Genomic DNA, 53,415 nt, shown 5'->3' on the forward strand with positions numbered 1-53,415 from the left:
GCCCAGATCTGGCAAACAGGAGTGGGCCACCCAAGGGCCGTCATTCTCTGCTGCATGTGGGCCAGATCCGCATTCCACAAGTGCCAGATGTGGGCCGGATCTGGCCCGAAACAATAGCCGCGTTTCCACTGTCAGGCCAGGGCCGGGCCAGGGCTTTAAACGGGCCGTGCCGGGCTAATAGCCTCGGGCCAATAGCACCGGGCATGCGTTTCCACTGTCGGGCCAGAAGCTCCACAGCGCTTCACTAAAACACGCCCGTAACACGCCTCTCTGGGACAACGTCACACTAACCCATCATTTCACCAACAAATGGAAGTTTTATCAGAAAACTAATCAGAAATCACTGGAAACAGCGTTGAAAACAAACACGATAAAAGCGGCCGTTTGCGAGCTTTTTTGTTTGTTTGTTTAGCAGCTACTTGAATATTTAAAACCCAAGCATCGATGTTTTACCACAGGTTTACAATAAAAAGTGATACATTGATCATAATGAATTAATTTATGTAAAAATTGCACATTAGTCACTCAGAAATAAATTACCGTTAGGTCTATTTCACAAAAGAAAGAGGACACACTTACTTTTTCAGTCGCGTCTGTTTCTTTATCTGGTAACTTAGTTACAGGACATATTTACATCACATTTAGAAAAAATGATAATTTCTACAAATATATGCCATACGACCTGAGGAGCTTTAGCACTCTCTCGACTCCCATACAGATATTTTCAGTCAGAGAAACAGAGGAAGCTCCCGAAAAAAAAAGTTACTTTATTTTTTGATAGTCCGGTTTAAAGAGACGAGACATAGGCTATGACAGATAAAATAAAAACATGACTGTGATAGCCTTTAAGATTGGTCTGATTTCTTCAAGCGTTCGCTATGTTGTTGTTTTTTTACTATGCGTATCTTCAAGCGTTTACTATGTTTACTATGGTAACGGCTAGCGCGCATAGTTTTTTGCATCACAAACAGAAGGCATTCAAACATGAACGCGATTTAAATTATTTTATTTTTAAGTCTTTAATGCTGACAGAATCATCCGGCGCTGCCGTCTCCCAACGGTAAACTCCTCCTCTGTTGGTAACCACTCCTCTAGCCCGAGCTGGCCCGCTTTGGCCCAAGGTATTCGACGGGCCAGAAATCCTGGCCGTTGGCCCCGAGTAAGCCCCGATCAAGCCCCGGAAGTGACAGTGGAAACGCGACTGGCCCTGGCACGCACTAGCACGGCCCGGCCCTGGCCCGACAGTGGAAACGCGGCTAATGTTGCTATGTGGGTATGTATGAACGCACAGATGCGCGCTGTTATGTAGCTACAGCTGGCAAAAAGACTGTTTAAATATGAATCGCGTTTCTGTGTGTGAATGAATGAACAGCTTTTACCAAACTCTATTGCTATACTGAGATGAGTAAAAATCGGATAGATTATAAAGTTTTTACTGTTAAATACTGCCACATCAAATAAGCTTATAATGTTGCCAATTTCTGCTCATATAAATTGAATTACGTATGATAAAATGTATACTTTAGTTTTTACAAAGAAAGATTACACTGGAAATAAACAATGGTGACACACACAGACATCAACAATCAGCGTATGAATCACAACAATGGTGACAATCAGAAGTACCATGCTGCAATGCATGCTGGGTACCAGCATAGTACAAAACTCCCAGCATGCATCACTGCGTGAATAAATAGTCATGTTATTGCCTTGTTATTTAGTTTAATTGAATGAATAACTCGAATGAATGAAGGTTTATTCGGTTACTAAAAACATAGGACAGAATATATTTACAGAAAATTCATTACAAACAAAGATAGTAACCGAAAAGGTGTAGGCTGAAGCCATGGCTTATAACGCCTACCCTATTTACAAAACAACATCTACCCATCAAAATTTAAGCATAAACAATATACATGCATAAACATATACATACATACACACATACATATATATATATACATATATACATATTCATTGCTTGTGTTGTTTCAATTTATGCACAACAATTATACATAAACTTATCTTAGACAATTTTTCTTAAGCATCCATATATTTGTCAAAAATTAAGATTTTAAGCTGTTTTTTTAAATAATGAATGGAATTGCTCCTCTTAAGATCATCGGTGAGACCATTCCACAAGTCGACCCCTTTTACCGAAATGGTGTTCATTTTAAGGTTTGTTCTGACCATTTGTTTTTTAAACATGTTCTCTCCTCTTAGGTTATATTTCTGTTCCCTATTTTCAAACAAACATAGTATATTTTCAGGCAATATTTTCCTAAATATTTCCTATTTCCTGAACTAAGACCTTAGTTTCAGTAGTTATGTCAAAGCAATAACTAAATCAGCATACTATCATCTAAAAAATATTGCAAGAATTAGATGCTTTGTTTCCAGACAAGACTTAGAGAAACTTGTGCATGCTTTCATCACCAGCAGGGTGGATTATTGTAATGGACTCCTCACTGGCCTTCCCAAAAAGACCATAAAACAGTTGCAGCTCATACAGAACGCTGCCGCCAGGATTCTGAGCAGAACCAGAAAATATGAACATATCACACCAGTCCTCAGGTCTTTACACTGGCTCCCAGTTAAATTTAGGATTGATTTTAAAGTATTATTACTGGTATATAAATCATTTAATGGCCTAGGACCTCAATACATTGCAGACATGCTCACAGAATATAAACCCAACAGATCACTCAGATCATTAGGATCATATCAGCTAGAATTACCAAGGGTTCACTCTAAGCATGGCGAGTCCGCTTTTAGCTATTATGCCAGCCGCAGCTGGAACCAGCTTCCAGAGGAGATCAGACGTGCTCCTACAGTCGTCACATTCAAATCCAGACTCAAAACACTTCTGTTTAGCTATGCATTTAATGAATGAGCACTGTGCCGCTGTTCGTCCGAATGTTTGTACTGTACTGTATCTTATTTTTTTAACTGTTTTAATTATTCTTATTTCTTTTTATTATTTTAATTATTCTTCTTTCTTTTTATTATTTTAATTTCTTCTATGTAAAGCACTTTGAATTGCCACTGTGTATGAAATGTGCTATATAAATAAACTTGCCTTGCCTTGCCTTGCCTTGCCTATTGACTTTAAACATAAAGACAACAGTATTCAGACTGACTAGATCGGGAAATTTTAGTGCTTTGAATTTGCAGAATATTGAGTTTGTCGGTTCATTATACGGTGAATGATTGACTATCCTTATGGCTTTTTTTTGTAAAATAAAAATAGGTTTTGTGTTTGTGGTGTAAGCATGCCCCCATATTTCAACACAGTAAGAAAAGTATGGAACAATAAGAGAACAATACAGAATATACAGAGAGGGCGTATTTAGAAAATACTTGGTTTTATGTAATATAGCTATTGTTTTGGACAGTTTTGATTGAACATGAGCGATGTGTGGTTTCCAGGATAATTTATGGTCTAATATTATTCCAAGAAATTTATTTTCATACACCCTTTTTAGTACCACATCATCAATCTTTAAGCTCATGCTGGTTTTAATTTGTCGATTACTGAATATAATATATTTGGTTTTACTTAGATTAAAAGATAGTTTATATCGGTCAAACCATTGCTTGATTCTGGATAGTTCTCTAGTCACATCAGTAATTAGTTGGTGAAGATTATCCCCAGATACATACAGTGTTGTGTCATCTGCGAATAGAACACATTTTGTATATTCTGTATTGCAAATTTCGCATATAGGGTATTCTTCTTTTTGCATGCATTTTCAATGCCTTTAGTTATCCATGGCTTTTTTACTGATTTATTTTCTTGGTTATGAATCATCTTCATGGGGCAATTGATATTATACAGCTCAATAAATCTATACAGGAAAGTATCATATGCCACATTTGCATCACTTTCTGCGTAAACATCACACCAGTTTTGATTACTAAGTTCCTTTTGGAATTCTTCAATATTTTTTGCCGTACAGCTTCTTATAAATTTATTAATGGTCTGGGATTTCTTTTTTCGTGTAAAAAAATTTGGAAATATTGCAAACACTGGCAAATGATCAAATCAAATCAAGTATATTTGTATAGCGCTTTTCACAATACAGATTGTATCAAAGCAGCTTCACAGTATTAAATTAAAATAAAATAATACAACAAAGTTTGTTTCTAGTGGAATTTATTGATTGATAGAAAAAAATTAAATATCCCCAAAATATCCCCAACTGAGCAAGCCAAAGGCAACAGTGGCAAGGAACCGAAAAAACTCCATCAATGATCACTAACATCCCTAATAAATAAGCCCCCAACAACTTTTTCCTCAAATCTGTTAGTAAAAATATGATCTATTAGTGTTGCTGTTTCTGTTGTAATTCTGCTTGGCTTATCAATGAGTGGACATAAATGATTGCTGTACATTATATTTATAAACTCAGAAGTACCTTTGAAGACACGTTGATTAAGTATATCAATGTTGAAGTCTCCACACAAAATTTGTACTTTGTCAGTGGTCATGCTGTTAAGCAAATCTGCAATTTTTTCATTAAATGTTGACAGACTTGTTCCTGGTGGTCTGTACACACAGCTAATAATTATGTTTCTGAAATGTTCTACTTCAGTTTCCACTGTTACACAGTCCAGAACATTGTCTATGCTGAATGAAACATTTTTTACAATTTTACTTCTTAATGATTGATCTATATACAAAGCAACTCCTCCGCCCTTTTTGTTGTTCCTATTGGTGGTATACAGCTCATATCCCTCAAGATCCACGTCACCCACTTTGCCATCATCAAGCCAAGTCTCTGATATAGCTATTATAGTAAATTTTTTGAAAGACTTAAGAAATTCTTTGATAGCGGAGTAATTTTTGCATAGACTTCTGCTGTTGAAATGTATGACGGACAGAGCACCATACATTTCCACACTCTTGTTGAATTCTTGTACTGTGTAATAATTACAATTTATGTCAAGATTGTTATAATAATACATATCCGGATCAATTTCATTATCAAAATCATACCTCTTAAGTTCATCCCGGTCAGACATATCATCCAGAGGTGGGACAAAGTCATTGTTATGCAAGTCACAAGTAAGTCTCAAGTCTTTGCCCTCGAGTCCCAAGTCAAGTCGAGTCAAAGATGAGGCAAGTCCCGAGTCGAGTCAAAAGTCAAAGCCAACAAGTCTCAAGTCGAGTCCAAAGTCCTACCATTTTAGTTTCGAGTTATTTCAAGTCCTCTTACCACAGAAATAAAATTTATACAAATCATGTATGTCTGTAAGATTTGTATTTATTTAAACCTCTTTTTATACAATAACATTAATCAAATACAGTAAAAAACAGAAAATGTAATTTTCACAAAAAATTTCACATGAATTTATTTCTTCTGCTGAACAGAAAGGAAGATATTTAGAAGAATGTCAGTAACCAGGCAGTTTCTGGGTCCCATTGACTTCAATGGGGGATGCAATTGTGATGCAATTATTAATAATTGTGATGTAATTTTTGCATCACAATAAGTGTATTGTGATTGTCAAAACATTTTAGTAACTAAACTGAATTTTATTAGGTTTAGTGACAACATGTTACAATGTTTACATGGTTCAATTTCTGGTAAGCTACGCTTTTTTATTATTTCAGTTCAATTCAATTATTGTGATTTGATTTAATATTGACTCATTTGGATAAATATTAGGTAGGCTACACAATATAGGCATTACTTTTTCTCAAGAAAAAAACAACTCACCTAATGCTGTAAACATACAGAGAGCCCTATCAGCTGGCAGTATTATTTAAGGTTAAAAATAACACAAATTAAATATAATGCGTTTTTTTTTTATTATAATAACAACTTTATTTAATGATATAAGTAAAAATATAATAAACATGCAATATAGTACACATATTTAGCAAAATACTCTCTATAGCTCTTTTTTTTTTTCTAGCCAACTAACGTGCTAGCCTATTATGGTCATTAAATGGCTTTCCTGAGGTAAATGTTATATGACAATTGTTCTCCAACTGTTTTATTGACCCCTTTGATTGATGGGTCGATATTATGTATGAGGAATATACATTTCGGTAAGTTGTACTATATCTTTCAACAGTGTTCATTCGTATTTAACGTTATTTACTATCAGCTAGAGATGATCGGTTCACGTGCCGCTAGGGATCTGTCGTGTCACATTTACAAGCGGCAAAACGGTATTTATTGTCTGAATTTCGTAATAAAAGTGACAGAATCTGAGAGCTGAGATTTTTTTATATCATAACTAACCTGCTCTGTCTAGTCTGTCGGTGTCAGTGTCCTCTTTGCTTCGCGATTTTTCTGTGCGTGAGAAAATGGATGTGTGGCGTGAGAGCATGTGAAAAGTGTCAATTCCGTGTGTCTCACGGTGAATGCGTGAGAGTTGGCAGCTATGTAGCAGCTAGTAAGTTACGGTACATCCGATAAGGTGCTTAGCATTTGTTCAAATTCGTAGCATGCGTTGTTGCTTGTTGCGCTTCATTGGTTGTCTTGCAATGTGCCTGCTTAGATGCTGTCGAATCAAAACAACGTGGGACTACAGTGATTGGATGTTGTGCAGGCAGCGCGCGTGCTCCCTGCATGCATACAGGTGGTGCACATTTTTTCACAGATGCAGATAAACTGAGAGCGGCGCGGCCATGTTAACATTTTTTCCCCAGTTTTCATGGGAAGTAGCAAGTCTTCTCGAGTCAAAAGGCGCAAGTCCAAGTGAAGTCACGAGTCATTGATGTTAAAGTCCAAGTCGAGTTGCAAGTCTTTGTACATTTTGTCGAGTCGAGTCTGAAGTCATCAAATTCATGACTCGAGTCTGACTCGAGTCCAAGTCACATGACTCGAGTCCACACCTCTGATATCATCTATGGTTATATTCCCCAATTTCTTCACATGTTCATCCATAACAATACAAGGTCCTTTATCCTTTGTGTAAGGAGTAACAGTGTTCACATCAGATCCTTGTACCGCCATGTACACATCTTTTGTTGCAATTTCCAATGACATTGCACACATTTATCTGTCTCTCTCCAATTTAGCCCAAGCATTTCAGCTTTGGTTTCCACATACCTGCTGAAGTGGACCATCACTTGTAGCTTTCCAATTCTTGCAGTTTTCTTATTATAGTTGGCCTGTTTTGATCTTCTCCATTTGGTCGGATGTACACCTTCCCATTCCTTGTCCATGTTGCTTGTATTTTGTCTTGCTTCCTGAGTATACGGCTCCATTTTGCTATTTCAGCATTTTTCTTTGTTAAATGCTCGTTTATGTAGACTCCGGTGCCTTTTAATTTTCTGGTCTGTCGCAGTAGCGCAATCTTGTGCTTTTGTGTAACGAACTCTACAACTATGGATGGCTTCTCTTTACGATTCTTGTTTGGGATTGCATAGCAGCTAGATATATTACTATCATTCAGATCGATATGTTTGGTGCTTAGATACAGCAAAACCTGTTGTTCCAGTGTCTGCAATTCTTCTGGAGGAGCATCCTCACCTTCATTTGCTCCAGCTGCCGCTCTAGCATAGCTGCAATACTTTGTCTCTAGTCCAGTATTGATGACATCTTTACTCCAAGTTTGTTGTTCCAATACGTCAATCCTTTGTTCAAGTTCGTCAATCTTTTTGTCTCTCAGATTTAATTTCTCTAGGTTACGTATCTCCTCCATGAGGGCCAGGATGCTTTGTTGTTGAGTAGCAACTTTGCTGATCTCATCTGCCATAAACTTTAAGCATGCCTTTATTTCTTCCATCTCGGCTGCTTTTCTTGTTGCCATTGACTTTTGTGCACAGATATATTCTCAAAGATCCAAAATATCTGGGTAGATTTGTTATACTGCTGAGATCACAATCACAATGTGCTTAATAGGCCTGTAGGCCTATGGTCCTTTGCTTCACTTACAATATAGGTCCCAATATCCAACTGTTTTTCAAAAATAATCCACAATACAGATCACATAATTATAAACACAAAAAGATATAAAAGAGTTGAGAGCCCAACTAATGGCTGTTGGATGTTTTTTTGTCAAACACATTTGCAGCAGCAAAGAAACGCTATAGTGAAATGAGATCATGTGATGCCTGCTTGTGGTCCACCCAAGGGCCACCACTGCAGTCCACGCTGCATGTGGACCAGATAATTATTCCACATGTGCCAGATGTGAGCCGTATCTGGGCCATCACAATGTTGTTATGTGGGTCGATGAATGAGTCAATTTCTGTGAACTTAGTCTAACAACACAATGAGTTAGAACAACTTTAACTTGAACAGAAATGAAAAGGCTGAAATAACATTTAACCATGCACAAAACATATCAACTTTTTGTTTTATGCACATGCGCTAAAAAAATACTACGTCATGAGTTTGAAAAATGCACTGTCCTTCATGTTTCTGATAAATACAGGCTTCATAGAAAGTGTCACCAAATTTACTTTCTTCTCCAGTGAAATATTTACAGATCCAAATAAAGATGTTGTCCTGGCTAACCTCCTGCCTGAAGACACAGGTGACTAACCTGAATCAACCCAGTCCCAATGGTTCAGGACAACCAACTGAAAATCATCAACCCAGTCCAAATGGTTCAGGACAACCAACTGAAAATCATGCAGATGATGAACCCAAGGTAAATATGTGTTGTCTACAGCATTACACTGCAAATAAAAATCAGAGAGAATTGATAACATAATAATATTATAATAATTATCCATACTGTAGTGCATGCTGGGATTTCTGATACCCAGCATGCATTGCACATTTAAACATTTTGTTTATTGACACCATTGTTGAGATGAATATTTTATTCACTCCATAGTTTTAAAATTGCACACTATGAATGATTGGTGCAAAACTTAATACTCATGATATAGTTTCACAGGGTTGGTAACACAAAACCCTCAAATGGCATTGACATTGATCAGTGACTTTACATGCATTCAGGCCAGGTTATGATGATTATTTATATATATATATATATATATATATATATATATATATACACAGTACCAGTCAAAAGTTTGGAAACACTACTATTTTTAATGCTTTTGCAAGAAGTCTCTTATGCTCATCAAGCCTGCAGTTAAAAAAACAAAAAACAAAAAAAAACAGTAATATTATGAAATATTATTACAATTTAAAATAATGGTTCTCTTTTTTAATATACTTTAAAATGTAATTTATTTTTGTGATGCAAAGCTGAATTTTCATCAGCAAGTACTCCAGTCTTTGGTGTCTTATGATCCTTCAGAAATCATTCTAATATGATGATTTGATACTCAGTTATTATCAATGATGGAAACAGTTGTGCTGTTTAATATATTTTTTTGGAATACTTTTTTCAGGATTCATTGATGAGTAAAACGTTAACAGCATTTATTCATAAAAACAGCATTTATTCAAAATAAAAACATTTCTAACAATATAAATCATTACCATCACCTTTTATCAATTTAACGCATTCTTGTTGAATTAAAGTACTAATTTCTTTAAAAAAAAATAGTTATTTTTCCCAAACTTTTGAACGGTAGTGTATATTGTTACAAAAGATTTATATTCTAAATAAATACAGTTCTTTTTAACGTTTTATTCATCAAATAATCCTGAAAAAAGTATCTCAGGTTATAAAAAAATATTAAGCAGCACAACTGTTTCCAACATTGATCATAAATCAGCATATTAGAATGATTTCTGAAGGATCATAAGACACCAAAGACTGGAGTACTTGCTGATGAAAATTCAGCTTTGCATCACAAAAATAAATTACATTTTAAAGTATATTAAAAAAGAGAACCATTATTTTAAATTGTAATAATATTTCATAATATTACTGTTTTTTCTGTTTTTGTTTTGTTTTTAACTGCAGGCTTGATGAGCATAAGAGACTTCTTTCAAAAGCATTAAAAATAGTAGTGTTTCCAAACTTTTGACTGGTACTATATATATATATATATATATATATATATATATATATATATAAAGTTAACATCTCTTGATTTTACTGCTTTACAACATTATATATATTGTTCCAGAGAAAATCTACCATAGAAAGTGACTGGTCAACAGCCCAACTAAAGCAAACACTGATCTCCATAATGGTGGCATTGCATTTTTACCAATAAAACATCAACATCTAAACCTCTGTTAATTCTCAACAATAATTTATGTAGAAGCATGGCAGAAATAAAGTCAGTCTGGTTAGTAACAATTGAAGTGATCTTGAGAGATTTAATGTCTTATTTTATCTTCAGTTGATTTCATCTAAGGCTGTGGCTGAAGTCAGTTGTAGTTCTGTGTTTTTCTTTCTTTCAGTGAAGTTAACAGCAGGTGTTCATCACTAATGCTCAATAATCACTTTAATAATCACTTTATTAGTCTCTTAATTAATCACCTAATTTATTGCCTGCAATTTATATCTTCTTTTAGTGAACTCAACTGAAATAATTCAAGAGCAATCACTATTGGTTTCTAAAATTAAAAGAATTAAGGTAGTCTGTGTCCTCAAATGTAATTAGTTATCTAAACTTGTTGGGTTTTTACAGTGTAGCAGGTTAAATCAACCTGATGTGTTTCAGTCAAGTCAGGTCAAGTCACCTTCATTTATATAGCGCTTTTAACAATATAGATTGTTTTAAAGCAGTTTTACAGTTATAATAGGGAATTTAAGTAACAGAGATTGTTTTGGCTTTACAGCAGCTCTAAAATAAAGTTATTGTCCAGCTAAAGTTAGTTTTGATTGATTCGCTTCCTTTGCAAATATCATTAGTTATTAACTTAGGGGCCGCTAACACGACACGGTTCTAACAAAAAACCTTAAAGGGATAGTTCACCCAAAAATGAAAATTGGTGAAAATCTCACGCATGGACTATTTGATCAAGGACCCTCGGATAAGTGTTCATTTTTCTGATTTCACTATTGAATTTTCATTTTTGGGTGAACTATCCCTTTAATGTTCCAAGGTGCAAGCAGTGAAAAAAACAAAACAACAATTGTTATCATCTCAGCGTGAGCTTCAAAACTGTGAATCTGTGAAAACGTTGACGGCGTGAACATGCGTATTACGTGTTGTTCAGTCTATATGTATGCACGTTTGAATATATTTAAATATATATATATATATATATATATATATATATATATATATATATATATATATATATATATATACATATATGTGCGCAGACATGTAGTCATTCTTTACAAATTGACTTCACCAAATTACTTGTCCGGCCTAAAATAAAACCATAATACAGAATTATTTGTCGCTTCCGTGTATCCATGTGAGCCGGAATCATTTTAACAATGTTTTATCTGTACAGAGGTAAAGGGAAGAGAAGGAGGCTCTCACAGGGGAGAGACTAGTTGACACTTCAGAACTGCGTCGTGTCCAGGCGCAGGTCCTTCATCAGATCTGGATACAGCCTGGATTTGGCGGACTGCGGTAAACCTCGGATAAACAAAGAGACTAATATTAGTGTAGATGCCATTCTTCTTATGATATAATGAGTACATCAGGATTTTTGGGAAGTGTTCCCGGTTCCGGCTGACCTAATCTATGCAGCCTAACATTGAATTATAGAAGTTGATAATGTGTGTTGTATGCTAGGTCAAATAGATGTTTGTAGTCTAGATTTAAACTGACAGAGTGTGTCTGCTTCCCGGACAATGTTAGGATGACTGTTCCAAAGTTTAGGTATAGGAAAAGGATCTACCGCCAGCAGTTGATTTTGATATTCTAGGTATATAAACTGGCCGGAATTTTGAGATCGCAATAGACATGAAGGACTATATTGCGTTAAGAGCTCGCTCAAGTACTGGGGAGCTAAACTGTGACACTGCTATATTAGGGCTAAGAGAAATACACATACTTTATTTTACAAATGTGAAGGAGGATAAAATACTGTAAAAAGTTATAGTTAAGATTCAATTGATTACAGCCCCTAGTTGAAGTTCTCTATCTTTTGTATGTGGGACTTTTATGTTTGGTGCCGAAACATCCGGTGTTTGGCAAAATTGACTTTTATTTTGATAGGAGAGTACCTTGGAAGAGAAAGGCCTTCTGTAGTTGAAAAGGCAAGCCAGGTTAGAGCACAGGAGCATGCATGTGAGGTGATCCTGTTTGAACCAAATAGATCTGTGTTTTTTTAGCCTTCTAAATGGCAATACTTCTCACGCATGGACTATTTGATCAAGGACCCTCGGATAAGTGTTCATTTTTCTGATTTCACTATTGAGTTATCAATATACTTTGTTGGTTAACCTGCTTATGCTTAAAATCTTTATCTTGTATCTTTGTCTGCATTCAAGCACTGACACAGTTGTTCCCTTATCCATTCATGCCTTGTGAGTTCCCTGAACTTTTAAGTGACTACTGGTTTACTAAAGTTGCAAGCCAAGTGTGTTACAAAACCATTTAGTGCTCTGTAAGTAATCAGGAAATTTTTTAAATGTATACAGTGTTTAAGAGGGAGCCAATGCAGTGTTGACAGAACCGGGCTAATATGGTCATACTTCCTGGTTCTGGTAAAAACTCGAGCTGCTGCGTTATGGACCAGCTGTAGTTTGTTTATTAAGCGTGCAGGGCAACCACCCAGTAGAGCATTACAATAATCTAGCCTTGAGGTCATGAACGCATTAACTAATTGTTCCGCATTTGTCAATGAGAGCATATGGCGTAATTTAGATATATTTTTAAGATGGAAAAATGCGGTTTTACAGATATTAGACACGTGACTTTCAAATGAAAAATTGGTATCAAAGAGAACACCCAGGTTCCTAACCGACGACGAAGACTTAACAGAGCAGCCATCAAGTGTGTAGGATTGAGTGTGAAACAAACACAAATGAATCTTCCAGGTGAATTGTTCAAACATAATTTCTCACAGAACTGAACATTCCAGACACCAAATCACCAACCCCAGAGCCATAAAAGAAGGCTCCAGCCAGCCAGTCTCCGCTGACCAACGAAAACCCCCAGCTAAGAACTTTATGGCCATGCAAGCTTCAAAGAAGATGAACCCAACTAAAGGAAGAACTGGTCAATGTGAGATAGCTTGGAAAAGAATGATTGGCTCAGAGATAGCACAATTCAGCCTGATCAAGATAATTCAGCAGAAGCTGCTCGAGCCCACAACATTCCAGACCCCCTCCTCCTTAAGGACCTCTGAACGAACAAACAGAGTTCTTTCTCTCTCTAAACCAGAAAACTGAGATTCTTCCTACAGTATACGTAAAACTCATTCAAGAACAATTTTCAATGGACTTAAAACATCATACATCATTCTAGGTGTTTCTACAATACATGTGTCCATTTAATATGCTTTAATCCCATATAATTCATTTAATTGTTATAACTGTTAGATGTTTGAATGAAAGTGTGTTGTGTTTCATATCAATATGATCGTATGCTCATGATTCAAAAGATGGCTTGATTGAAATCTGTGTAAAATGTTCGTATTCTTATAATAGTAATAATGTCTAAACTGTAGCCTCTGTTCTCTCTGCTAGTAAGGAGATCCCAGATAACGCATGATTTATGACTTTGCAAACAAAGCCAGTGTCTAATTGGTCCGATCTCTTCAGGAGGGGGGACAAACTTTGAGTTTAAAAATCTTAGACAGAAACAAAGCTCTCTCTCTGCTCTCTCTCTCTGCTCTCGCTCTCTCAGACTAGGAACCATGTAAACGCGCAGACGAAATAACCCAAATCAAGATCTGAAGAACATGGGTTAAACAGCTTCATTCAAGCCATCATCTACTCCTCTCAATTTCCTTTCTTTTCTTAGTTTCCTTTCTTTTCCGTTGTGAGTCTCGGTTCTAAGTTAAGTTTTGCGACAAGATTTCGAGCCACGTTTCTTCTGCAAAGCCAGCTTCAAACAAAGACTTTCATTCCGCCAGCACGCCATGTGACTGACCACGTGACCCAGACATCAGGCACGAGGAGACCAGCCAACGAACGGACCGGGAAAACCCCTTTCATGCAACAAAAGGGAATCCCCAAAAGCAAAGACAAGCAAGTACTGCCTCCAGACTAAAGCTGAACTGGTGTATTTGATACAGATTTAATAACCTAGGAAACGATAAAAGGGTTAAACTAATGATTGATGGTTCATTCAGGTTGTGTCTTATAAGTGCATAGAAACTTGGGATTACATCATCTCACTCTTAAACTCACTCTTAAAACTTAATCTTTCCTTACTCTTTTCTTTCTGCAACGCGTATGAATGTGTATGTGTGTGTTTGTGTTAGATATTAGTTTTATGTGTTAGAATAATCAATAAAGTCTTGTTTGTATTTTAAAGAGAAATATTACTTGTGTTATTGTGCTTACAAAATTTAATGTCTTAAACTTCTGATCTAAGTTACCTTGCTAACTATATAGTGTTTCACTATAGTTCGGATATTTATATCCGTTGCAGAGTTGATAGTTGACCGCGAACGAGTCATTTGCTCGGTTGTAAGTGACTCTTTTGAATTCCCTATAAATTAATTAATAATTCTTTTGAGCTAAATTGTAATCACTACAAATTACAAATATCTTACATGTGTTTGACAGTATTCTAGGTTATTACATGATGAAGTTTTTTGTCCAATAATTAGAATCTCTCTATTTTCAGAATTAAGTAGTAGGAAATTACTAGTCATCAATTTTTTATATCAGCTATGCATTCCCTTAATTTTGTGAATTGGTAAGTTTCGTAAGGGCGTGAAGAAATATAGATCTGAGTATCATCAGCATAACAGTGAAAACTAATGCCATGCTTCCTAATGATATCTCCTAAGGGTAGCATTTACAGAGTGAACAGCAACAGTCCTAGTACTGAGCCTTGTGGTCCGCCATACTGAACTTGTGATTGATAAGACATCTCTTCATTTACTGCTACAAACTGATAACGGTCAGATAAGTATGATTTAAACCATGCCAATTCAATTCCACTAATACCATCCTAATTTTTGAGTATATTTAAAATAATGTTGTGGTCGGTCAATGGTATCAAATGCAGCACTAAGATCGAGTAACACTAATAGAGGGATACAACAACGATCGGATGATAAGAGCAAATCATTTGTGACTCTGATGAGAGCAGTCTCAGTACTATGGTACGGTCTAAATCCTGACTGAAAATCCTTGCAGATATCATTTCTTTCTAAAAAGGAACATAGTTGTGAGGATAACGCCTTTTTTAGTATCTTTGATAGAAAAGGTAGATTCGAGATCGGCCTGTAATTGACTAATTCTGTACCGAGATAGCAACATTGTTTCGGCCCAGATCCGGTCCACATCTGGCACTTGTGGAATACTGATCTGGCCCACATGCAGTGGGGAATGATGGCACTTGGGCGGACCGCTCCTGTTTGCCAGATCTGGGCCACAAGGAGGCCATAGCGATGCCACATGTCAGCCAAGAGCAAAGAAATAAATCAGAACTAGACCTTATCTGAGCCACAAAGTCTGTGTATATTAAATATGGAGTGACCTCAGCCTTAATAAGCCTGTTAACAAGCAGAATCATTGAAGGAAAGAAGAGAACAGAAAAAGAGATGAGCAGAAACACAAGAACTACAACTGACTTCAGCCACAGTCTTAGATGAAATCAACTGAAGATAAAAGGAGACATTAAATCTGTGAAGATCTCAGCAGAGGAGGATTAAACAACTCCACAAACAGCATTACCAGCTTCACTTATTACTAACCAGACTGACTTTATTTCTGTCAGACGTCTACAGAAGTTTTTATTGAGAATTAACAGAGGTTTAACTCTAATGTGTTTCATGTGAAGTCACCAATACAGTGATGAGTGTTTCCATTTGTTGGGATCTTAACTCTTATTTCATCTTTTATATTTGTTGGCTGCTATGACAGTGTGTTTGTTAAGCACATTTGCAGTAGCAAAGGAAGCTAAAGTGAAATGAGATCAGGTGATGGTGGTTAAATGAACAAAAAAAAAAAAGTTTTGTTTTCTTCCAGCAACGTTCCATTTTTCTGGCCGCTCTCTTAAGGGCCCGAGTGTGCTCGTTGTACCACGGCGTTGGACTATTTTCTTTAATCTTCTTTAAGCGCAATGGAGCAACTATGTCTAAAGTGCTGGAAAAGAGAGAGTTAAAAGTTTCTGTCGCAATATCGAGTTCTTCTAAGATATCTGGGATGCTGAGATGATGAAACTGATCAGGAAGATTATTGATAAAGCAATCTTTAGTGGCAGAAGTGATAGGTCTAACATTTGTAACACGGAGTCAGCTTTGCAGCCTTGGCTAAATGACGTTTACATGAGACTAGATAATGATCTGAGATGTCATCGCTCTGCTGCAGAATTTCAACGGCATCAACATTTATTCCATGTGATAATATTAGATCTAGGGTATGATTACGAGAATGAGTAGGTCCTGACACGTGTTGTCTAACTCCAATCGAGTTTAGAATGTCTTTAAATGATAATCCGAATGCATCTTTTTCGTTATCTACATGTATATTAAAATCACCAACAATTATGACTTTATCTGCAGCCAATACTAACTCTGATAGAAAATGAGCAAATTCTTAGATAAAGTTGGTATGGTGCCCTGGTGTCCTGTATACAGTAGCCAGAACAAATCTCAAACATGATTTATCATTTACACTAGATAGTGTTACATTAAGCACCAACACTTCAAAATAATTATATTTTAAACTAGACTTATCAGTAATTCTGAAGATATTACTATAAATTACAGCAATACCTTTTCCTTTCAGACGAGTTTTGTGTTTAAGTTGCAGAAATCTGTCAGCCTGACCACCGCGGGTCACTCCAGCCCAAATGTCAGGGATTCAAAGGTCCTGGTCATAAACACCGGAGGAACCATTGGTATGATGGAACATGAAAATGGTAAACACTATTAGCAGAACTCACACACCTGCCTGCATGAGGCTTCACATATGATATACAAATTAATATGTTATGACACGGCTATGCTATGACATGTTTATGGGATTATTTGTTTGCTGATCTCGTATTCCAAAAAAAAAACCAGTGATTAAGAGGGGGTAGTTTAAATGGGGGTAGTTTATAATTTTTTTTTATAACAAGGTTTTACAGTGTATCAATTTGGTGCATTTGTTCATAACTTTTTACAGGCTTTTCTTCTATATTTACAGTTTTGTCTCCAGAACCTAATGTTTTTGTTAAAACTCTACGCAAACTCTCGATTCTGCACGATGAGCAGTACGCACAACAAAAGAGACTGAAAAAGGACATTCTGGTGCTGCCGTAAGTTCTTACGCAGTTTTTTAGATGACAAACAAAGAAGAATCATTTATTTTTTTTAAGTCTATTCTCAGATAATGAAAGACATCATTCTCCATCCTCCCCCTACAAGACAGTTTCAATAATTTCTTTATTTTATTTTTAATTAATAATTAATTAATAATTATTAATTTTGAATTTTGCAGCTATTGTCTTGATCAATAAATAGGACAACACCTCCAAAATTAATGGCATATTTGTGTGTATGATTTCCACAATCATATAGGCTACTATATGATATCCACAATATGAGCTCATCCCAGCTAGAAATGTTATTGTTCTATGAATGTTTTGAGAGCATTATGTTATGTTCTTGTAATGTTTTCTGTAGCTAATTTTATTTTTGTTACCAGAATGTTCTTCTAAAAGGTAGGATAACACTCTCATTTTACATTTTAAACATGTTTAGTGATAACATTGATAGACCATTATCCCCAACATTCTTATAAAGTTTTAGCGGGAAGTTTCCCAGCAGACAACAGGACTGAACCTCTTAAAAGAGGTTTAGATTTGTTTGAAAGCAATAGTTTGGTTTGGTCACCATTGTGGAGGTCAGTGTTTGCTGTAGTTGGGCTCTTTGGCCTTGACTATTTGATGTTAGTTTTTCTAGAATGTTAATAGTTTTCTAGTTAGGTTTGCGACAACATGTCTAAATGAAACAGTAGTTCAAAATGTTTACTGTTCTTTTTTTATTTATATATATTTTTTACAGATGTTTTTCTTAAAGGAACACTCCACCGTTTTTTTCATATTAAACTATGTTATGCCCTTAACTAAGATGAGTTGATACATACCTCTCTCGTCTCAGTGCGTACACTCAATCGCTCTGGCGCGCGGCGACACTTTGATAGCACTTAGCTTAGCCCAGTTCATTCATTAGGGACCAAACAGAGATGAAGTTAGAAGCGACCAAACACCTCCATGTTATCCTTATTTAAATACAGTTACACGAGTAGTTACTGTATGGTGACAAGTATGGTGACACAAAATAAAACGTGGCGCTTTTCTAAGCGGGTAAAAAGTATAACTATAATCTATGGCGGAATAGCACTTGGGAGCACTTCGACTCGGCGCAGTAAAAAGTCACGTTGGTTTTAAATAGGGAAAACATGGAGGTGTTTGGTCGCTTCTAACTTCATCTCTGTTTGGTCCCTAATGAATCAACTGGGCTAAGCTAAGTGCCATCAAAGCTAAGTGCAATCAGAGCGATTGAGTGCACACACTGAGACGAGAGAGGTACAGTATGTATCAACTCGTCTTAGTTAAGGGCATAACATAGTTTAATATGAAAAAACAGTGGAGTGTTCCTTTAAGGCAAGACACTACAGGCGAATATGGTAACATTTTAAAATAATAGATATCATCATGAAACTTCCTCAGTTGATTACTTAAACAAGTATATAAAAAAAAGTATTACAAGTTTTAGTAATTTGTATGTTTAATTATGCAAATTAGGCATTATCTCATTAAATATGCATGATTTTGCATATATTTTCGGTAGATAGAGCTGAACATATGATAAAGCCAGGTGCAAAATTATTTTTTCATTTTGTTTACACACCAGATGAAAAAAACATTCAGAGGGATTTTAGGATATATGCTTTCATTATCTAGGAAATCAAAATATACTGCCCATAGCCTTAAAAAATCGTTTTTCGACATATTTTTTTTTTATTAAAATGTCATATAAATCAGGCCAGGAATGATTTATTAACAAATCCCTCTGAAAATATCTTCAGAATACTGCTAAGTGTATAACTGGAAAGTTTGGTGTACACAGCTGCTACATAGGCTGAGATGTTTGTGATGATGTAGACAAAAAAATCATTTTGAGAAAACGGCAGTTAAAGATTTAAATAGCTCTAAATGAGATCTTGTTGTTAGCTTTAAATCCCCCTTTGGACATTCACGATTGGTTACGGATAGAAAGGAAATGCCCATATTTGGGTTACATAGCGTTGTGCAGGAGACTCAGAGCTTTACAGCGATACCGGTCATGACAGACTTCAGTAAACAGACGGAACTCGGCATGTCACGTTGGAATGCTAACTTCTTGGTAAATTCGGGAGAAACTTACTGCCGCAAGTAAACAAAATGTAATAAAATAAACATCTTAATGTATATTTTCAATGTTTTCTTTATAGCAGCTTGAAAGAACACATATTGAAGGAGTAAACTAGCCCAAAATCTCAAAACTGACCACTGCATGAAAAAAACGATGTTTTTGCCTGCCGTGTCTCTCCTTAAAACACTGTTGGACGTAATGCTGTAGAAACATTACTGTAATCAATAATATTAAATTAATAACACACATGATAGTCTAAAAGAGATCAGATGATCAGAGCACTACATGATGATTATATCGTCATCATCATGTAGCTGACATCATCTGATCACATTTTCTCTTACTGTTCTTGCCGTAACAAACAGTTCCAGCAACCAGAGGAAACTAACATTAAAACATCAAGAGTCAAAATGGCCAGCTAAAACAAACACTGATCACCATAATGGTGATGACATCAACCCAAACTATTATTTTCAATTAAGCATCAATATATAAACCCCTATTAATCTCAATAAGGATTTTTGTACACATATGACAGAAGTACATCTGGTTTGTAATAAGTGAAGCTGGTAATGCTGTTTGTGGAGTTCAATCAAAGGTTTAAACAAATCAAACAAATGTTTAGATGTAAACCCAATTTTCATTTTCAACCAAAATTTGATGTCTGAGCGATGTTGGAGTCCATGTCCAATAACATTTCTAGCTGGGATGAGCTCTTATTGTAGCCATAATATGAGCACACAGTGAGTGCGCTGTGAGGTTACACTTTTAGATCACCAGGGCTCTCAAGTTTTGAACTGAGTTCAGAGTGAGATTTTGGCGGCGGCCGCAGGGGTTTGGTGGGGACGGGTGTCTGATTTCATAAATGACACATATTCTTACAAATAAAACACAGTAATTTGCACAGTAATCTGCACAGTCATTTTAAAAAAATCTAAACATGTTAATAAAAACATTACTATTAGTACTCATAAAATTCAATCAGGCAATCATACATTTGACAATTTTATATTTATATATGAATGTCAAGAATTCAGAAGTGTAGGTAGGCTATATATAAATAATATACAATTAAATTATGCTTATTTTAAATGTATTGTGCAGGCTAGGTATAAACAATATATGCTTTTAATAATCTTTCAGTGCGCAAAACCATGATAATATGAAACGATTCAAAACAGAGCGCACAAAGTGCGTATGCGCATCGCGGGCGCAGAATGATGTGCTCAAAGCAACATGAGTCACAGTGTTCAGCGCTGCACAAGTGCGCTTTTAAATGTTCACGGCACAAAGCGAAGAAATGTCGAGCGCACAAATCCTAGTGTATATCTGTCCAACAGTTTATTGATCATTTGTTTCTTCACAGTTTTAAATTCCAGTTGTTGTGCGTTTGATGCCGTTTATAGTCCTTGTGATGTGTGTGATCTAACAGGCACACGGTAGCGAGTCGTTTAAAAACAGCAACAAACGTAAAATACAAATACACAAAATAAAGTCATTTTATGCAAATCCAAAGCCTTTTATCTACAGATCAAGCATTATAATGTGAATATCATATTGGAGAGAGTTTTACCGTGCATCCTGCTGTAACCGGACGAGGCGCGCGCGCTGTTTGAATACTGAATGGAGAATGATTGACAGCCGCAGCGCAGAGGAGGGAAAACGAGTTTCCATAAACTTTAATTTAATGATGTAAATAGACTTATGTACCTCACATTAAGCTATGGAATGGCTTCAGATGACTTTGTGAAATTATAAATCAGACCTGACCCTCTCTGACCCAAGTCACCCAAACTGACGTGTGTCGCTGTTGCATGAGCCTGTGAAAATCTTACCCAGATACAGCTATTTTCTGATTGGCTGTTCGGTAGCTATATTTTTTTTTATTTGATTAGCTGGTGCGTGTCATGGCCTTCAAAGCTCTATGAGGAACTCACTTGATTCCTCTACCTGTTTCACTGTTTAAAAAATAGCACCGCAACTTGGTGGGCGTTATCCTCGTAATGTCTCTGCGTGAGAAATACAAAGTGTGGCGTGTGAGCGGGTTGAAATGCGTGTGTCTCACGCCCAATGCGTGAGACTTGAGAGCCCTGGATCACTGTGACTCACATTGTGATCATTTGGAGAGATCATTGTGAGATCAACGTGTTGACTGGGGTGTATGTATTACCCTGTAACTACATGGAACAAGATTATATTTCCCCAGTATATAAAAATATATATAGTTTTAGTTTTCAGTGCACTTTTATTTAAAACATATCAGTGTATGTTTTCGCTAAATTGCTCGCAAATGTAAGATTGTTGTATCATAATAGTATAATCAGTACCCCTTAGTTCTAAAATACTTACTGTATAAATTATTTGTTAATTCTTCTGGCTGTTACCCCTTTATTCGAAAAACTTTACATATTGTTCCCTTATACATACTTTATAGGTATAATTACCGAAAGTTACACTGTAAATTTGTTTTAATTATGCAGTACTGTAATCTAAAGCGTTACTGTCTTTACTATTACTTTTTATCAACTTAGGACATCCTTGCTGAATAAAAGCATTATGTATTTATTTATTTTAAAAAGAAAGTACTGACCCCAAACTTTTGAATGGCAGTTTATATTGGTACAAAAGATTTCTATTTTAAATATATGCTGTTGTTTTTCAACTTTTTATTCATCAAAAAATAGAAACCCATTATTTTAAATTGTAGTAATATTTCACAAAATTATTATTTTTTTCTGTATTTTGATCAAGTAATTGCAGACTTGATGATCATAAGATACTTCTTTCAAAAACATAAAACATAGTAATTTGTCCAAACTTTTGACCGGTTTGTGCTGTTATGTCCCCCCTCACCCCTCACCCCTCTCACCCCCCTCACCCCCCTCACCCCCACCAGGCAGTCCAAACAGAAGAAGAGGATTGAATATACAGTTTTAGAGTACTCTCCCCTCCTCGACTCCTGTAATATGGATAAAGATGACTGGGCCCGTATTGGAAAAGATATTGAGGTACTTCCTTTTCAACCATCTTTATGTTTGGCTTTTTGCATTCTTTGTTTTTCTCTGGGTTGCGAATAAGACTGAAATGGTCACATTGTTGAGTACAAGTTAGACATGACTGAAAATACTGATTTGTGAACAGAACTGATCTGATAAAGTGTTTGATTCTGATATTTTGTTTTATTTAAAAAATAAAATAAACTTTTTTGTAATTGTAGGTAATCTTCAAATTTCTTGATTGTAGATCAGTGAACAGGTCAACACTTTTTTAAATTTCTATGTCAAAAATCATTACTGAGATTTTGAAAGGTTTTTCCTCGTGTTCACAGGAAAACTATGATCGATATGATGGTTTTGTAGTTCTGCACGGCACAGACACCATGGCTTACACCACTTCTGCATTATCCTTCATGTGTGAAAATCTGGGAAAGCCTGTCATCTTCACTGGCTCACAGGTAACACATTTTAAATGGATTTATTAATGCATTAATTAAATGTATTAATGCATTAACACTCACCTTTGAGTTGCACAAATAGAGCATTTTAAAGTTAAGTTAAGTCAAGTCAAGTCACCTTTATTTATATAGCGCTTTTTACAATACAGATTGTTTCAAAGCAGCTTTACAGAGATAACAGGAAAATAATGCAAAAAAAAAAAAGGTTTCCAGAAGAAAATAGCATCACAGTCCAGCTTAAGTAAGCTCAGTGATGATTAATATTGTTGTAATAAAAAAAAAGTTATTAATTTAGTTAATTTATATAGCTCTTATCATTTTATATATTTATATGTGTGTGTGTGCTTGTTGAATATCTACAAGTATATTTTAGAGTGGCCTTTTATTGTGGCCAGCCTAAGGCACACCTGTGCAATAATCATGCTGTCTAATCAGCATCTTGATATGCCACACCATATGTGAGGTGGATGGATTATCTCGGCAAAGGAGAAGTACTCACTAACACAGATTTAGACAGATTTGTGAACAATATTTGAGAGAAACAGGCCTTTTGTGTACATAGAAAAAGTCTTAGATCTTTGAGTTCAGCTCATGAAAAATGGGGGCAAAAACAAAAGTTGCATTTATAATTTTGTTCAATATATATATATATATATATATATATATATATATATATATATATATATGTGTGTGTGTGTGTGTGTGTGTGTGCGTGTGTGTGTGTGTGTGTGTGTGTGTGTGTGTATCCTCCAATATTAACATTTAACAAGTGGTCATCTAAAAAGTATCATGTTAACTTCACTATTACCATTATGTATGTTGGCAGGTGCCCATTGAGAGGAGGAATGATGGGAGGGAGAACCTCTTGGGGGCGTTGTTGATAGCAGGAGAGTATGTCATTCCTGAGGTGAGTTTGAATATACAGAAGCAAATTCTTAAAATATGAAAACATACTTACAGGCCGTGTGAGTCAGAAGCGCCAGAATATACATGCAAATATGGAATTGCTTTCTAGAATCAGCCTTTTTTAGAACCAGTCAAATATTTGGGTTTTACTGTTCTGAAACAGTGTTGTAAATAAAGCTTAAGCATGGTTTTCTAATTGTGCCCTCTTTTGGAAGGCCAAACAAAGTAGTTGTCACGTTTGTCATGGACTTTTAGTTTGTTTTCATCTGTTCTGTCTAGTTTAGTCTTGTCTTATTAGTTCATTCTGTTTCCTTGGTTACCCCCATTAGTTCAGTTCTATCATCTGTGTCTTGTTAATTAGTTTATCAGTGTCTAGTTAGTCATTATCTTTATCACCTGTTTTGCATTTATTTTCTCTGTGTATTTAAGTTCCTGGTTTTCACTCTTTCAGTAGGCCGGTCATTGTTTGTGTAAAGAGCACTCTGTTTGTGCATAGCACACTGTTTCGTATATTCGCCTGTTGAAATCTGTTGTGATAATTAAACCTTTGTTATAATTTGTATCTTCGTGTTTGCCTTCTTCTTCGTCTACCTGGAGACGTTACAGTAGTTTGGCTTTTGCAAAGCAAAACACAGCGTCTCCACGACATGGCATGACATACAGCGAGAATAAAAGTTATGCCTTCTTTCTTTGCGCTTACATTTGGGTGGTGTTATGAAACACTGCCCCCACAGACTGACGATATTGACTGAAAGTATGACAGACTGAAAATATGGAAGATAGTTTAATAAAATACAGGAAATAATATTTGATTAAATGTGGTTTTAAGTGTCCTTTGAGATGATTAAAAGTTTTGAAGTACATTTTGTTTCTGCTAATGAAGCAAAATAAATATACTTTATTATACAATAATTGTAATAACAATAAAATTATTGTAATAATTGTATAATAATTATTATTGTATAAAAAATGAAACCGTTTAAATTGAGTAATGGACATGAAAAATATCCCTTTTGCGTCTTTCTTCACAGGTTTGTCTGTATTTTCATCATAAGCTGTACAGGGGCAATCGTGTCACCAAAGTGGACTCTGGAAGCTTTGACGCATTTACCTCACCAAACCTGCCGCCGTTAGCCATCGCTGAAGTCGACCTCAAAAGTGATTCCTGTTCTGATAACATTTATCAGAACATTTATCAACATTTACAGTCTTAGTCCCATGTGGGTCTATTTATAGAATAGTTGCTCTTTTCAATGCAATTACGTACAATTATTTAGGACTGAGGCTTTTAAAGGGATAGTTTACCCAAAAATGGATTCATCATTTACTCACCCTCAAATTGTTCCAAACCTGTATGAAGTACTTTTTTCTACTGAACACAAAATAGAGATATTTTGAAGAATATGGGTGACCAAGCAGTTAATGGGCCCCATTGACTTAATAATAATAATAATAATAAGCTTTATTTTATAAAGCGCCTTTAAAAGTGGCTTCTCAAAGCGCTGAACATAAAATCACAATCCACCAAAAAGCGGAAATTAATAATAACATAAACAGCAAAAATGAATAATAAAAGCTACAATACACCAACCGCGAAGGCATCAGCAATCAAATGCATGCTTAAAAAAATAAGTTTTGAGAAGAACTTTAAAAATACCCAAAGTCTGTGCTTCCCTGAGTTCACGCGGTAAAGAGTTCCAAAGGTTTGGAGCATAAACAGAAAAGGCCCTGTCACCCATAGATTTTAGGTGCGTTTGTGGAACAGTTAATAAGTGACACTGTGAAGAGCGTAGTCTACGTGCTGGAGTGTAACTGTTTAGTAAACCAGACAAGTATTGCGGTGCTAAGCCATGTAAAGCCTTATATGTTAACATCATGACCTTAAAGTCAACGCGGAACTTAACCGGTAACCAGTGTAAAGACTTCAAGACTGGGGTGATATGTTCGAATTTTCCGGTTCCCGTCAGAATCCGGGCTGCTGAATTCTGGACATATTGCAATTTGTTAATTGTAGATTTGGAAACTCCAGCTAGAACTGCATTACAATAATCCAGTCTCGTGACCACAAATGAATTAATCAGTTTCTCGGCAACAGATAGATTTAGGATGGGACGCAGTCTGGCTATATTTCTAAGGTGGAAAAAAGATGCCTTCACAGTGTTCTGTACAAAATAATCAAAAGTGAGGCTGGTGTCAAAAATTACACCAAGGTTCCTCATCTTACTCTGGGTCTCTAAAACAGAGCCATCAACAGACAGGGATAGTGGAGCTGCTTTGCAAATTTGATGAAGGGAACCTATAAGCATGACCTCAGTTTTCCCACTGTTCAGGCAAAGAAAGTTATTATTCATCCATACCTTAATCTCAGAAATACAGCCAGAAAGATAAAGAGCATCAATGTCTTCGCCAGGTTTAGAATGGATGTATATTTGAGTGTCGTCTGCATATAAGTGGTAATTAAGACCGAGAGATTGCAACAGATGTCCAAGTGGAGACAGATAAATATTAAAAAGTAGTGGGCCCAGAACTGATCCCTGAGGAACACCTGTGAACACCGGACGAGTGTCAGACCTAAAGCCACCCATCGAGACAAAATGGGTACGGTCGGTAAAATAAGATTTGAACCAGTCCAAAACTGTACCAGATACACCAAAGGCAGTTTTTAGACGGGAAAGTAAAAGACCGTGATCCACAGTATCGAAGGCAGCTTTAAGGTCAAGAAGAATGAGAAGTGAGGTAGAACCAGAATCCGAAGCCATTAACAAGTCATTGGTAACTTTGACCAACGCTGTTTCAGTGCTGTGAAATTTACGAAAACCTGACTGAAGGGGTTCAAAGAGGTTATTGGTTGTAAGATGATTACAAAGTTGAGAGGCAACAACACGCTCAAGTATTTTTGCCAAACAGGGAAGATTAGAAATGGGACGAAAGTTGTTAAAATCATCCCTAGGAACATTTTCTTTCTTTGGTACTGGCGTAACAGCAGCAGTCTTTAACACTGCTGGAACGATCCCAGTTTTCAATGATTCATTTATAATTCTAAGGATAATTTGGCACCACACAGGGAAGCAAGATTTTAATAAATCCGTAGGAATTGGGTCCAGCAAGCAAGTAGTTGATTTCATGCTGGATACCTCCCTTGAAAGAACCTCAGAATCCAGTAATGTAAAGTCAGTGAAAAGAACACCAGTGAACCCAGGTGCACAAAAGGGTGGAGTGGCACAGTCAAAGTTAGCATGAATGTCTTTATGGACATTGTCAATTTTTGAATTAAAAAAACTTAAAAAAGAGTCACAGAGCTGTTGGGAAGCAGGCGTGGCAGACTGATTAACTTGAAGCAGTCTGTTTATGGTTTGGAACAAGTGTCTGGGGTTATTTTGATTATTTTCAATAGTCTGAGAGAAAAAAGAGGATCTTTCAATCTCCAAAAGAACTCGATATTCCTGCAGAAGATCTTTCCACTCTTGATAGTAGACACTCTGCCCAGTAAGACGCCATTTGCGTTCCTTTTTCCGACAAGCAGCCTTTTTAGAACGTAGATTGTCATTGTACCAAGGGGCAGATCGGACATATGTGACTTTTCGTGACAATAGAGAAGCAAAAGTGTCAAGATTAGTAGCAAGAGTGGAATTTAGATGCAAAACTCTCTCCTCCAGTGATGAGGGATGAAGGTCACTTAAGATGGAAACCACCGAATTGGAGAAAGCTGCCTGGTCGATAGACTTCCACTTCCGGTAGGTTACTGTTCGGGTGGTAAGCTCATTTGTATGATACAGTTCAAGGTTAAAAAAGACAGCTGAGTGGTCAGACAAACCAATGTCAATAGATGAAAACTGTGATACAAACGAGCCATTAGCTATCACAAGATCTAGAGTATGACCCTTGTTGTGAGTTGGGTCCGTTACAAACTGTGTGAGGCTGAAACAGTCAATTAGTGACAGAAATTCCTTGGCCGTCCCTGAGTCACTCTGGTCAACATGTATATTGAAATCGCCCACAATTAGAATTCTGTCAAACTTCATAGTCAACATCGACAGGAGGTCTGCGAACTCTAATAAGAAAGCTGCGTGTGTCTTGGCCTTAGGTGGTTTATAGATTGTAGCGATGATGGTGGAGACAGGAGCAGAGATACTCAAGACCAGACATTCAAATGATGAAAACTGGGGGATAGTCACAGAGCTTATGCGGAACTTCAAGTTATATAGCACAATAATGCCTCCACCTCTGCCAGTTATCCTCGGGAGATCTAGTACTCCAAAGCCCGCTGGAGTGATCTGATTAAACAGAAGCCCATAATTTTCTTTATGCCAAGTTTCAGTTAAAAACAACAGGTCTAGCTTTTTATCTGTAAGAAAATCCGCTAAAAGCAATGCTTTGTTGTTCACAGACCGCGCATTGAATAAAGCTGCATAAGCCTTGCTTTGTAATGGAGATAGCAAAGGTTTATTTTCCACGCGGGGAACTGAAATTAAATTACTGTGAACAACAGCACTAGTATGAAACAGTTTTTTGGTCTTACGTCGACATGTAGGGACATACCTGTAGACATTCTGAGAGGATGAGACAGCAAGGCTGCGGCTCAAACCTCGATGGATATATGGCTTAGGACGTAACAGTCCAGCATCTCGACAGAGATTGTAAGAGTTTTTATTTAGGCAATAACAGTACTGATTTAACTTCAAAAGTGTGCGTGTAGTGTACCTTAACACCATGATCGGTAAGTGCCACTCGCAAACCTCAGTTGCACACTGCAGGACGCCGTATAATCCACACAGTAACGTTAGGTGAATTGAGATCTTCTTCTTTTTCTTTCGGCTGCTCCCATTAGGGGTCGCCACAGCGGATCATCCGTCTCCATACCACCCTGTCCTCTACATCTGCCTCTTTTACACCAACTACCTGCATGTCTTCCCTCACCACATCCATGAACCTCCTCCTTGGTCTTCCTCTTTTCCTCCTTCCTGGTGGCTCCATCCTCAGCATTCTCCTACCAATATAATTCATGTCCTTCCTCTGCACATGTCCAAACCATCTCAATCTCGCCTCCCTCACCTTGTCACCAAAACGTCCAACATGCGCTGTCCCTCTAATAAACTCATTTCTAATCTTGTCCATCCTCGTCACTCCCAACGAAAACCTTAACATCTTCAGCTCTGCTACCTCCAGCTCCGCTTCCTGCCTTTTACTCAATGCCACTGTCTCTAATCCATACAACATCGCAGGTCTCACCACAGTCCTATAGACTTTTCCTTTCATTCTTGCAGATACTCTACTATCACAAATCACTCCTGACACTCTTCTCCACCCACTCCACCCTGCCTGCACTCTTTTCTTCACTTCCCTAACACACTCTCCATTACTTTGCACTGTTGACCCCAGGTACCTGAACTCCTCCACCTTCTTCACCTCTTCTCCCTGTAACCGCACCACTCCACTGCCCTCCCTCTCATTTACGCACATGTACTCTGTCTTACTCCTACTGACTTTCATTCCCCTCCTCTCCAGCACGTACCTCCACCTCTCCAGGCTCTTCTCAACCTGCTCACTACTCTCACCACAAATCACAATATCATCCGCAAACATCATAGTCCAGGGAGACTCCTGTCTGACCTCGTCCGTCAACCTGTCCATCACCACTGCAAACAGGAAAGGGCTCAGGGCCGATCCTTGATGCAGTCCAACCTTCACCTTGAACCAGTCTGTCGTTCCTACTGCACACTTCACTGCAGTCACACTGTCCTCATACATGTCCTGCACCACCCACACATACTTCTCTGACACACCTGACTTCCTCATACAATACCACAACTCCTCTCTTGGCACTCTGTCGTACGCTTTCTCTAAATCCACAAATACACAATGCAGCTCCTTCTGTCCTTCTCTATACTTCTCCATCAACGTTCTCAAAGCAAATAAGGCATCTGTGGTGCTCTTCCTCGGCATGAAACCATACTGTTGCTCACAGATGGTCACCTCTTCTCTCAGCCTGGCTTCCACTACTCTTTCCCATACCTTCATGGTGTGACTGATCAACTTAATTCCCCTGTAGTTACTGCAGTTCTGCACATCTCCCTTATGCTTAAAGATTGGTACCAGCACACTCCTTCTCCATTCCTCAGGCATCCTCACACCTTCCAAAATCTTGTTAAACAATCTGGTTAAAAACTCCACTGCCATCTCTCCTAAACATCTCCATGCTTCTACCGGTATGTCATCTGGTCCAACCGACTTTCCACTCTTCATCCTCTTAATCGCTGCTCTCACTTCCTCCTTACTAATCCTATCCACTTCCTGCTTTACTAACACCACATCATCCAACCTTCTCTCTCTCTCATTTTCCTCGTTCATCAGCTGCTCAAAATACTCCCTCCATCTTCTCAACAAACTCTCCTCACTAGTCAACACATTTCCATCTCCATCCTTTATTGCTCTAACTTGCAACACATCCTTCCCAGCTCGATCTCTCTGCCTGGCCAATCGGTACAAATCCTTTTCTCCTTCCTTAGTGTTCAACCTCTCATACAGCTCCTCGTATGCCTTTTCCTTGGCTTTCGCCACATCCCTCTTTACCTGTTGTCGCATCTCCTTGTACTCCTGCCTACTTTTCTCATCACCCTGTCGATCCCACTTCTGTTTTGCTAACCTCTTTCCCCTTATGCTCCCCTGCACTTCCTCATTCCACCACCACGTCTCCTTGTCTTCCTTTCTATTTCCAGATGTCACACCAAGTACCTTTCTAGCTGCCTCCCTCATCACTCCTGCGGTAGTTTCCCAATCATCCAGCACCTCTTCACCACCACCGAGCCTCTGTCTGACCTCTTCCCTGAACCTCACACTACAGTCTTCCTCCTTCAGTTTCCACCATCTTATTCTTCTTTCAGTCCTTACTCTCCTCCTCTTCTTCTTCGCCTCCAAAACCATCCTACAGACCACCATCCGATGCTGTCTAGCTACACTGTCCCCTGCCAACACCTTACAGTCTCCAATCTCCTTCAGGTTGCATCTCCTACATAGAACATAGTCCACCTGTGTGCACCTTCCTCCACTCTTATAGGTCACCCTATGATCCTCCTTCTTCTTAAAATACGTATTCACCACTGCCATTTCCATCCTTTTAGCAAAATCTACCACCATCTGCCCTTCCACATTTCTCTCCTTTAGGCCATACCTACCCATAACCTTCTCATCACCTCTGTTCCCCTCACCTACATGTCCATTAAAGTTAGGTGAATTGAGATGAAGATCCAAAATAACACAATGCGGGTTGTTCCAAATGGATCTCCGTAGTACAACTGCAAGCACCACGTCGTACAGACCACATAAATAGCCGAATTGAGGCAAAGATCCGGAGTTACACAGTGCAGGTTACTCCCATTGAATCTCTTTAGCGCACAGCAAACACAAAGTCAAACTCCGTAGCACACTGCGAGAACAAAGTCACACAATCCTCACAGATAGGCGGAACGGGGGAATAATCCAAATCCACGCTGTAGTTCAACGTTTATGCTGTAGCGAGCACAAAGTCAAACTCCGTAGCACACTGCGAGAACAAAGTCACACAATCCTCACTGGCAGTAACGTGCGGTGAAATCTTGTCATGGGTAGGCTGTGACCTATCAATGTGGCATATATTCATTCAGTTAATGTAGCAACCCAAGTTCATATCAGGCATCATCACATCGCTGCCTGCATACAGCAAAGTCAGTCATATGTGAGGCTAATGCACAATCAAATCTAATAATCAAATTAATGGACACATCTATCTTATGACTTATCCAACAAACAAATGTTTTGTGCGGGACACAGTAAGAGGGAGGCGGCGCGGTGTCAGCGAACCGACAAGCAGCCTAGTCACTATTGTGTAGTTTGTATTAATGCCATGGTTCAACAAATAATGTAAAGGTTAAATAATAATTCACTTAGACTTTATAAGAAGCAATTGCGACTTTATTTCACACAATTCTGACTTTATATCTCGCAATTCTGACTTTATAACACGTAATTGTGACTTTATTTCACGCAATTCTGAGAAATAATGACAGAATTCATTGTGAGATAAAAAGTCGCAATTATCTTTTAAAATGTTTTATTCTGTGGCGGAAACAAGCTTCCATACCTCCTGGCCTCTTCCTCCCATCCATCCTCCCTGACGCATAGCTACCGGGCCGGCCCAGCTATCGGTAGGCGCCGGCGGTGCCGCGGTAGTTACCTGAGAAAACGTTTTGGAAAAGACGGGCTATGGACCCAACCAACTCTATAGGAGGGGAGGGGAGAACTCCCTCACATGGCACAACCTATGCAGAGGCTGCGCGCTGCGGTGTCAGAATGCGGAACGTGTGTAGCCTAATGTAACTAACGTGACAAATGTGAAAAAAAAAAATCCTCGACCGGCCCAAAAGTGAAGCGGCCCACCGGGAATTCTCCCGATTACCCACCCCGGGCCTGTTGACAGCCAACGCTAGGCGCCGCTAGATCGGGAAGCACGGATTGAGTGAGAGTGAGTGGATCACGTGACATGAAGCAAGCTCGGTCTCTGCCTCAATGTTGATAATTCAAGACAGCATGAGAACTGACTGCGCATGCGCAAACCTACGTAAACTACGTTCTATGGACCAAAGAGGCACTGCTAACCTCTGCCTCAATGGCCATGGCCTTGAATTTCCTGCATGAAACAATGGTTTTAGGAGCAAACAATGGCAAAATTTGTATATTATATGTGTATTCCTGAGAATTTGTTACAAAAATTAATATTTGGAATAAAATAAATCATAATGTGGTGAATTAACCCTCAGAGGTCGGAGATCACGCCGGCGTGATCTGCTCGCTTTTTTCCTTATGAGTTGAATTAAGACCCAAAATACTCTTTTGACTTTGATTTTACAAAACAAGTTTCATACATCAATCGATTCTGTTAAATGTGTATTATTTTTGTGTATACTCACAATAAAAACATAGTGTTGTGCTTTTCGACAAATAAAGAAAAATAAACACGAAGCGAGTTCTGCCTTCTTTCTGTCCGTGTAGTCCATTCTGAAACGCGTCCGAAAATGAATCATAACTCAGCGAATACTTCTCACACAGGCACGTGAGATATGTCTTTATGAAGCTTGAAATCTCCTCTTTTAAATGAAGTAATTTATATAAAAAACAAATGTTTTCAACTCATGTAATCCGTTTGAAAGCAAGGAGAGGTACCGTTTTTCCTTCTGCTTCATTATCTCTATAATGTGCTGAGGCCGCCCCGCCCCCGGCGCGATTCACATGTAAATAGTTAGGTGATCTAGTATGCATCGCATACGCCCCTCGATCAATGCCATAAAAAAGTTTCTTCATCAGACTTACTGATAGTTCATCGCGTTTTGAGTATGAAACGCTTCTCCGGTAATAAAGATGCCCTTCAGATGATTCTGGACAGCGAGGAAGAATGCACCTTTTCCTCAGAGGAAGATTGTAACTCAGACGACGAACGGCAGCATTTTGAAGAGCGAATTCCGCCGAGAACACAATTTCGGAGTAAGTTTTACTTAAAAGTCGTCTTTTATTTTTCGTGTTCGCATTTATGAGGAAAAAACAATATTACGAGACAATATTCTCCGTTATGGACGCGAGCGCTCTAAAAAAATCACTAAAAGACTTTCAAACTTTCACAGAGACCTCAAAACAGAAAGTACAAATCCTTTCTTTAAAACGAATTTCGTTTTGTATCAATTGTATCTTACTTTTAATATTTTTTTCATTAACAAATTTCCTGGATTTAAACTGCAAATTAACATTTATATTTCTTATAATAAAAATGAAAGACCTATGTTACAGACATATGAAAGACAACATTTCGTTGATTAGTTTTGGATAGATTATACATTTTTAATGTAAAATATCTGCCACCTCAAATAAGCTTTTGTTTGCCAATATTTGCTTATGTTAAATATAATATGTTTTGTCAAAAATAAAGTTATCAAATAATCAATCAAATCCTTAACTTTGAAATATGTATGATAAAATGTATACTTTAGTTTTTACAAAGAAAGATTACACTTGAATTGTTGTTGTAATTGTAACCTTTTTAATAAAAAAAATATATTTATAAGGTAGATGTAAACAAACTATTAAAAGGTAAATATAAGCCTTTTCTTTAAATAACTTTTATTGTGTTTTATTATTGACAAATTTGGGGAGAGCATAAATATTCCAAAACTGAAAATACAGTATGAGAATTAACTGCACAATTACTAGACATGTTTTCCTTGGATATTATAGGCCAAATTGCAAGCACAATATGAGGAAAAATAAAGAAGAATTGAGATGCTTCCAACTGTTGCTCTTGCATTCTTGTGGCTCAGTGACTCACCTGAATGAATGGCTAATTAAGTATGCGGGCCCCATTGTCTCCTAAGGTGTGAACCACTACATATACATGACCGTTGACGCCCACTCCGCATATGGCCTTTCCAAACAGAAAGTGCTTTGCAAAATTCAAATCAATGTATTGTGTTATGTGAATGATAAGGCAGGGTGATTTTCACTTTATTTTGAAGAAAAAACACTAGGCAATGACATCCATTAGACAAAAGTCTTATTGGCACATATTTAGAATGTGTTTTATGGCCTTATTTCAGAAACTTTAGTTTTTAGTTTTTTCAATAACCACGCATAAACATTATTCTCTCAAAAATGCAGACATGTACATTCTTGTTGCTCACATTTCATGGTAGTCCTGTTTGTGCTAAATAGTGTGTATTTTTTTTTTGCCATTAATATGTTTATAAGCAACTGAAAAAAGCAAAAATGTCAGGGCATGTCAGAACATCTCAAGGACCCCAAAAACACCTTAGACCCCAGAGGGTTAATAAAGTTCTTGGAATTAATAAATGTAATGTCAACATTTCCTTTGGTGAGGCACTGCCTACCCTGCCTACCCTGACCGCACGTCCCTGCTCACTGGCGAAGCAAGGGAATAATCCAAATCCACGCTGTAGTTTACGTTAACGTTAGCCCAGGTGAAGCACAAGACTCAAATAAACTTAAAAATTGAATAATATAAAAAATATGTTAAAATCCAGTAACAGGAGCGGCAGCAAAACACGCCAGCGTACCCCGGAACAGGAAGGTATATCTTCAGACATTCTTTAACATTCGTTTGTTTTCAGCGGAAGAAAGAAAATGATGACAGAATTTTAATTTTTGGGTGAACTATCCCTTTAAGCTCCAAAAAGGATGCGATAACATTATTGAAATATCCATAGTGGATTTTTTAAATATATATATATGTTTTTGTGTTTTTGTCATTTGTATTATTTTTTTCCCTCCTTTTCCCCTCAAATATCTTTGTAGTTTTTAATAATCGTAAAAGTGGTCCATAGTGAATTTATATATATATATATATATATATATATATATATATATATATATATATATATATATATATATTATATATATATATATATATATATATATATATATTTCAGATGTGTTATTTTGAATATTATGTTTTATTTCTTTCTCTTTAGTTAACTGGGATGCTGTGGTGCGAGCCAATCCAACCGCCAAATTCACGGTCAACACACAGTGGAACAGTAATGTGGGTCTCCTGCGACTCTTCCCAGGAATCACCGCTGATACAGTAAGGCTGCGGCGTGTGGTAATATCTGCCTTTATCTGGACAATTATTTTTGGCAAATCTCTTCATTCAGTGCATGAACATGTTCCTTATTTTTAAATTGTTAGTAAATAATGGCAGAAGTTTCATTTTTGGCTGAACTTTCTGGAGTTTCAGATGTTTAAATGAGATCCATTTTCTGATCAGGTCAAGAAGTTCTTGCAGAAGATGGACGGGATCGTATTGGAGACCTACGGCAGCGGTAACGCCCCCGACAACTGTCCTGACCTGCTGGATGCGATCCGTGAAGCGACCGAGAGAGGACTCATCATGATCAACTGCACCCAGTGCCTGCGGGGCACGGTCACGGCCACATACGCCACTGGACAGGTATGGGAGTTTGCTTAAAGGCACAATATGTAAGATTTTTTGATAAAAACTATCCAAAAAAAACCCACTAGAACAATTTTATATATATTTTATATACTTGTGTACTTAATTTGAGTGATGATTGACCATTATTGAAGATACCTGATGTTAACAAGCAGAATCACTGAAGGAGAAAAAAAATAAAAATCAATGTTTGCTTTAGTTGGGCTCATGACCCTTAAAGTTTTAACTTTACACACTTTACCTCACGCAGTCAAGCACTGAAAATTTCAAAAACGTTTAGCCTTATGTTCAAACCGGGGTCAGACAATGATGGAAAGACTCAAGAAGAAGTGACAACATGTAGACAACATTTCTGAATGGTTAAGTTGGTGAATTTATGTAGGTTATGTGTAGTTATCTTCTAGTCATTGATTAGCATATTCTGTTTGGTAATCTATAAATCGTGTTCAGGGGGCGGGGTTTATGTAAATTGTAGGGTTAGTGATGTCAATAGAATTATCAACTTTACGTGCGTTGCGCGGATGAATCCAATGTTTTGAGGAGAATGTGCGGCTGTCAGTCGCCGCCGGTGTGAATACTGGCATTCACAATCACAGATTTTACTTTTTGGAAGAATGACCAACATAAGAATTTTCACCAGAAAATGTCATCTGAACAAGTAAGTAACATCCACTTTTATTCTGACCAACTATGGGGAAAAAAGCATTGCAGTAAATTGCGCCAATTAAATCTAGCGATCGCTTATCATATCACGTCAAACCATGCAAATTATTGTTCTCAAATTGTTAATGATTTATCCTTGTTTTCGCATGGGCCGTCAGGGTTGCAGTCTCTTTATTTCCGAAGTCTTTCGCGTTTTACAATGGGTGAATCTCCCATTGTCACTGGTGATTGTCGTTTGAACCTTTCTGGATCCGCCATCAAATTGACAAGTTTAATTATATCAAGTGCTGCGAGAAAGGCTATAAATCTCCACCTCCAACATCCTCACACTCATAGCCTACTAGCCGAGACTCCTTCTTTATGTGGACAGATGTGACTTTATGTGTACAGATGTGACGTAATGACACAAAGACATGCTCGAATTTCCAGCAGAAATCCACCAGTACCACTGGAATTAAAAACATTATTACAAGCTTACCGTTTTGAATCGAGCAAAGGCAAGCAGATAGTGTTGAACACTGGCTGGTTATGTACTTGCTCAAACATTTATTTTGGATCATTTTTAACCCAAAAAAGCTACGGACTGCAGCTTTAAAAAACGATTTCTTTAAAAGAAAATATCTCCCTTTGCTTTGAACTTTGAGCGTTGTAACTTTGCAGATGTTTTTATGCTCAAACAGCAACATTACACACTAACTAAAGTTAGAAAAGCCTTATGTGTGTGTATTCCAGGAGTGTGTGATTTAATATTCTCTCTCAGGCTCTGCATGAAGCCGGTGTGATCGCTGGATGTGATATGACCGCAGAAGCTGCTCTTTCAAAACTCTCCTATGTGCTGGCAAAACAAGACCTCAGCACAGAAGAGAAGAAGCAGGTATGGAAAAACGTCTTTACATCACACATGTTAAAATATATCACAATTGAAAACTATTATTTTAAAATGTACTTATTAATATATAATAATATATCACAATGTTCCTTTTTTTATTGTATTCAATTTAAATACAGTAAGAGACTTCTTTGAAAAAATCATAATGACGCCAAACTTTTGAATGACAGTAAAAATAATTTTGAATATCAAATTTAAAATACAGATGCCAAGTTCTTAGCCATACTCCTTGTATTCATGTTTGGGTAACACTGCATTTTACAGTCCTGTTCCCCATGTACATATATGTACTTATAATAGTTATTACAATAACTGAGTAATAACCCTGTGCCTACCCCTAAACCTAACCTTAACCCATGTAGTTACCCAATATTAACAAGTTCTTTCTTTGGTAAGTACACATGAAAGTGCACATTTTATTTTTGACATATTATATTTTCACATATTGTATTTAAGAAATGTCATTTGGTGTAACCCTTAAGTAATGAGCATTAAAAAAGTTTTCAATATATTTTTCAAGCTAATAAGTTGTTTTATTTTGTATTACATGATTTAATTAATGGGGGCATCACACAACATTTTGCAACCTGAACTAACTTTAGTTTGTTTAATGTATTGTTGTTGATATTTTAAGAGATCTATTGAATTGAATACAGTATTTCTTTCTTTCTTTCTTTCTTTCTTTCTTTCTTTCTTTCTTTCTTTCTTTCTTTCTTTCTTTCTTTCTTTCTTTCTTTCTTTCTTTCTTTCTTTCTTTCTTTCTTTCTGCATGTTAGTTGTAGGCTACCACACTGTAAAAAAGAATACATTGATTTTATTGATATCTAATTAATAAAAATGAGGCAACAGATTACAAGCAATATTATTAATTAAATTTAACAAATTAGAATTGAGTAATATTTAATCAAATGAATTCCTTAAAAGTTAACCATTTAAAATGAGTAAAATTTACAAAATATCTTTTATTGCCAACATTGAAGACACCTGGTGTTAACAAGCAGAATCACTGAAGGAGAAAACCATAATTAAAGTCACCATTGTGGAGATCAGTGTGTGTTTTAGTTGGGCTCTTGACCTTAAATTATTAACTTTAAGTTTTGTTTGGCTGCTGTACATGAGTCATAACAGCCAGATGAACAAATAGAAAAGGTGATGTAATGGAGTTGGTTGTGTTTTAACATAATCATTATTTCACAATCATTTGACCTGAATCACTGAACTCATAGAGTCCAATTTATGAATTAGGTTTACTTTATTAATTATAGCAGCACTGGCCTTGTACGGCATAATATTTTTTTAACTTTTACAATGTAAGGCAAATAATTTCTAAAAAGTTTCTCTTACATAAAAAGGAGACACACAGACATCAATAATCAGCCTGTGAATCTCAACAATGGTGACATTTATAAAGCATGTTGCAGTGCATTCTGGGTTCCACCAATCAAAACTCATTCATGGCTCCCATCATGCATTGCTGCATGAATAAATAATGAGCTTATGTTCAGAGGTGATCTGTTCGTCACCATTGCTGAGATTCATACACAAAATCTTGATGTGTGTTTGTGCCTAAAAAAAATAAATAAAAAAAAATAAATATATATATTTTTTATTATTGATTTGATCATTTGGATTTCATTGAAAAGGCTAAAAATATTATACTGCTGTAATTAATAAAGTTAACTTATCTCATAAATTGGACTCTATTCAGTGATTCAGGTCTAATGATTGTGAAATAATGATTATGTTAAAACACAACCAACACCATCAGATCACCTTTTCTATTTGTTCATCTGGCTGTTATAACTCATGTACAGCAGCCGAACAAAACTTAAAGTAAATGATTTAAGGTTCAAGAGCCCAACTAAAACACACACTGATCTCCACAATGGTGACTTTAATTATGGTTTTCTCCTTCAGTGATTCTGCTTGTTAACACCAGGTGTCTTCAATGTTGGCAATAAAAGATATTTTGTACATTTTACTCATTTTAAATGGTTAACTTTTAAGGAATTCATTTGATTAATTATTACTCAATTCTAATTTGTTAAATTTAATTAATAATATTGCTTGTAATCTGTTGCCTCATTTTTATTAATTAGATATTAATAAAATCAATGTATTCTTTTTTACAGTGCACAAGAATTTGATTTGTATTTGAGTTTTTCAAATAACAAAAAGCAGTGTAATAATTTAATTTGTAAATATTAATAATTAGATAATAAGTATTACTTGTTTTAAATCACTTAATAATCAAACATGCTCTATGTCCATAAGATGCTGATGCGCAATCTGCGTGGTGAGATGACGGCTGACCCGGCTGACTGTCGCTTTGTACAGGTCATCGCTAAGAACCTCACTATTAGCCGTAAAAAGGTAATGTAACCTGCACTTTCTCTGTTTCTAACTTTATTTTGCACTTTAAACAAAAAGGGGTGTGCGATTATTGATACAAAAAAAAAAATGTATTCCAATTTTTCTGGGGATTTTGCTGATAAAAGTAATTAGATTATATTTAGCTGAGAGAAAATCCAAGAGAAATATATAAGAGAAAAGCCAAGAGAAGTAAATAAAAGTCTATATATACTTATGATGACATTATTATGATAATATTTATGAAATAAACCTGACTCTCTGAACTCATGAAGTCAAATTCCATATAGAAAGTGTGTTATACTTATTACAGCAATCAGTTATGAATGATTTGAGCGATGAGTGATGCACATACAAACGTATTACAGCATATTAAAAATCAGCATATGAATCTCAACAATGCTGACAATAAGTAATATATTCAGATAAACAGATCAACTCTAAACATCCAAAAACAGGCTAAAAATCACAACAAAAGCACAAATAAAAGCAAATACATTTTTGCTGTGTGTGTGCGTGCGTGTGTGTGTGTGTGCGCGCGTGTGTGTGTGTGTGTGTGATAGCTGTGATGTGTGTTTATGTGTGTAACAGCTGTCCTTTGTTTATATGTGTGTAACATCTGTGTGTGTATATGTGTGCAACAGCTGTCCTGTGTGTTTATATGAGTGTAACATCTGTTCTGTGTGTTTATATGTGTAACAGCTGTGATGTGTGTTTATATGAGTGTAACAGCTGTCCTGTGTGTTTATATGAGTGTAACATCTGTTCTGTGTGTTTATATGAGTGTAACATCTGTTCTGTGTGTTTATATGTGTGTAACAGCTGTCCTGTGTGTTTATATGAGTGTAACATCTGTTCTGTGTGTTTATATGTGTGTAACAGCTGTCCTGTGTGTTTATATGAGTGTAACATCTGTTCTGTGTGTTTATATGTGTGTAACAGCTGTCCTGTGTGTTTATATGAGTGTAACATCTGTTCTGTGTGTTTATATGTGTGTAACAGCTGTCCTGTGTGTTTATGAGTGTAACAGCTGTCCTGTGTGTTTATATGAGTGTAACATCTGTTCTGTGTGTTTATATGAGTGTAACATCTGTTCTGTGTGTTTATATGTGTGTAACAGCTGTCCTGTGTGTTTATATGTGTGTAACAGCTGTCCTGTGTGTTTATATGTGTGTAACATCTGTTCTGTGTGTTTATATGTGTGTAACAGCTGTCCTGTGTGTTTATATGAGTGTAACAGCTGTCCTGTGTGTTTATATGAGTGTAACATCTGTTCTGTGTGTTTATATGTGTGTAACAGCTGTCCTGTGTGTTTATATGTGTGTAACATCTGTGTGTTGATATGTGTAACAGCTGTGTGTTTATATGTGTGTAACATCTGTGTGTTTATATGTGTGTAACAGCTGTGATGTGTGTTTATATATGTGTGTAACATCTGTGTGTTGATCTGTATAGGGTGTTCTGACCAGCATGGTTCCCACAGACGGTCTGGCCGAGGCCGACAGGTTGACTCTGGGTCTGGTGAAGGTGTGGGGTGTAACAGCGCCCGTCACTCGTGTTACCATGAGCGTGACTGGACAGCCTGACGTCGACCTGCAATTCACATATAACGCTGAGGTCAGACGCTTCATGCAAACATATACTTCAGTTTCGCACTGTCAGAAACACCCATATAAGGACAACAAAATGGAATCTACACTGTAAAAATTGGCCAGATTTTGACAGTAACATGCTGTTTTCCATTAAAACAGCAATATACAATAGAAAACAATGCATTCGGGGATATATTTTTTATTTTCGAGAAAGTAGCCTACAGGAATATATTGCGAATTAACAGCGCTCAAAGTCGACACTCAGAGGCTGTGTTCCAAATCACACCCTATACTCTCATTCACTATTCCCTACATTAGTTCACTAAATAGTCCACTTGACAGAGTGAATAAAAACAAGTGAGTTAATTCAGACACTGATGAACACCTGCTGCTAACAATCAGAATCACTGAAGGAAAGAGAAACAAGAAGAACAGAAAAAAAAGATGAAATCAACTTAAGAGCAAAGAAGACAAATCTCTGAAGATCTTTAGGAGAGGAGGATTAAACAGCTCCACAAACCGCATAACTAGCTTCACTTATTACTAACCAGACTGACTTGATTTCTGTTAGATGTCTTGAGAAGTTCTTAATAAAAGGTGACAGAGGTTTAGATTTGATGTTACCATGATGGTGATCAGTGTTTGCTTTAGTTGGGCTCTTGACCCTTGACTTTTGAACATTAGTTTTTCTTTGGCTGCTGTAGTCAAGAGCCAGAACTCTGGCTGGAACACTGTTTGTTATGTTTCATGGTCCAGGTTGGCCCAGTTTGTTTTTGTTGCCGTTTGTGGAGCCTGGGCTGTCTACAGAGACCGTGTTTTTTTTACAGTGTGTTCAGGGGACAGGCAGCTAGCGGATAGTGAGGACATGTTTGCTGTATGTGACAAAAAATGTTTCAGCCTAAAAAACATGTGACATCACTTAGAGCACCTTTAATTCACTGTTAAACATTAGGTGTTTGCAGTTTTACATTAAGAAATATGAAATCCCTTTCAGTTCACAGTGCTATCTGCATAGATACTAGTTTTTAAACTCAAACTCTTTGAAGCATTCGGTTTCCCAAATGATATGAGTTACCTTCCATATGGTAACATACTGTAATAAAGAAAAAAGAGCTGTAAATTAACAGTAGAGGGCTGTAAATGTAAAGTGCATTGCTGGCAACCACAGCTGCCAGTAGATTACTGTTATTTTACAGTACAAATTTTACAGTGTTTTTATTTAGTTTTAGTCATTTAAAAAATGTATCCAACGTCTTCCTGACATTACATTGACGTATTGTGGTTGTTGGGTAGTTTAGCTTTAATTTTGTCTGATAATCTGCATCTCTTCCTCTTCCTCAGATTCAAGAGTTGCAGTTTGATGCAACATCACAATCTCACCCCATTGAAAAGCCTTTCACAATCACCTGGAACGAGGCTTAGACTCGGACACCAGTCTATGGACAGAGCAATCGCATGATTATTTACCTTTTACTTACCAATGTTCAGTAGTAGTGATTATGCTCCAACATGTGTCAAAATGATTGATGGTGACCCTTTGACCTTACCCCAGAGAGCGAGTGGGATGGAGAGATGGTGGAAAGTCTGACTACGGCTCAGAGAAAACCGCATGAACATGTCAGTTAGACAGTAAGTTTCTTCATGAAAATATGGACTGGGTGAGAAGTGATTTTCTGATGAATAGTAACCGTGTATTTGGTTACATATTTCATAAACCGCCTCGAGTTGTTACGCTCTACACCACTGACGGCGCCGGCAAATTTATACCAGGAGAAGACCCCTGCCTGGTATTTCCTGATAAAGACTGGACTTTATTTTTCAGAGTGGTTATATATATTATATATCGCAGGATGAATGCGTTTACATATTCTGCTGCAAAGACAAGACAAAGCTCTGGAAGAAAACATGATGTGGACGTTGAAGATCTCAAACAATGAAGTTTATTACAGCATAGCAGTGGCAAAGTACACAAAGCACTTTAGGTCTGGGTCGAGAACACTAAACTAAACACTAAAATAGGAAGAGCCAGAACATGAAATTTCTTTTAATTCATTCATTAATACAGATTTAACTAATCATTTACCTCTCTAGTTCAGTTCTAGGTCTAAATGAACACAGATTGAGTAAAGCAGCTCTAAAAGAGTCATTATCAGATCAGTTTGATTCAGTTCAATTCAGTAACAGCACAGTTTTCGCAGGTAGAAAAACAAGTAAAAATGCATAGCTTTTTCATAAAATAAGAACATATTTTATATCTGATTTAAAAAAAAATTAAACTTATGTCAAGCAGAGTTGTATTATAATATGTTTGATATAAAAATTGTTCTTTAAAAAAAATAACGTAGCCTTCAAACACTAACAATGAAGAACCTGGTACCAGTTTTTCACTATTGAATGCAGAAAAGTGAGTTTAGGACTGAACATGCCTGGTATTTTTGAGTTTGTGATTTATACTGTGACAGATGTAGACGACAGAGACACTTCAGCCCAGAGTTTGAGTCATCAAAATGACCTGAGAATCATGTTGATTCATGATCATCCTCTGGACACTGAGCCGCTGAACTGATCAGATTCAGATTCAGTGAATCGGGAGCATCAGATCTGACATTTATTTGGTCACCAGATTCAAGATCCCTGTGAGAATTAGATTCATTTAAACATTAATATTCATAAAGGTCTGCCTCATCTGTACATTAAAACATCAACAGCCCTTAAATGTGATTCAGTCTCAGTTTGATTCACTCACCTGTTTCCTGAATCATTGCGCTGACAGACAGACGGTGCTGCCTTTGGAAAACATCTGAACACAGAATGACTCTTATTAATGTATTATTATATTCATCTTAGTATTACCATGTATTCAGACATATTTTATAGTTTAGGCCAGATGTTTTCAAAGTGAAGTTATAAAGATTGTGCTGTATAATTATAAAGTGTGTATTTACAGATGAGGGCAATTTGTGTCAATAAACAAGCATATTGTGTTCATTACTGACACATTAATAACAATATTTTAGTTTACGTTTTCATGACTCTTTCTGACACAATTAAAGCTTCTGGACTCACTTGAAGATCCTTTTACGCAGCATAAAACAGATGAAGATGATGAAGATGACGATGATGAAGAGAGCAATCAGACACCAAAACTGATCTATTCAAGTGATGAAATATCAAATCAGCTGATGTGTAAGAATGATAAATCAATATTAGACTTTGGATTTAAAGCTCTTGATGTTTTACCTGAGGGCTGGAGAGTCACTTTATTCAGAACATCTTTAAAACACACAACGATCACAAATATCAGACAACATGACAGAAAACTTATCAGAAAAAAGTATCAGACACACGTTTATCAGCTGAAACTCACCTGGAGTCGCTGCAGTTTCATTCCTCACTGAAAACACATTGACAGTCACCAGAATTACAGAGGTAAATTTAAGGAGTAGTTCACTTTAAAATGAAAACTACCCCATGATTTACTCACTGTAATACCATCCTAGGTGTATATGACATTCTTCTTTCAGATGAATCAAATCAGAGTTATATTAATAAATGTCCTGGCTCTTCCAAGCTTTATAATAGCAGTAAATGGCAACCATCAGTTTGAAGCTCATAAAAGTGCATCTATCCATGAATAAAAGTCTATCTATCCATGATAAAAGTGCTCCACATGGCTCCGGGGGGTTAATAAAAGCAAAGCCATGAGTTTGTGTAAGAATAATAATCATACAGTATTTAACATGTTACAAAGTAAAATTCTAGCTTCTAGCCAAACGACTTAAGTCTAAAGTGCAGCTTATGCGATTAATGTGAGATTTGATATTGACAGCTGATATTGATGCTACGCTATTTCCGACATCACAAGTTGCGTTAGTTACGCTTTAGAAGTGATATTATGTTGTGCCGAGGCTTCGGAGCGTGTGTCGAGAAGTCCAGGGTACTTTCAGCGAATCAACAATTGATTTATATACATTTGATGCCCCATTCATTTCAAGCCAAATACATTTATTTCAAAGTTATGTTATACAACCATTATATACCACCAGAAAATACACATAATATTCATATAAATATGTGGAAATAGATTTTTTTTCTTCACTGTTATTTCTAAGCCTTAATTGGTGCAAAATACAGTGTATCACACATCACATCAGGTCATCTGTAATGTATCTGCTTGGTTTACACTCTTTGCACTTTTTTTCAGCTTCAAACTGTTGGTTGCCATTCACTGCCATTGTCAGCTTGGAAGAGCCAGGACATTTTTTTTAAATAACTCTGATTGTATTCGTCTGAAAGAAGAAAGTCATATACACCTAGACTTGAGGGTGAGTAAATCATGGGCTAATTTTAATTTTGGAGTGAACTATCCTTTAACACTGCTGTGTGTTTATACCACCAGTAAGTTAATTTGATAATTAAGTGATTCATTGAGTTGTTAATTGAATTGATTGTTTGGTTATTGAAGACAGCTGATGATAACAAGCAGAATAACTGATATGGAAGTAAAATAATGGCAAATGTTTTTGAAACAAAAAAGCCTGTTGAATTGCACTACTTGGAAAAAAAATATGCATTGCATATGCATGCTTGCATTTTAATGCATTGTATTTTTAGGGCTTGCTTTTATCCAAAGCGACTTTATATTTTTTATTTTTATTAACAATTCCAGTCTTGCGGGAGACTTCTGATCTCACTTGTGATCTTGCGTTACCGCGTGTGTTCGGTTGTGAAACGTAGTTTGCGAACCAGACAGAGTTGTCGGCGTTTCTTCCTATTGTAAATCGTGCAGTGTGTAATCCCCTGTCGCCGATCCATTGTGCAGTGTGTGAACTCGGCATTAGAGGAAAATCTCTCTTATTACAAACCAGATTTACTTTATTTATGTCATTTGTCTACAGTTCTTTTTGAGAATTAACAGAGGTTTAGATGTTGATGTTTTAATGAAAATAGTTGGTCACCATTATGACGATCAGTGTGTCCTTTAGTTGGACAGTTTGACTCCGAAAAATTTTAACAGAAAATTTGTTACAAAGAAAGCCAGAAACAAAGATGATCAGGCGATATAGTTTCCATCATAATAAAGTAGAATGGTTCGTTAATTTCACAACTGAACAAAAGTGGTTATTCCGTTATTAAACTATTTTCACCAACAAATTTTTCTTACTGCAGATGAGACATTTTGATTTTTTTTTAAATATATTGTGGGGAAAAAATGTAGAGACACACAGACATCTTTTAACACTGAGCTGGTGGTTCCCATATAAACGCAGAGCAATGCTAAGTTAAAGCACAGAAGATTCGGTTCAACACAGTTTGAGCTGAATCTCTTAATATTCTCTGTTCATGCTGATAGTTGAAACGTTTCTCTCACCTCTGAACATGCTCACATGACTATAATGAAGCTGAAATAAAAGAATGAATCATTAAATCATCATTTATAATGTTCATGAAGGATTAATGCTTCTGATGCATTTGTACAGGTAAGAAAATAATCATCAGTTCTATGTGTTATGAGAATATAAATGTGTTGAGTTTTACAGATTTCACAGAATCGCAGACAATCTCATGATTCAGGTTCACACAGCGAGACGTGACGAGACGATCCGATGAGACTGAAATAACAGGATCCATCAGTGTTTCAGGAGTTGATGGATCTGCGATCTTAAGTCCATTCTGATCAAATCAAACACAAGACAATCAAACTGAGGTAACATTCACTGACAGATGTTTAATTTAAAGAAATGTGATGCAAGCAGGTTAGTAACTGAGTGGTCTCAAATGAAACAAGTTCACAGTAATACTTTGCTCACATTAATAGTGCATTATACATTTTAGTTAATACATTTAAATGACAGTTGGTCAATTTAAGTCAGTCGGTTTCTGCAAGTGAAATTAGTTAACTCAAGTTTTAATTTAGTGCATTTTTACAGTAACATACTGTAGATTACAGTAAAGAGCTGTACAATTAACAGTGTTGCCAATATTTTACTGTAAAAAAGCCTGGTAAGGCCTTACAGTGTAATTCATTGTATATCAGGCGTTGTCTGAGCCGTCTTTGTGCGCACGCATCGGATCTGTCACTCAGCGTGAGTAAGATCATTTTTCATGGACAAAGGAAAGGTGCTCCTCCCAGAAAACACACAAATGTAATGGTGTAGTTAGAGGAAAGAAACAAACACTTAACTCTGAATACCATCTCTGCTCACAGTTAGTGTGTGTGTGTGTGTGTGTGTGTGTGTGTGTGTGTGTGTGTGTGTGTGTGTGTGTGTGTGTGATTCACCTCTGAGAACCAGCTCTGCTCACAGTCTGCATTGAGTGTTTGATTGACGACAGCAAAGTAAACAACATACAGAAACCCCAGAGAGCTCTGAATGTCTCCACATGTCACTGTGATGTTATTCATGATTCAGTGCTGAGGGAAACAGGAAACTGTGTGGTTTTAATCTGCAAAACCAACACAAGTGTCAAGTATCAAGTGTAATATCACAGTATTAAAGAAGAAATAACAGAATCAGTGTTCAGACGCAGCACATAAATGAGGCAATTCCAGTTCAGTTCAGGTCATGTAGTTGAAAAGTTACTTATAGTTAGTAGAATGGCTAAAGTGGACTATCAAACTAAAGTGAAACTGAAATGGGTTTAAAAGAATTGTGGATGAGGTGTTACTGATCTGTGATAGAAAGCAGAACCTCATCTTCTGCAATTTCTTCATGTCTTTCAAATAACAGCATTAATTCAGGTCTGTTTCTTAGACAAACAGATTTAGTAGCTTATTTAGACAAACATTCAAAAACAAAAAGTCTAGATTTGATCAGAGTTCAACAACAAGCATCAGTCAAAGACTCACCAATTTAATTCAGTCACATTGTTTTCGCAAATATTTTACATTTGAAGCATTTCCCTGTAAGATGTTTATAATTTACTAATCATAAAAACTGTATTGAAAAGTATTTTTTACCTGAAGCGTGTCCTTGGTTAAGATGAATGAAGCCTGAATGATTGGAGCGAGCTTGTGCTAAACTAAACTCATTCAGAAAGCTGCATGGATTTGATTTTGCTTCACATGAGCGTCATTGACAGTCTGTGATGGGTGAAATAAGACAAAAGGAAGCGGCTGATGTAATAAACATGTAGGTAGACAGAACCGCAGAGAAACTTCCTCCAGCACGCCACTCATAACACCCCAAAACAATTTTTCCTTTAAAAAAGTGTCTGAAAAAATGTATGATGTTATATTATATGTATTATTTTATATAAAATCATGTATGTTATATTTCCTGTTGTTAGAAGTGTGGGCCTAACCTCTAGGTGTGTGTACACGCTGGGAAATGCTCATTTTAACTAATTTAGGAAATATCAGTTGTGCAAATTACCATATTTGTTTTTCTCTTGCCTGTATGTTTAATTTATTGATTGTTTTTAAACTCTTTGTCTTAACTATCATTTTATTAACTTTGCTGAAATGTATACACTGTAAAAATAAATACACTATATCTACTCAATACAATTGTTACAAGCAATATTATTAATTAAATTTAACAAATTAGAATTGAGTAATAATTAATCAAATTAATTCCTTAAAAGTTAACCATTTAAAATGAGTAAAATTTACAACATTTTTTTTTTATTATTGCCAACATTGAAGACACCTGATGTTAACAAGCAGAATCACTGAAGGAGAAAACCGTACTTTTAAGTCACCCTTATGGTGATCAGTGTTTGTTTTAGTTGGGCTCTTGACCCTTAAATCATTGACTTTAGATTTTGTTTGGTTGCTGTAACTGAGTTATAACAGCCAGATGAACAAAGAGAAAAGGTGATCTGATGGTGTTGGATATGTTTTAACATAATCATTATTTCACAATCATTTGACCTGAATCACTGAACTCATATAGATCCCAATTTACTTGGGAACCTAATTTACCAATTTATGTTTACTTTATTAATTATATCAGCACTGTTCTTGCAAGCATAATATTTTGAACTTTTACAATGTAATCCAAAGATTTCTTAAATGTGCCTCATATACAAAAAAAATATTTTTTTTGTTTTGATTTAGTTTTTAGACATAGCCTAGAGTTAGTTTTACAGAAAATGGTATGTTCCAATTAACTAAAGGCAGGAAAATTATGCATTTAAGTGTGATCAGGAGTGAGGCATGAGGAACAGAGAGTCGTTTGGAGGTTGATGTAATGGTTGTTAATGCTGCTTGAACATAAGGAATTTCGGTCTCCAACAGTTAGAGAGAGAAGCTGGTGCTAGTTTTAGTACCTAAACAGGAGCCGCGTATCCATTACCCTTCAAATTGCGCAAATTGAAATTGCAAATTGAAAAATATGCCCAATGGAAACAAGTCAATTTCGCAAAAACTCACATTTATTGCAAAAAAGGTTTTTACGCTCGCATGAGGTGGTTTTTCAGGCAATTCGAAAAAGAAAGATTTCGCAAAACTGCAATGGAAACAGTTTTTGCGCATTTACAGATCACCTGACGTAGATGATGCTGTATGTTTGGACAGAATACGAGACGGAGTTCTTTATTAAACTCATAAAACACACAGAAATTACAGGAATAATGGATTCTAAACATCAAATAAATGCCACAATCAAGACCTCAAAGCAGAAATGAGGGAGAAACACCCAGAAACACCTCATATGTGCCACTCACAAGTATAAGGGTCTTTCCTTGCCATTAATGCTTGGGAAACACACATACGTCTCCTTCCATTAATAATAATGGCCAGTGCGGTGGCTGGGATATAGTACATAAACCTACCAACGTCCGTTGCCATGGTTTATGGAATGATTTTACTTATTGCGAGAGGAAAAAATGAAGTTTTAGTCGCATAACATTGGTTAATGGAAACACCGTCATTTCGCGCCTACTGCCAGTTCATAAGGTCACCTGATGGAGTATTTCGGTCACTTGCCACTGTTGCCTTTGGCTTGCTCAGTTGGGGATATTTGGGGTAATTTAATTAATCAATTAACAATACTATTGATCAGCATTACCAAACGTGGACGTTTTCCACTAGAAACAAACATTGATGTATTTAATTTAATACTGTGAAGCTGCTTTGATACAATCTATGTTGTGAAAAGCGCTATATAAATAAACTTGACTTGACTTGACTTGACTTCATAGACTGTTTTCATGTAATCTTTATTTTTATTTTTGCTCATATCCACTGTTGTATGGACCTTTTGCATTTCCTTGCCTTTGAAAGCATTAAACTTCTTTTGGAATGACCTTTAAACGGATGCCTGGTGTGAATCTTCTTATGAACGCACGGGTCTCTATCACAGTCCCCCAACAGATATTACTGACTATAAGTAACTTGGCAACTACAAGTCAAATTATTCTCCAAACCCGAACACCTAACCATAACCAAACAGTCTACAGACAGTCTACTAATACTCTAAGTAAGGGTTAATGCCCTTCGAGGTGTCCATTGTCAGGTATTAATGGACGACGGCGAGGCGTGAACCATCCGACGTGCAGCGGAGCGCACCTTAAACTCCATTAAGGTGTTTTTAATGGACACCCTGCAGCCAATCAGAATCGAGTATTCACCCAGTCCCAGACCATGGTATAATGAGAGTTAGTTGACATTGCAAAGTCACTTATAGTTAGTAGAATGGCTAAAGTGGACTATTGAAATAAAGTGAAACTGAAATGGGTTTAAAAGAATTGTGGATGAGGTGTTACTGATCTGTGATAGAAAGCAGAACCTCATCTTCTGTAATTTCTTCATGTCTTTCAAATGTTTAAACAACATTAATTCAGGTCTGTTTCTTAGACAAACAGATTTAGTAGCTTATTTAGACAAACATTCAAAAACAAAAAGTCTAGATTTGATCAGAGTTCAACAACAAGCATCAGTCAAGGACTCACCAATTTAATTCAGTCACATTGTTTTTGCAAATATTTTACATTTGAAGCATTTTCCTGTAAGATGTTTATCATAAAAACTGTGATGAAAAGTATTTCTCACCTGAAGTTGATCCTTGGTTAAGATGAAGATCGATAAACTCCTCCAGAATGTGTGCGGATGTGTATTTGAAGCGCTTCACATGAGTGACTGTGGTGGGTGAAATCAGACAAAAGGAAGCAGCTGATGCAGTAAACATGTAGGTATAGACCGCAGAGAAACCTTCCTCAAGCACACCACTCATCTAACACCCAACCAATGCATGTACACTCACACACACAGTCATTCCTATCATTACGGGTCTCTCAATATGCGTAATGGTGTTTATACTGTACAAACTATATACATTCTCAAAAACATCTGAGAGAAATAAGTGTTTTAAAAAAGTGTCTGAAAAAAAACACACTAACTTTTAAATATCAATATATCTTAATATTTTACTTCAACCACAAAAGATGAAATACTTTCAGCTGCATCAGGACAGATTCGTGCCATTTCTCTCTTTTCATGGAAACACCATCATAAACCTACTTTAAAGTTCAATACACAGTAGTTGTTTAAAAGGACCATTGTAAATGTATTTAGAATTTGAAAATACTCGATGAAAGGACTCAATGCTTTATTAACATTTGATGTGTGCGTATATAATATGATCTAACCAAGTCAGTTGAGTTATGTACTTCAGCTCATGTTAACTGCTTGATGAAGTGAATGTATTATGTTTGCTTGATATTCATTGTTTACGGATGCTTTACATAGAAGTAGGGATTGATTTGTGTTCATGTATTCACATGATGTTGCTTATTGTTCAAGTGTTTCTGCTACATCTCATTGTTTGAGTCTATTTAGTTATTGAATTGTGTTTCTGTTATGTCATATTGATAATTTATTGAGTGTTTTGTTTTAGACCACATAACCGTGAAAACACCAATGTACTCATTTGCACATATGTGCTGAACCTTTATTGAAGCTGTATGGAATTAATGAGGAGAAAATAAAGCATGTCTCAAAGAGCTTATTCATGTCTTGTAACCCTCATTTCCTGATGCCGTATCGGCGATTACTCCAGTCTCTCCATCGTGGGTAACATAAATGAAACACGGGTTACGTCTCTAACTGGACATCTGTGGTGAACTAGTCCCCCACTGGCATAGATGTCATTATAAATGCTGGAAGACAATAGTTAATGTGATGATGTTCAACGGTGTTAATCTAATAAGAAGTGATTCTAGCTGATAGTCCCTTGTTCGAGAGGGATAGAGAGAATTGAGAGCTAGAAATGTGAGTTCAACAGCAAGATCAGCGAGCTATATTTGTTTCTTTCTGTTACGTACGGCGTGGGTTTGGGTCATAACAGTAACCCTGCGGTTCTTAAAGTCTCAGAAGGAGAAAGAACCCGTCTGGTTACTTCTAGCGAAACGCTGCAGTAGTTATAAAACAAACCTTGACTCATGTGTGTCTCTAGGTTTCACACTGTTATTGTGGTTTTTCTGGGTATTGTGTTTTTGGGTCGAGGAAATCTAAACCATGGGTTGATTCACATATCTTGTGGTAAACGGTGTTTGCATGCACGTTGACAGAGACAAGTTTCATAACCTGAACGGATGCTTGTGCAAATAGCGGTTGAATGGTCTGGTGTGTTCAAAGAGCCTTTTCACCAGGTTTATCAGATGAGTCAAAAATAAATCACTCTTCAGAATCATCATGACCAACAATATTCAATTCAACAGATGTGTGTGTCTCATTTAAAGAAAGTCTGTAAAAATGTAAAGCAGATTCTTGAAATGAATGTATTTGAAGTGTATCAGAAGTGAAACTCGGTCATCATTTACTCTCCTTCATGTCAGTCCAAACATATATTACTTTACTTTCATGGACCAAAATAAGGTTATCTTCAAACAATCTGCTTTTGTGTTTGACAGAGGAAAGAAATTCATGTTTAGAATGATAGAGCCATAAAATCATGAAGAGAGTTGAAGTGTCTCTCTCACCTCTGAATATATGAACTCACCTCATGTATAATCTGAAATTAAAGAAAGAAGCATTTATAGTGTTCATGAATGATTCATTACTCTATGAGTTTATTGTGTTTGTAAGGGTATAATGAGTACCACCCCCCCCCCCCCCATTTTTCATCTAAAATACGATTTTATTTAATTTCAATGTATTTAAACAAGTCATCTTTATTCCACAGTTGTTGTTTAATTTTGCTGTATTTTCTTGATGTCTTGTTATTGATATTCATTTATTTTTAATGTTTCTGTTCTTTCATGCTCTATCTGCACAGTAG

At 36.6% G+C, this 53,415-nt stretch overlaps 1 protein-coding gene across 1 annotated transcript; it reads left to right on the top strand.

Moving 5' to 3' along the window:
- Positions 1-8,448: 8,448 nt before the first annotated feature.
- On the top strand, positions 8,449-42,616 carry LOC311081690 (L-asparaginase 1-like; the record flags this gene model as incomplete). The annotated part of the gene is made up of 13 exons (XM_084112315.1): positions 8,449-8,616; positions 16,735-16,849; positions 17,119-17,230; positions 22,228-22,339; positions 22,660-22,785; positions 23,612-23,692; positions 24,723-24,849; positions 35,199-35,311; positions 35,495-35,677; positions 37,104-37,217; positions 39,507-39,605; positions 41,058-41,219; positions 42,536-42,616. The coding sequence occupies exons 1-13, from the start codon at positions 8,464-8,466 to the stop codon at positions 42,614-42,616; spliced, it is 1,578 nt and encodes a 525-aa protein (XP_083968441.1). The 5' UTR covers positions 8,449-8,463.
- Between the last annotated feature and the right edge of the window lie 10,799 nt (positions 42,617-53,415).

The sequence above is a fragment of the Abramis brama genome (genome assembly GCF_963993115.1).
Source record: "Abramis brama genome assembly, chromosome: 1".
In the NCBI taxonomy this organism is placed as follows: Eukaryota; Metazoa; Chordata; class Actinopteri; order Cypriniformes; family Leuciscidae; genus Abramis; species Abramis brama.